The 60948-nt window shown below is 41.6% G+C and overlaps 3 protein-coding genes across 5 annotated transcripts; all 3 read left to right on the top strand.

The window, feature by feature from the left end:
- Positions 1 to 4006: 4006 nt before the first annotated feature.
- Positions 4007 to 30206, top strand: LOC120567040 (plastin-3-like). Of its 3 annotated transcripts, XM_039813829.1 has the most exons (16): positions 4007 to 4134; positions 11967 to 12035; positions 13736 to 13887; positions 16867 to 16996; positions 17118 to 17250; positions 17430 to 17511; positions 18844 to 19009; positions 20090 to 20229; positions 20842 to 20937; positions 22590 to 22779; positions 22913 to 22991; positions 24866 to 24983; positions 25755 to 25888; positions 28522 to 28645; positions 28911 to 29035; positions 30007 to 30206. In XM_039813829.1, the coding sequence occupies exons 2-16, from the start codon at positions 11975 to 11977 to the stop codon at positions 30137 to 30139; spliced, it is 1863 nt and encodes a 620-aa protein (XP_039669763.1). In that variant the 5' UTR covers positions 4007 to 4134; positions 11967 to 11974; the 3' UTR covers positions 30140 to 30206. The 3 variants fall into 3 exon arrangements, with proteins under 3 accessions (XP_039669763.1, XP_039669765.1, XP_039669764.1); XM_039813830.1 differs by lacking the exons at positions 4007 to 4134; positions 11967 to 12035 and having other exon boundaries at positions 13784 to 13891; XM_039813831.1 differs by lacking the exons at positions 25755 to 25888; positions 28522 to 28645; positions 28911 to 29035; positions 30007 to 30206 and adding an exon at positions 25214 to 25684.
- A 5613-nt stretch (positions 30207 to 35819) lies between these two features.
- On the top strand, positions 35820 to 40817 carry LOC120567039 (cyclic nucleotide-gated cation channel-like). The gene is made up of 10 exons (XM_039813828.1): positions 35820 to 35908; positions 36072 to 36182; positions 36363 to 36548; positions 36643 to 36753; positions 38478 to 38584; positions 38726 to 39213; positions 39313 to 39591; positions 39721 to 39819; positions 40154 to 40531; positions 40632 to 40817. The coding sequence occupies exons 1-10, from the start codon at positions 35820 to 35822 to the stop codon at positions 40815 to 40817; spliced, it is 2034 nt and encodes a 677-aa protein (XP_039669762.1).
- Positions 40818 to 49260: 8443 nt separating this feature from the next.
- Positions 49261 to 53415, top strand: LOC120567038 (calnexin-like). Its single transcript, XM_039813826.1, has 6 exons — positions 49261 to 49374; positions 49806 to 49897; positions 50773 to 50892; positions 51109 to 51211; positions 51303 to 51368; positions 53012 to 53415. Exons 2-5 carry the CDS (start codon positions 49808 to 49810, stop codon positions 51338 to 51340), a joined length of 351 nt encoding a protein of 116 aa, XP_039669760.1. The 5' UTR covers positions 49261 to 49374; positions 49806 to 49807; the 3' UTR covers positions 51341 to 51368; positions 53012 to 53415.
- The last annotated feature ends 7533 nt before the right edge of the window (positions 53416 to 60948 follow it).

Here is a 60948-nt window from a genome sequence, read left to right as displayed (position 1 = left end):
AATCTATTACAGTAATAGATTCTTAGATCAACAGAAAATGAATGACAACACTTTTGATAATCGATACAATCATTTCATTGCAAAGTGACATGTATTTGCTGGTGTAAGGTGTTTCTGCTTTTCTATTTGATATATCTGTAAATGTAATAACTTTGGGGTTTGGACTGCTGGTTGGACATAACAAGACATCTGAGGACGCTCCCACAACATGTGATATGCGTTTCTCTCTATTTTATTTATTTGACATTTCAAAGATTCAGTGATCAATTGATTTTTAATTTTTTTTATTTCTTTTTTAAAGACTATTTTTTGGGCTTTTCCGCCTTTATTTGATAGGACAGCTAGGTGAGAAAGGGGAGAGAGAGGGTGAAGACATGCAGGAAATCGTCACAGGTAGGATTCGAACCCTGGACCTCTGCGTCAAGGCATAAACCTCCAAGTATGTGTGCGCCTGCTCTACCCACTGGGCAAACCTGGCCACAGTTGATTATTTTTTTAAACCAGCAGATTAATCAATAATAAAAACTAGGGATGTCGCGATCAGGTGTTTTTGCCCTCGAGTCCGAGTCATTTGATTTTGAATATCTGCCGATACCGAGTCCTGATCCGATACTTCTATAATATATAAAAAAAAGAATAAAGAAGAGCGAAAAAACAGATCCAGGATGTTCCTTATTTTTTATTTAATTCACCTCCAGACCGCTTTCCGCTTCAAGCTGCTTCCGTGTTCTACTTTGCCGGCATTTAACCAATAGCGTCTCTGCAACAAAGTGATGTCATGCCGCACGCGTTGCTGTTTCTGTGTGGAGTCAAAAGGGTCTAACTCTGCCACATAACTATAGATGTGTTAAAAAATAATGAGAATATATATACATATATATCCTAGTCCTGATCGGGAGGTAACGTCCGATTCCGATCGAGTGTGAAACCACGGATCGGATCTGGACATCCCTAATAAAAATCAGCAGTTGTTGCAGCCCTTAACAACTCTGCTATATAACAAGCAATGGCAGCGGCAAATCATGCTATTATATAATAATATTATTATATATTATATATTATTGAAAGGGACCTTTTCTTGGGGGTATTAATGTGTAAATGAGCACTTCTGTTTTTCTTTTTTTTGTCTTTATTGGAAAGTTAATAGTGTAGAGAAAGACAGGAAGGAACAAGGATTTATTTAAAAATGTAATGTAATAAGTGAGATTTAATAAGTGAGATTTCCATGTGTTTTTTTTAATTATAAAGCAGGTCGAGGTGCTATATAAATACTATGAACATGTCGAAACACTCAATCCACAGAGAAATGCACACAGCCCGTTTTTCAGAAACTGTGCCTTTAAACGAGCCCTCAGGACTTCTGTACAGTTGTGATGTTACTCTACTAATTTATATATAGTTAAGTGCCGCTACAGTGCCGATACGGTCATTCCCCGGCTACAATGATGGTGCAGAGAGTGCATAATTATGTGAAAGGAATTCTGACCAATCAGAGAAGACTGGGCTTTTTCGCAAGGGGGGCTTAAAGAGACAGGCGCTAAAACGGAGCATTGGTAAATACAGTTATATTCTGACGGACAGTATGAGTGTGTTTTTGAACGTTAAAGCATGTAAACATGTTCCAGTAGAAACCCAAAATACAAGTATGAACGTGAAAATGAGCAGAATATGGGACCTTTAAAGCATAAACCCAGGGTAGTTTAACAGTGCTCTCATTAACCATCTAGCTCAACCAAATCTGGAAAAAACACATACTTGAATAAAGAGATAAAGTCTGGCATTTAGAGGCGGGGCTGACATTTTTTAAACATTAAGAGCTAAATTTCAGTCCCAAGCGATGTAAGACTTAACCTCATGACTAGTTGATGCCTGCTGCCTCACCCTTTTTGGGGCCCAATTTCTTAATTCATAAAGTACATATTGTTCGATTTATATTGTGGTCTTTACTTGGTGATAATACTGTACCCACTTTTTACTGTTGCATCACTGCAGAAGACTAATGTAACAATGTCAGTAATCAAACAGTGTGACAGGTTAAAACAATCAGATGACAGTGAGCAAGTGCAGGACACTTAACTATACAAATTTGAATCCAAACCCACCAGTGTTAGCCCCAGAAAAATGGGTGGCAAACAGAAAAGTCAAGACCTTATTGAAAGAGCTTCCTGTGTCTTGGCCACAGCGGAGGAATGTATTCTGACAAGATTCAGCACATCACTCCAGGGAGGGAGATAATGGAGGAGAGGGAAGAGGAAAAGGGGGGAGGGATAGGAAGGCAATGTATGAGGAGAGTAGGAATGAGAGGAGGAGGAGGAAGCGAGGAGGAATTCCTGCGTGTAGGGACTGGTAGCAGCAGCAGAGCTCCAACAGTTCCCAAAGTTACACTCACTGATAAAGCATGTTTGCCGAATGAATAATGCGTAATCTGCTACAGATCACTATTTCAACACAATCTACCTAACCTTGCCTGATGGTGATACATTTTCTAATCTTAGGTTGACATGATGTGTTCAAGTGTTAACTGTAACAAAGGGCTTTTGTGTAAAATGTGCAGGTATATTATTATTTTACCTCTAAACTAGTCATATAGAGGAACTAGTCTTACAGTGGCATTTACATAGTATGTTACAGACTTGAGCTGAATGTCAAATAGTATTTACCAATAAGGTTCATAAAGTAGCAGATGGGTGAGGCTGTTTTGACGTACAATAAATACTGAACTCAATAAAACGTTGTTCAGTTGCTAACGTAGATGTAGAGTTCCAGTACTACTGTACCGAACTCGTTTATTGCAAAAACGATTTTGAGAGGCGTTTGTCACTCATCCCGCTCGTTATTTCCGGGATAGCACTCCACCAATCTGATTGGAGTGGAGTGAGTCCGACAGCCCGCCCTCTGACCCAGCAAGTCAGGTCGGCCAAAATGAACGCCGACAGCTCCTCCTACGGACGACGGCACAGAACACACCGAACTGACTCGAGTCACTGACCTCGCCAGACTGTGCGACGGCCGATTATCGGGTTGGTGTGTCAGTCAAACCAAAACAAACCGACCTGGTGATTTAAAACTGGTAAAAACACTTCAAATAAAGCAGTTTCACGTTAAAAATGAGTGTTTCTCCAATGGTATTCGTCATGTTGGCGGAGGGGCTACAAGCTGAGCTGCCGCTAGCTCAGCTTGTTTCTCTGATAACTAAAGATCCAGACGTCTTATGACTAAAATCCTTTATCCGGTTAAATATGTAATTAAAAACTAAAAGTGGCTTGAAACTGGATAGCCTAAGTTGTTTTATGAGTCAATATGACGCCATTGACAGGTGATGGCGACCAAATGTGTGCTTGATTAAAATGACAGATTTTTATGGGTTTGAACATTGTTGGACACATTTGAATAATGTAAGTAGGCCTACACAACTCAACAACATATAGGTCTAGTCATTTTTAGACATTTTAATGCAGAAAAGTTACATATTCAATCTTTAAATGTATTTAAACTAACAACAGAGGAAAACTAATGCTTTTTCATAACTAGAATTGGAAGCACATTTGTTGGTTGAAGTAAAAAATAATTAATATATCTCACTTTTCAATTACTTTATTTGAATTGTAACTTTGACTGTAAAGGAATCATGTGTCTGCCTTCAAAACACTTTTTAATACACCGAGCCATTCGGCTAATTAAGCTAGTGCATGAGTGTTTATGCAGTTGGTTTTTGCATTAAAATTGGTTAGCATTAGCATAACAATTGGCTATAAAGCTAGCAATTTTAGAAAACCGTTTCCATTTTCTCTTTCCGTTTTCTTATATCTTTAAGGAAAAGTTCGGTTGAAACACTCTATTGTTTCCCCACTCCAAAACAATGCTATCAAATGCCAGTCGCCACCCTAGACTGTATAAAAGGTGTCCACATAGAATGTTTACGTTTTCTTGCTAAGTGGTCAGACATGATGACTGCTGATGGCAGGAAGGCGGAGGAAGGTTGGATATAGGAAAGGAGTGGCGCGGAGGGGCGGAGCGGTTCTCCCTACCGGGCGGTGTCAGCTGGAGAAAACGGGACGGAGGAGCAGTGAGAGGCCGACACAGGAGGGACTCATTTCCCCGGCTGATTGTTCTCACTGCACCAGCGGACTCCAGGTAAGAGGAAGGAGCGTTTTAGGGCGTTTTCTCATGACTCAGGAGGAGAAGTGTGTTAGGCTTACGGAGGATCCTCGAGCAGTAAATAGGATTTGTGGCACAGAGCTGTTCTTCCATTCAGCACGTTACCTCAGGATATGTAAAGAGATGTGAATAAAAATAACATTAACTTAGGAAAAAATGGGCAGTATGTGTGAGTTGCATATGACAAAAGCTAGTTTGGACACTTGAAATACTATTTTCTCCAGACAAACAATTTTCCAGTCAGCGTTATTTAATGGTACCACGTGTACAAATGCATATTTTATACATTTTTTGTTAGGCTACCATTTTAGGAATAGCTCATCTCAATAGGCCTACATTATGATGAATACTATTTGTCATGTTTTAAATTTGCAGTATGCTATCCAATTTATTAAAATTTTATAGCTGGTATTTCAAAAAAATATACATTTATTTTGTATAGAATGTGTCAAGACAATGCCAATTTCCTCCAGTTATTACTTGCAGCATATTGTATAAAATACATGGCCATTTAAATGTGAATAACACGTATTGTAATATAGGCCTAGGCTATATTTTCTGAAGGTTAAATTTTTCCTCAAAGAATATTTTCGAAATAACAGCAACCATGTGTCAAGATGAATGGAGATATGAACTGCATATCAGTCTAAACACAGACATACGTGTGTGTGTGTGTGTGTGTGTGTGTGTGTGTGTGTGTGTGTGTGTGTGTGTGTGTGTGTGTGTGTGTGTGTGTGTGGATCCATCAGGATACCTGTTGGTTAATTAACTCCTGGATGACAAATAGCATCCAGACAATACACATGTTTGCCTGTTAGATCCACCAGGAATAATTGGCTTTTAACATCACAAGTGTTGATGACTGAATATTTTTGTATCAGTACAATGTTTGGTGCTGTAAATATGTTTGATAAGGACAGAGAAGACTTAATTTATTAGTTGGTATTTTTCCACCATTGTGTGATCATGTACACATTTTCAGAATAATATTGGCATAAACAGACCTCTAATCTACCTCGAGTTTCATAAACTATCCCAGGAAATATAGCAAGGACAGCCCTTACAAGCAATGTATGTTCTTTCTGAAGCAGTGACATCTTGTGGCATTGAAATTTTTTTTTTTTCTGTAATCCAACAATTCTGCATGCATGTGCTAGTTACGCTAGTTACATTTATAATATTAGGTAAATCACTACTGGTGACTGGTTGGTAAATCAGTAACTATGGGGTTAAGGTCTTCAGTATCTGTTGTCATGAGGGGGATACTGTCTGATTTGTGTATACAGGCCTGTTTTGCATTAAGGAAAATGCATCTTCATTCATTATTGAAATAACTTTGGAAATAGATACTGACATTGTGTGTTATATGACCACTAGTGTTAAAATTGCTTAATTTCACTATTTTATTAGGAGAGTCTAAAAAAAACTCTGTTTGTTTCAAGGGCTTTTGGTGACATTGGTGGCCCTGTGATTGCCGGCCTGCCTGTGTCTGTGTGAGTGTGTGCCTGACTATGCAACCACCATATTTGCATGTTTGTGCTGAAGCGTTGCCTATTTGTTTATTCGTCAATGCTCTAACACGGCCAATGCACGGAAGATTTGTGAGACACCCAGAGAGGAATCCTGAATGAACATGAGTGAATTTCGATGTGGAAATGTGTGATGGAAAGTTGGTTTTGGATTTCTCGTCTTTTAACTGATGTCTAAACAGGGAAAAGTAGTATTTTGTTAGATTTATCCAACATCGATTAGAGGTGAGAGATCAGGTCTCTTTTTCTATATAGTGTTTTTAGTTATATGCCATTGATATCTCAGACTAATAAGGCTGGATTTGTATGGATGGCTTTGGCTTCCTAGGCTTGTATGGATTGCCTGTAGATGTAATAAATCAAGTTGCCATATCTTCTTGCCTCAGCTAGCAGTCCTCTGCTCTCTGCAGCAGAAAGCTCTCTCTCAGATTAAATCATATACTTCTCTTAATACTGTGGCTGTACAGTATATAAAGGCCAATATTTTCTATAACATTATCTGATGTGTCGTGTGATACATTAAGCTGCCCTGCTACTACAGAGCCCTGCTTTTTGCTCCTATAAGCATCATCCAAGCCTAAGATCTTATAGGATTTATCCAACCTGATCTCACAGAATTCCATGAAATGAACACAGCGCCTTAACTCAAAATCGGTGGCAGTTTCACGGAATCGCTGAAAATTCCGTGATGGGCCCATGGAAGAATTCTGTGAAATGAATGACCCCTTAAGTTAAGGAAACAACAGGACGGTTGGGTTTAGGAAAACAATAACGGGACAACAACAGGACAGTTGGGTTTAGGAAAAGAAGAACAGACGGTTGAGTTTAGGAAAACAATAACGGGACAACAACAGGACGGTTAGGTTTAGGAAAAGAAGAACCGAACGGTTGAGTTTAGCAAAAGAAGAACGGGACGGTTGGATTTAGTAAAAGAAGAAAGCAACAGTTGGGTTTAGGAAACGTGACACGCGGGACACAACAATCCCCGATCTCCTCGGTGAAAGTCCTGTGTTGTTTGACCCATCCACCACCCCAACCAACCTGCCTACGCAGATTTTCGGGCTTTCATACTATTCGCTACCGTAGTCACTCTTAATGCTACGTCATTTTCTCATAGACTTTACTTTGGCATTGTTTTCCGCGGTGGCCACACGGAATTTTCACACATTCCGTGCCACCACCACGTAATGTGCTGTTAACAGTTCGTGATCATTTCACGGAATTCTGTGAGACCAGGCTGGATTTATCTGTCAAATCATTAGCCTATTTGGTGGTATTAAATGGTCAGTAAACCCAAATTACAAAATCATAATGCCACCATCAAGATACCACCTTTGGTTTGATTTGGGGAAGTTTGTACCCCACTACAAATGAGGTGATGGTTGGTGTTTTTACTTCGGCAGAAAGTGTTCACAGTGAGGTCTGCGGATCACCTAAGTACCCAGGATGTTGTTTCTGAAAAGACACATTGCTTTTTATGTTTTTGGATGCCAAAATGCCATTCACATCCATTGTGTTTGGGTGGTAGAGAGGATATCAATGGCATAGGTCTCAAAACGTAAGCAAAATGGACAACATTGTGGTGAAAAGTATGAATGTTTGTGATACCACAAGCTTATGTGGATCATATGATACATGTCTTTGTTGTAGAGAGAGCTATTACATATACAGTAGCTGTAACATAAATAGCTATCTACTTAATCTATAATACAAACCTTTTACACCTCCAATACAGAATCATATTACTCCAAAGGCAATCTACATCAATCTATTAGATGTTATAAGGGTCTCTAGGCTAACTGTAATGCTAAATGGCTCTTTGCATAATAGATAATATTCTATATGTTCCGGTGTTCTGTTCACACCGTTTTGAGATTGAACTTGCCCCAGGCTCCACCCTCTGCCCCATCTTTTGTTTGACTAGGAAGTGAACTCAGCAGCCAGGTAATTTAAAGACTGGAGGTGCTTCTCATGGCGCTCAAATTGCCTCCTCGATTCCTCCACTTGCCTCCCTTCCTAGAGGAAATCATGAGAGGAAAGAGGCAACAAGCAAATGTGTTTTAGAAGGATGAGACATCCTTTCCCCTGAGGCGTCACATGAATCGTCAGCTGTATGGGCGGAGTTAGCAACTCCTTCAGCTGCAGTGGTTGCGAGAAGGCTGCTCTCGTGTATCCTCGCCTATAGCGCCTCGATGCTCGGTCCTCAGGGCAGAAATAAGAGCTTTGAGACGGCCTTCACCGAGTAGGGACAGAACAACTTCCGGTTCAGACGAGGACCGAGGAGCTATCAAATAAGCGACATGAGAAGAACATAAAGATAATTGAATTTATATACAATTAAACCATCTAGCAGCATGACAAATAATTTTAACTAAATGTGTGTTCTTTATCTAGAGATGCACCGACGGACCGGCTGGTGACCGGAATTGGCTGGTTTTCACGTGCTCGGTCATGACCGGCGACCGGCAGGTCAGTCTGACATATGCCGATTTCATGCCGGTCAACGCTTCAATTAACTGACAACATAAGTTATACGAGTTACAGTTCTCAAGGACGCACGCAAACGCGGACGCGACAGCACGGTCTCTTTTTCCTTTCTCTCAACTTTTCCGCCATGGTACCCGCTCGCGGTGTGAAGCGCGTGTCGGCGCTATTCTCGCACATGTAGGGAGCCTCGTGAATTAACCTGCAACATGTCAGCTGTTTGGAAATTCTTCAGCGTGTGTGCAGAAGATAACAAGTTTGCAATATGCAATACCTGCAAGGAAAAAGTAGGGCGTGGAGGGACGACACCAAAAACCAGTTAGTTGGGATATTGGATGTGAAAAGAAGGAAATGGTTCTTCCATAACATTGCACTTTAGATGTGTGTGAATTTCCCACACCAGGAGTAATTTATATAGTTCTATTTTATAGTGATCCATTATCTGTTAAAAAATGTTTCTATGTTCTGTGCAAAATGTTCTATTAAAGAAAATATAGAAAATAAATATTTGTGTGTGCTGTAAAGTGGTTAGAAAAAATTAAATCGGAATCGGCTAAAATCGGTATCGGCTGGCCTAACTGAAAGAAAATCGGAAATCGGAATCGGCCTAAAAAGTAATTGGTAATCGGTGCATCTCTAGTGCAATGTCTAGGTGCTAATAAAGACATTCTTAACCCAAAAAACTGTCTTTTATGTACTTTTATTATGGCGAAATAAAGCTTGTTAAAGCATTGAAGCTTTCCAGCAAATTGGTTCGCATAAGGGATTATTTCAAACCATCATCACAAAACCACCAGTTGGTCAAAGAGTGTCAAACAGGCAGACATCACATCTGTATTTTGTGCTAGTAAAGGCTTAGGAATAATGACCGTCATCAATGAAAACGTAATGTTCGTGTTGGACAGATGATCACCAGTAACGTAATCAACCACGTCACCAAAGAAGAGCGCTTGGGTTGAATTTGTTTACAACAGAGATGGCTGCCGCTGGAGAACTGAGACGTGTAGATTCCGCCATCGCATCTGTTATAGAAGATATCGACAGCACATTCATTTTAAAAGAGGAACAGAGAACCGCGATCAAGGCATTTGTCGATCGGAAAGATGTTATTTGCTTTCCTTCCTACGGGATTCGGCAAAAGTTTAATTTATCAGCTGGCCTCGATGGTCGCTAAGAAGATGGGGCGCAATGAAAACCTACATACTCCGTTGCTCTGATTGGTTGTAGGTCTATCCAATTGCATGCAGAGGCATTTTCTTGAAACACGCCCAATAATCACAGCCCAATGGAGCAGTATCAGACTCATATTCTGACTAGAATATGAGTATGATGATGTCATGCTAGGAAAATGATGTAGAGGGGAGACTCTTTTAAAAGTAATTGAATTACTTTACCAATTACTGTATATCAAAAGTAATTAGTTACTAGGGAAAGCAACTTTTAAGTTACTTGTATGTCTGCTTTTTAAATGTAAATATGAACTGTACTGAACAGTCAAACACAATAAACATAATTTTTAGACCTATTTATTGTAATCAACAGTTGACAGAGGATGCATGTCATCGACAACGTGCCAAGCAATCAATTTATTCAGCTCTGCCTGGCTTATTGGCTGCACTGCAGTCCGTGTAAAATCTAGCTTTGGTTGTTTGTATGGAGTGGCGCCTTCAATATCTGTAGGGCTGGGGCTGGTGTTGCTTCAACAGGTGCTTCATAAGATTTAAATTGCTACTCTTAGATGTGGATAGGTTCTTTACACTTCACATAATTGACAATTCACCACTAAATTTTTATCTTTAATTTCGATGAGCGAAAAAGTAATGTCCATACTTCCAGGAGAGAAAGCTCCTTTTATCCACACTATCTAGCTATCAATCCGCTGAAAGGACTACCACTACCATTGTAGTCACTGTTCCATTATCTTTATTATGACTATTATTGCCACTGTTCATCACACCCCCAACCGGCACCGCCAGACACCGCCTACCAAGAGTCTGGGTCTGCCGAGGTTTCTTCTTAAAAGGGAGTTTTTCCTCTCGCCACTGTCACAATAGCCACTGCTAATGCTTGCTCTTGGGGGAATTACTGGAATTGTTGGGGCTTTGTAAATTATAGAGTGTGGTCTAGACCTACTCTATCTGTAAATTGTCTCGAGATAACTCTTGTTATGATTTGATACTATAAATAAAATTGAATTGAATTGAAAGAAGTCTGGATACTTTATCACCTGTGGCAAAAAGTGGGGAAACGTGTATCAACTTCTGTCCTCCAATTCAAGCAATGACAGCAGATCTGGTGTGCGCCATCGCTACATCTTCACATACGGTCTATGATCGCTATGCAGTAACAGCCGTAGGGACAACTACGCTAATTAGTTAGCTTACATTGCAATATGTTTAACGTTACAGGCGTGTCAACTGCAGCGGTTGTGCAAAAAGGCGTCGGGGTCCTGATCACCCTGTCGGGGTTGTATTCGCTATAACAACCGCCTCGCTGTACATTATCCCTGTACACCATACAGAAGCAAGATTTTGGATTCACTCCCATCTTGCGAATCAAGTTAACTCGTTTACGATTCGCTATGTGAATCTAACATCGCTACACTACAGGAAGATGCTCTTCCTGAGCATGCAAAGTGGCAACAATATTATGAGAATATAAAAAAAGCTACCAATGTAGCCAAACAACAATCATCAATACGCAGGAGCTCTTAAAGCTGCTGTAGGTAAGATTGTGAAGATCCAGGACTTTGCCAACAAATTTGAACATCGACAACTTCTCAGTCCCTCCCCCCTTTCTGCTGCAGCCCAAACCGTCTCCTAAGCCCCTCCCACACAAGGGAGTGTGACAGAACTAAATGTCAGACAACATTTTCAATAACTAAACACCAACACAATGTTAACTATACTCACCAACAGTAAAACGATGCTAACTAGCAAGCTAACGTTAGCCATTTCAGCATCATATCAGACCGACCACTGTGCAAACGTTACTATCATGCTCACCAACGTAGCTTTGTGGACTTTTGACTACTAATAACCAAGTGAAAGATAAATCATTCATGGTAATTATGTTACCTGTCGAGAAGAAATGTGGCTACATCTGCATCGTTCTTCAGATCTTTAAAATCCCGCAGCTCACGCCACCTCTGAAAAGCCACTCCAATATTCACCCGAGTTTAGGGAAACCTTTCTGCAGCTTGTGAGCGGGGAAGGGGGAGGGGAGAACGCTATATATGCGTGTACGTGCCTGAGCAGTGATTGACAGGCAGATAGACCCCCCCCGTGGCCCTGATTGGAGAAAATCAACCGGGAGCGGTGGAATTTTGCCAATCGCACTACAGGCTGTAGGTGGTGCCAGAGGAGCTGGATTTTTTTTTATATTACATAATTCATGTAGTTCTACTGGAACATAGGGTCAGTTTCAGCAAATATGACAGAAAGTTAGTTTTATAAGACTTACCTACTGCATCTTTAACATCAATCACATTTGACCCTGATGACCGAGATCAAGCTACACCGCTAAAAAGAAAACTTTTGACAGGGGACTTATGTGAAATAATGTTTATTGAAAAACACTATCCTATAATTTTAGCACGCAATCATCTCAAACGTTTCATTTGTTTGCCTCAATTAAATTGAAGCGCTGCATATAATTTGATTGTAAGGCATAACTGTTTAAAATGTTACATGTAGTACCATTTTAGAAACTGATCTTTTCAAATCATGTGTATAATGTGTAAAGAGTTCACATTGTATAACGGTACCTAAATGCAGCTGCCCTATTATTTTATAGGTGTCAGCATGTCGACAAACATAAGCGCCGAGGAGATGGCGGAGATGAGGGAGGCTTTCCAGAAAGTGGGTGAGTAAAAATGTGTGCGTGCGGATATTGCAGACACCCATCAGACAATGATGGATTAGTCAATCACCTTTGAAGTGGGTTAAAGCAGCTGACCAACACGTGTGTGCACCATCTGACGGACATGTTTATCTTGGGATTCATGTAAAGAAATTAAAAACCTTTAATGCGCCCACATTTAAGTTATGGCTTAAAGGAATAGTTTGACATTTTGGAAACTGTGCTTATTGTTAGCTTAGCTTCCAAATTTCAGCACCTTACATGACTGGTATCAATCATCTCATCTGACTCTCGGTAAGAAAGCGAATAAACACTTCTCACAAAATCTTTCTGTACACAAGATGCTGTAAGTTAACATATCGTAGTTCTGCCCTGGATGTCATAGTCTTGTCAGGTTTTCTTGAAGGTGCTGCAGAGCTTCATTTTAATCAGTGTGTTATCAAAGGGATATTGCAGCCATTTTAGTATTGGCTTTAGAAGAAGTTGGGGGACTTGTGAGAGAGTGAAAAAAAAAAAAACCAGTAAAATTAGAGGTCTAAGGTATCTTGACCTTTAGTCCAGAGTATGTGTCAAACAATAAACACCTTTTCAACTCCATGCCCCCAATTAATCCAGATTTGAGAATAGTTTGTACTCAATTGTAAACAGTTATGAGCACATGTAAATTTGACAAGCTGAGAGCAGACTGATCTCATGAAATGGCGTATGTATGACACGCCAATTCGTATGCCGTTATTGGCGTGTTATAAAGACACATACTCGCTTTTTAGCGTGTTTATCAACACCGCTTGGCCTCCATTGACTAACATTACCTGGCGATTGCATGCAAATTTACGCCGTAGCGAGTGGTATGAAAGGGCGAAAATCCGCGAAGGGAGGTTGGTCGGGGTGGGGGATGGGTAAAACGCAGGACTTTCACCCAGGAGACCGGGGATTGCGTCCCGTGTGTGACGTTTCCTTGTTCCGTGTGTGACGTTTCCTTGTTCCGTGTGTGACGGAACACGTTTCCTTGTTCCGTGTGTGACGTTTCCTTGTTCCGTGTGTGACGTTTCCTTGTCCCGCGTGTGACTTTTCCTAAACTCAACTGTAGCTTTCTTCTTGCGATAACACGTTATTCTCGCGATAACACATTATTCTCGCGTTAACACGCCAAGTGGCGTGTATGTGTACGCCCGCTCTATACAGCGTAGACATACACGCTGATAGTTGAAAAAGCTACAGATAACACGCCACTTGGCTTAAGAAAGTTGGCGTGTATATTTACGCGAAGTCATGATGCCATGTTGCTGAGAGGCAAACGTTGAATCTAATCCTACCAAACTCCTGGTGGTTAGAATAATCAAATGTAAAACTTGTCATGAAGATACTGACTGAATCCTAGATAGGGTCGGATCAATCGGAAATAGAGAAGAGCAGCATGGGATCCAACTAAAATATTGCTTGCAATTGGGTGCCTGGTTGGCCTAGTGGTGGAGCATGCACGCACCTATATGTGGAGGCTTGGTCCTTGGCGCAGAGGCTGCGGTTTGATTCCGTCCTGCGGCACTTTTCCTGTATGTAACTCCCTCTCTTTTCCCTTTCATGTCCAAGCTGTCACAAAAGCAGAGGCCTAGATGCCAAAAAAAAAAAAAACCTTTGAAATATTACTTGCTTATTTCCCTCCATTCTTCCCCGTCCCTCTTGCCTCCACCACACTCCTCTAGATTCGGACGGCAATGGGTACATCGTCTCCTCTGAACTCGGCGATCTCTTCCGCGAGGCGGGCTGTCCTTTGCCCGGATACCAGATCAGAGAACTGCTTCAGAAGCTGGACAGAGACAACGACAGCCAGATCAACTTTGATGAGTTCACGGCTGTAGGTAACACTAACTAACTAACTAACTGACTGACTGACTGACTGACTAACTAACTACAACTTCTTCACAACTTGATGTACCGTTTACTATCTATTTAGTTTAAGTCCTAACTTGATGGCCGCATGTCCGTTACCTTCCGCTTTCTTTGTGTTGGCGTTCTAACCTCTATGGTTAACTGCTCCTCAGATCTCTGCAGGGTAAATCCAGACAGCTAGCTAGACTGCTATCCGTCCAATGTCAGTTTTCTTTTGCACAACTAAAACAACTTTTGAACGTACACATGACCCACCAAAACAAGTTCCTTCCCGAGGCTATTCTGCAGCGGCACCGTGGCCTGCTTCCGGTGCTTAGCACCTCCCAAGACGATTGTGATCTTTTAAAAGAAATGCCAATAAACCAGAGCACGTTTTTCTCCCATCCCGGAATGCTGTGTGGACTAGCCAGATCCTCCTCCGCTTCTCCGCAGCGCTGCGTAGGAAGGTCTGGCAAAGTGAGACTAGTGACTAACTTTAATAATCAGTAACTCAAAGGATCAGTGTGTAGGATTTAGTGGCATCTAGTGGTGAGGTTGCAGATTGCAACCAACTGAATATCCCTTCCCTCACCCCTCCCTAGTAGTAGAATAATAATAATAAACTGTATTAATATAGTACCTTTTAAAAACAATAGTTTACTAAGTGCTTTGACAGAAGAAACAAAAGCTCAAATCCATACACATATACACACCATTGTAATAATGAAAATATTTATATTACTGTACATTTCATTTAGCTGACGCTTTTTTCCAAAGCTACCTTCAATAAGTGCATTCAACCATAAAGGTACAAACTCCAAACAGCAAGAATCACATAGAAGTACATCAGCTTCTAATAAGCCAAACTACAAAGTGCCACATGTGAGTGAATTCTTTTATTTTTTTTATTACTATCATCTTCTTAGCCAAGGTGCAGTCGGAAGAGATATGTTTTTAGTCTTTAAGTTCTCCTGATGTCAATGGGGAACTTGTTCCACCATTTAGGAGCCATGTCAGCGAACCGTCGGGATTTCGTTGAGTAATTAGTAGGGGTGACCCTGAATAGTCAAATATTGAATGCTTTGATGGAAAGAGCGTGATTTGACTGCCAGTCTCACAGTTGGAATCTTTGCAGCGCCATAAAGTCCAGTTCAGACCAAAGATTCTTGCAGCGCCATAAAGTCCAGTTCAGACCAAAGATTCTGGACCAGACGAGTGTAAACCTGCAGCTACTTGCAACGCGCTGGCCTGCAACGTTCTAAAAAGCTGCCAGTTTACACCAACCTATTTTTTTGTCTCCATGATCGAGCAGCCCTAGTATCCTCTCCATAGCACGACTCTTTGTACTTCCATTCCAATTTCCGACTTTCAGGCTTTTTTTTTTTGTAGCTGGATATTATCTGTTGCGTCTAAATATGAATGTGGATAACGTTAGTGATAGTGAGATACCTGCTACAGTTGCATTTCTAGTGATGAAACGGCGAAAGCAACGTTTTATTTCTCTGATTCACTTCGCTTTGTTTTAACGATGCTCGCTCTCTACAGTCACTCTCTAGGTCGCTCGACCATATACCGTGCTGGTTGAGCCTCCGGGATGCTTCAGACCGCTGCAACTTTTCCCTGCAACATTCTTAAGTGGTTTCGTCCCGTCGCGAGTCTTTGAAGCTTTTAATAAATGTTTTTCAAGTGGGTACATAAATCCAACCACCTAATGACAGATTTAAGTTTCATTTTCCATGATCTGTGACCGACGGTCACCCCCACTCCCCACCTCTGTGATTCGACGACCAGTCAACGATAGGCAAGACTTGAAAATTGTGATTTGACTATGAAAATTCTTAGTCGGGGACACCCCTAGTGACTAGGTTTCCCTCGCAGTAAGGGAGCAGCAAGCAGAATGGCTGATGCAGAGTGACTGGGCTGGGGTGTAAGGCTTAACCATGTTATTCCCCCTCTCTCTCTCCTCTCAGGCTATGTTTAGACGGAAACGATCTGAAGAGAAAACGTAAAAGTGCCGTTGCGTTCTCACTTTTTATTCCGCATTTAGACGAGCGTTTTGGGGGGGAAATCTGTGTGCATATGGTGACGCAAAAGTGTGTGAAATTCGATGTAGTATGCACACTAGGTTAGGTGGTAGTGTGAAGCACTGCCACACAACACCACCAAGTCCGCGCGCCTGCGTAGAACTTTCCTTCGACTTCTCTCCCTAGTAGCAAGGACAACGACAAAAGCTGACAATTTTGTCTGGACAGACGAGGAGGTGGAGTTATTGCTCCAAACAATGCACACACACGGCACATACACAGACACACACGTGGCACACACACACACTCACACACACTCTTGCACAGTGCGTTTTTACCCTTTAGACGGGAACGCGACGGTGGAGCGTTTTCATGATTTCCACTCTGGTGGGTGGTTTCAGTTTTGGGCTTTTTTAAGCCCCAAAAACGCCGTCGCCGTCTAAACGAAAGGCACATCTGATCAAATATTTTGTAGTTTTCACCCACAAGCGTATTCATGTAAACAGAGCCTCAGAGTTAGTAAAGGGGGGCCGCCAAAATATGTTAACATTTTCTTTGTAGGCTATGTTTCTTGAATGAATCCAATATTTTGATAGAAAAGATAAATTGGCCTATTTGTTAACTGTCACTGTCATTGTCACTGTGCCATCCACATGTACTATATGTTTAATGTTCAAACACAATGTATAAATTATTTATTTTCATTCATTCTGCACAGTTTAATATGCAACTCAATTGTATACAATATATGCAGTATTGGCTCCCTACTCAGTCTCTCTTTCAGCTTAGGGGTCCCTGGCCTAAAAAACGTTGAAGGAACCCCCTGTACTAAATCATCATGAATATTTAATTTATTTGCCAATAGATCCCTTCTACACACTTCAACAAATGAAGCCACAATTCAGTTGACTTTAATTGAAGCCTTGGCATGTGTTTTTCAGATTTTCAAGGATATGAAGGACGACCGCATGGCCCAGGGTTTCAAGAAAGCTCTGAACAAGAAACAAGGCATCGTGGCCATCGGGGGCACCAGCGAGATCTCTAGTGCAGGAACTCAGCATTCCATCTCTGGTTAGTAAAGCTCCAGTAACACTAATACCTACCCAGTGATTTGTAAGGGTCCACTGTCCATCAATGCCATCAAGCCAATATCATGACAGATGGGACCTGACACTTGACTCATCAATTTCAGAACAGGAGCGCTATGCCTTCGCCAACTACATCAACTCTACTTTGGAAAAGGATCCAGACTGTAAGCACCTGCTGCCCATCAACCCCGAAACTGAAGCTCTGTTTAAAGCAGTGGCTGACGGCGTCATCCTTTGGTAAACCTTAACAAATCTGACAAAAGTCTTATCAATGACATAGCAAAACATACTGATCACCCACCTTGTAATTAGCTGTACTTATCTATCCATAACGTTATTTGGTTTATCTTTATTCTTATTTGATCTTCAACTCCACTTTTCCGTCTTGCATCCGTTTTTCTCACCCGTGTTTGCAGTAAACTCATCAACCTCTCTGTCGCTGACACCATCGATGAGAGAACCATTAATAAAAAGAAACTGACAGCTTTCACCACACAGGTTAGTTTGTTGCTTAACTAGATAATCGACTGTGCTTTGCGGAATGTTAGTTTTGGGAAAATTTTTAACCAACTTTTTGAACTTTAAACTAGGGCTGTCAAACGATTACTTTTTTTTAATCACGATTAATCGCTGAATTTCTACAGTTAATCGCGATTAATCGCATGTTTTATCACATGATTAAAATTATATTATTTTGCAGAACTGTTTTTAAGTACATATTAACAATGGAAAGCAATTCTTACCAGTGTATCTTGATTGGGAATCAAATTAATGCAAAGAAAGTGACTTTATGAACTTGATTTTAAGATTTGTATTTGTTTATTATTTATTTATTTACTGTAAACAAAAGAAAAATGTGTGAATCTAGTCACACATTTGAATCTAAAGTCAATATCAGGGTTGGGTATTGTTTTGTTTTTTCCCGATGCCGTTGCTACAGCGGTACTTATAAAACTGTACCGGTGCCTTCACGGTGCCTGAACCGATTCTTTTTTTACTTTTTAATAAAGTAAAAAAAAAAGAAAGGTAATAAACAGCAGTTGGCGACATTAAAGAACGACTTGTTTATTGCTAAGGCCATATGGTCAAAATTAAATGATTTAATAATAATGTTATAACATAACAATAACTTATTTCACTAGTAAATTAGCTGTTGAACGACAAAAACAACCACCAGATGGGAAAAGGGCATTTAACAATAACTTTGAATGCACCACGAGGCTGTAGGTTACCAGTTTCATTGAACACACTGTCTGTGTTTTTCCAACAACGGCAGCTGCAGGCTGTTACATCCTGGTGTTGGAATCCTCTACAGTGAAATACACTGAATTCCGCATTGCTATTTGGTCCGGTAGATAATGGTCATAAAGTCACCGGTGCCGTATAAGCACCGCATTATATATTTATATAAATTAATAAATGGCGGCATGCGATTAAAAAAGAAAAATTACGCGTTATGCTCGGCCCTTAATGTCGCGATTAACGCGTTAATGCTGACAGCCCTACTTTAAACCTGTGTTTCTGTGTTCCTGTGTTCCTTGACTGATTGGTCCACCACAGGCTGTAAATACGTGTTTAATGGGGTTTAACTTCACTGCATAAATCGTAGAAAACATTATCAAATTGATTTCAGTTAGTATATATATATATATATATATATATATGGGTTTTTTCAAAGATACATAATAGATAGATACATAAATGAAAGCCATTTAAAAATCAATTGCTTCCAGTTGACGGTGATACTAAAACTACATCCCTGATTATACACATTACATTGCATGGATTTATTTTGGCCTCTGTCATCCATCTTTTTGTTTTCCCCAATAGGAGAATCTGAACTTGGCTCTGAATTCCGCCTCGGCCATCGGCTGCCAAGTTGTCAACATCGGAGCTCAAGATCTGAAGGAGGGAAAACCTCACCTGGTGCTCGGACTCCTCTGGCAGATTATCAAGATAGGACTGTTCGCTGCTATAGAGCTGAGCCGCAATGAAGGTTTGTACGCATGCACGCATACATAGACACAGGTTTGTGGCACTATCTTTGTGGGGACCCGTCATTGACATAATGTTCCCTTACCCTCACCCTAACCATAACCTAATTCTATCCCTAATCCTACCGCCAAGTCTTAACCCTCAAACAGCCCTTTAAACTTGTGGGGTCCAGCATTTCGTCCCCACAAAGCTGTCGGGACCCCACAAGTATACTCCCGGTTTTTGGACCCCACGAATATAGTTAAACAAGCACACACACACACACACACACACATACACACACACAAAATGTGATGTACCCACACATACACACTTACAATCCCAATAAAACACAGATTGCCAACACAAAACCTTAGCGTTTAGTTTATTCAGTTTATTTATGTATCCCGAACAATCACCCTACTTTAAAAGGAAAAAAAATGAAACACAAAGATAAAACACAATCATATACAAATCAATCCGATTCGATCAATGTCTTCTTTAGGGCTGTGTATTGGCAAGAATCACGATACATGGGTCACGATTCAATATATTGCAATATATTTTGATACTGTGCATAAGGCAATATATTTGGATTTTTTTAAAGTATAATTTTAGAAAAACTAATATTTAAAAAAAGACATGATGTGCGTAAAAGTCAAAGAAGTTTACTTTAGGTAAACAATTCAGTACACAGAAAATCAAACTGCCAGTTTGGGATTGTGGTTCACAGGTTCTTAGTGAGCAAATGTTTATCTGCTAAAGTAGGCCAAAGTTCAGCCATAGCTACATTGTTAGCTTCTAGCAAAAACTTAGGCACTGCTAGGCACTGTTAGGCAAGGACACTAGTGGTGCATCTCAGCATGGCCATCTAGTGGTAGGGGGTTTGAACACAACATAAACGTGAACCACTGTCTTACATGAATATTTTCAAAAAAAAATTGATATTGCCTTTTTGAAAATCGATACAGTATTGCAAAATAAAATATTGCAATACTCAAGTGTATTGATTTTTTCTTACACCCCTAGTCTTCTATTAACTTTTATTCACGGATCATTGCGCCCCCACAAATCCGAGTCATGCTTGTCTTTCTGTGTGCAGCTATAGCAGCGCTGCTGGAGGAAGGGGAGAGTCTGGAAGAACTGATGAAACTCAGTCCTGAGGAGCTGCTGCTGCGCTGGGCCAATTTCCATTTAAAGAAAGCCGGCATGTCCATATCAAACTTTTCTGGAGATATTAAGGTAAGGAAATGTCAGAGTGATGCATTAACCTCTTACTGTAGACCACTGAAACTATTATTTCACTGCCAACCTTAGTTTCAGGCTTTTACCTGTGTCCGACAGCTTAGTTTTATAATTGTTTATTCTAGCACAGTGAACTGCCATCTTCTTCTATTCAATACATCTAATAGACATTTATTTTGCAAAAAAGTTGCATATTGTACAGTTACACATAGACCGAATCACAGTGACGTCAGGCTAACACAAAAATCACTTCCGGGTAGACAAATGGCATTTGATCTGAATTGCAGCGATATGTGAAATAGGCAAACTTGTGTATTTCTGTTGTCACTTTCAGCCATAACTGCAACGTTTAAAGATATAAAGTTCAATACTGTGGTCCGACCTATCTGACGTTTCTACTGTGCTGCTTTGCTAACTTCTTTGATAAACCAAATTTAGCGTTACGAACTAGCTTGGTTTACACCAGACCCTTCTCAGTTCTGAGAGTGGGTCTGGGAAAGGTTCATTCATCTCACGGGAGAATAGATCCGACGTGTGGTCAGGAGTCATTTTCAGTGTGGTTTGGTATTTTGCCATATCTCTCTAAGCATCTTATCTGTTTTTGAGTAGGACTCCAAGGCGTACTTCCACCTGCTAGAACAGATTGCTCCAGATGGCAGCAAAGAGGACGTTCCCCGGATTGAGATCGACATGACTGGTCTTTATGTAAGTTGATATACACACACACACACACACACACACACACACAAAAAAAACACACACACACACACACACACACACACACACACACACACACACACACACACACACACACACACACACACTAAATGTGATGTAGCCACACAGACAAACTTAACATCCCAATATAACACAGATTGCCAACACAAAACCTTAGCGTTTAGTTTATTTCAGTTTATTTATGTATCTTAAGACAGCAAAGTGGAATGTTGTATGTTTGTTGTTAACCTTTTTATATTATATTTGTTTATTATTTTAGTCAGACATTAAAACTTAAACATTCATGACTCAACAGAATCACACAGAAACACATTGGTATGTCACTGAAACTGAGCTCAGTCAAGGCTTTCCATAATGAGCTCAGTCAAGCCTTTCCATATGGCTATCAGAGGCTGAAGGGACACTGACTTCCTGTTGCCCCCCTTTCCAGCTTCCTTCCTGTAGGACTATATTAGGATCATGATGTCATTCTGACTTTCTTATCTGATCTCTCACTGTCACATTTTTTCTTGTCAGCACTTTTTGTATGCTGGGTTTGTATCAGTGGTGGAAGAAGTATTCAGAAGTAATAAGTAATTTGTAATAATACCACACTGTATTAGTCCTGCATTGCAAATGTTAGTAAAAGTAGGTAAGTATCATCAGGAAAATGAACTTGAAGTAATAAAAGGAAAAATCCTCACATTTTAGAAACTGGAAATGTAGTGGAGTAGAAGTAAAGAGTGCCATGAAAAGAAAAGACTCAAGTAGAGTACAAGTACCTCAACATTTGTACTTAAGTACAGCACTTGAGTAAAGTAGTTACATTCCTCTGGTTTGTATGCATCATCTTGCCCCTTGCTGTTTAGCCTTTTCATTACAGTAACATCCTTGTGTAACCCAGCCAATCACATTCCATAGATGGTGTTGACATATTTTGCTTGGATTTTTTTCATTTACAGTTAGATTTTCTTTAGGTGTTGTTCTTTTCTTTGTCTCTTCAGCCATGGTAATTATCACTGTTTACTCTAGTAGTAAAATTGACAGCTCTACTGTACATTCAACATAATTATGATTTCTTAGTGAACCTGTGATTATTTATTTATTTATAAATCATACATAAATACTACAGAAAATCTGGACCTTTTAGTCACACTAGTTTTGCGACGTCATTAAGTACATGGGAGCCCTTAAAGGTGCCGTAGGTAGGATTGCGAAAATCCAGGACTTAGCCCAAAAAATTGAACATCGACAACTTCTCAGTCCCTCCCCCCTTTCCACTAAAGCCCAAAACGGTCTCCTAAGCCCCTCCCCCCACAAGGGAGAATTAATGCGTGTGCATGAGCAGTGATTGACACACAGTTCGACACCTCCCCTGGCCTTGATTGGTGCATCTGAACAGGGAGCGGTGGATTTTTGCAAATCGCACTACAGGCTGTAGGTGGTGCCAGAGGAGCCGGATTGTTTTTTCAATTAACTGCTTCATGTAGTTCCACTCGAACATAGGGTCAGTTTCAGCTAATATGACAGAAAGTTAGTTTTATAAGGCTTGCCTACTGCACCTTTTAAAGGATGTTCTGTATCCCACATGACAGATCCTCCAACAAAATGCAAATGTGTGTTTGTTTGTGTGACTCCAGGAGAAGGATCTCACGAAGAGAGCGGAGTGTATGCTCAAACAGGCCGAGCGCCTCGGCTGCAGACAGTTTGTAACTGCCACCGACGTCGTGTCTGGAAACTCAAAGCTCAACATGGCCTTCGTAGCCAAGCTCTTCAACAAATACCCGGCTCTCACCAAACCAGACAACCAAGACTGGAATAATGTGGAGAGTAAGCATGGATGAACAGTCCCTCTCTCACATATACCGTCACCACGTCTACACATGTGGCGAGTAGCTAACCTCCTGTGTTGTCCTGTTGTGTGTCTGCGAGGCTTACCTTTTTTTTTCTTGTCTCTGTCAAGGCGAGACCAGAGAGGAGAGAACTTTCAGGAACTGGATGAACTCTCTCGGAGTCAGTCCACACGTTCACCATATCTACGGGTCAGTGTCCCTCTGTCTTAAAATGACTGTATTTGTAGTAATCATGTTTACCGCTTATTACCACAGCAGCCCTTTGCACGCAGCCTGTTCAATGCAGGACCGTGGCGCCTCTTAGCCGATTCAGACGGCATTGGTCGGGGAGGGGGGGAGTTGTTGTGCCTTCAAGCCGGCAGCGAATGTAGTTACGGAGCAGTAACAGCCCCAAAACAATGTGTGAAAATCTGTGTGAAAGGGACAGCCAGCATGGCGGGACAACACGCTGTAGTGTTGACCGAGTAGACCCATGGGCAGGTCAAAAAGTGACAAAGCAGCGTTTCGATGCGTGGCGTGTCCGTTCATATTTCGGCTCCCATGTTAACAGCTTTCACACTGCCTGCCTGACACGCTCGAGAAAATGCGTGCCTGCTAGAAATAGAACCAACGCCTATTTTTCACACAACACGCAAGTGTGTTGGAAGCATTTCGAGGCAAAATAGAATAGGAAAAGATGTTTATATGTCATTTTGACACAAAAACATATTAATAAATGACATGTTGATGTTTGAAAGTCTCTAGGTTTTGATATAAATGCAGATATATAAATGTAATTAAAAAAAATCGATTTTCGAATATTGCACCTGTCAGAACGAAATATTCTGTAGCCTATAAGACGTTGTCTTTGCTGTAATCAAATCAGTATATATTTATGTTTAAAGGTGCCCTGCCACACAAAACCGTTTTTCCTTGTATTTTTTTAAGTATGTTAGGTCCGTATGTGTTTGTGTCATGTGGTGAATGTGAAAATGAACTGCTACCTCCTCTGTCAGCTCTAGCCACTGAAAAGAAATAACAGGAGAAATCAGACCAATTACAAAAGCTGGTCAGTCTGACATCATATTGCCTGAGCTCGCCCAGTTGCGCTGGGTAAAGGATGCTGACAGCCAGGCTCTCATTGGCTAGCTGTTAGCCAATCAGATTCAAACAGCCTAGCTTGTGAATATTAATGAGAACTGGCAGAAATCGAGTTGAGTCTTCCTGCAGGCTTTCTATACCAAACTAGAATGGCTTGAAACAAGATAACCAAGGCATTTTTTCCCACAAAACAATGTTACAGAATCCATGGTAGAACTTCAGACATTACCACAAAGTAATGAAATATGTTTGGCAGGGCACCTTTAACATGGTATTTCATTTTATCAATGGGAAAAATACATGTGTCCAGACAAGGCTAGCAGTAGCAGCACCGCGTCAGACACGTTTCTGGTCTGTAAAGACATAGAAAAATCCATGCAGCCGCCACGCAGCTGACACGCAACAGAAACGTCACGCTCACGCCACACAGGCTGTGTGTAGCCAGCCTTACTCTCACACGCACAGGCGCGGAATTGTAAATATAGCATATGTGTATACACAGCAGAATATATTGGAGGCACGTTCGTGAGTCTGCCCTCTTATTGGCTACCGCACTGTGAAAGTTGACTCAGAGTCAACTTTGGGTGACTAGGGAGAGCGGTGAACATCCAGGCACTTTAGCCGCTGTCAGCGGATTTCACTCATACCGCTGTTTTCATAGGGAATTAATTTAATCTCTCCACTCCTCTGTTATGCTGTTACGCATGGTTGATTTAACAGTGCCGGATGGCTCACACACCCTAGACACGACTCTGTTGTATTACACGTCACTTCTCATTTGCTCCAGGAATGCCGGCATGCTATTAAAAAAATCCCACACTGGAGTGGCCTTATGCCGCCTTTGCGTGGTTCTGTGCGAACAAACAAAGCCAGCGTAGCGGCAGACCTTCATTTGCAGTGCTTTTGCGGACTCTCTGTGTAAGAGGGACTACTAATGCACACTGTTTCAATACATCCATGTGTGTAAACTTGTGTTAATGCAGTGATCTGCAGGATGCCATGGTGATTCTCCAGCTCTATAAAACGATTAAGGTGCCAGTGGACTGGGACAAAGTCAACCAACCTCCATTCAAGGGAAAAGGAGCAGGGCATTTAAAAAAGGTACATTTACATACATAAATACTACTTTCAAAACTGTTACAATACAGTATGTATGCTTTAAAGAATGGGTTTACAACCTTCAATTAATGTGGAAGAAATCAAATGAAATAAAATATGTTTTTGTCCTTAACGTGTGTGTGTGTGTGTGTATGTGTGTGTGTGTGTGTGTGTGTGTGTGTGTGTGTGTGTGTGTGTGTGTGTGTGTATATGTGTTCTATGCTAAATACCAGTGTAAACGACCACCAAGACACATTGTGATCCGATCACTCTAACCACTTTCTGAGGTGGTCTGGGATACCTAAACACTAATGTGTCCTGATGCGTTGCGGACAAAGACGTAACAGGAAATAAGGTCATCAATGCCGGACGCGGTGGTTGTTTTGGTGACCATTTTACAGCGAGTTGGACAAAGTTGTGTGACTGCGTTGGCTTCTGCTGACGGCGATATCTCCAGATGTACCAACCCAATCTCTAACAGGACTGGCGAGAGAATGGACGTTATAATTGTGCGCAGGGCCCTTTTACCTTCTAGCGGAGTTAACGTGGGTCGTCATGAGATCTGAACACACGTGGTCAGCGATGCGTCTCGGCTATCCACTTGTGTTCCGATCACCGAATTAAAACAAAATGTGAACAGGGTGTTAGTCTTGCTTGATCAACTGAGTTTATCATAAAATATACTAACTTTGTGTGTGTGTGTGTGTGTGTGTGTGTGTGTGTGTGTGTGTGTGTGTGTGTGTGTGTGTGTGTGTGTGTGTGTGTGTGTGACAGATGGAAAACTGTACCTATGCTGTGGAGCTGGGTAAGAAGAAAGCTGGTTTCTCCCTGGTGGGAATTGGCGGACAGGACCTCTACGATGGAAATCCAACTCTAACTCTGGCACTGGTGTGGCAGCTGATGAGGAGGTGATGCAATCTTCTTTTGTTCTTTTTATAAATACATTTTTATGTCAATTTTAGCAGCATGAAATATAGTATGTAGTACAATTTTACATTACTGCCTTGACACAGCAAAACAAATAAGGAAATAAAAGAATTTATACAAAGAAAAAAATGAAATAAATACAAATAAATTATAAAATACAATAAAAATAAAAATAAAATAGTGCTACTCCTGTTTTAACATATGGTAATATTTACACGATTGAGTATATTTATTGCAATAGATGCAAGATATAGCATACATTTAAAAGAAAAATAATTCTGCAAGCTTACAAACTGCATTGTCCACAAAAATTGCTCATTCTCTTCCTCTTTCAAATCTAAATCCTTCACATAGTTAATGAAGGGTCTCTAAATGTGTTCAAATCATAGCTGTTTGTCATTTAATATGTATCATTTACATACATAATTAATATGTATGTATTATCCTTTCTAAAGGAAGGCATGATAAAGGTGATTCAATCTGAATTCAATTTTACATGTCGCAGAAACGCCACTGAGAAGAAAGACCGCATCTATTGGCCCTCAGGTTCTGGGTGTTTGAGTTGCTACACAGGCCAACACAGGGAGAGGGCGCTCTTCTGTCAGCACACACATTAAGTTTTTTCAGCTTCTGTTAATGTCACACAGTGGAAGGAGTAAAAGGAAGAAGTAAGGATCACTTGGGACATGTTGATTCGTTTACTGTAAGTGAAGCCATAGAGACAAACACACTTAGAAATACACCAGAGACGCTGAGGTGAAAACAAATACTCCTCTTTGTGACTGCTGAAATTCCACACCGCCACTGCCACAGGCACATCTCTTCCGACTGCATCTTGGCTAAGATGATGATGATGATTATAAAAAAGAAAACATTTTTATGTTATTATATGTTGCACTTACATGTGGCACTTTGTAGTTTGGCTTATTTGAAGCTAATGTACCTGTTCTACAGTATGTCAGAGGTGTCAAACTCAACTTCACGAAGGGCCACACTGGAAAATAAGAATTACATCAAGGGCCAAGTTTATAGACATGCTTTTATTCAAGAATAAAAGTCAAATATCTTTGACTGTATTATTGCATATCTAGTTTATTGCCACAATAAGTTACACTTATGTGCAATTTGCCTTGGTGAATGGTGTATACATAAAAACATAAACATTAAAGTAACTATATGTAACTTTTTCATGTTTCATACAATGGTCTTCAATGACCTGTAATAGCAAACGAGACTAACAATGAAAAGAACGCTATTTTTATATAGTTTTTAGTAAGGCATCTGCCCGGGTCCGATTTTTCCCACGAAGTCACAGAAGGATTTGCGGCAGGTAGACGGCGCGACAGTAACACATTCTGACGGGTCCCAGATTTCTTTGTAACACCGGAAAAGCCTGTGTTAGCCTATGCCAGCGGAGCCAGGTAAAAGGAAGCAGGAGATGTCTTTATATAGGCCTAATTGTCATTTTATAAGTTATCTGTTGTAGTTATGACTGATACTGGGGCAGGGCCATCACAGGAAAGAAGGAAATTAAACGAAGAACAACTAAAAGGGAAAGGGAAAGTGAAAGACAACGATAACGTGAGTCACACTCTGTCGGGCTTTCAACAGATTGAGACAATTACGGGATTGTAAATGATTCATAAAATAACTTCACAGTGCGCGATGTGGTTGTACGTCAGTAGCCGACATTAAATTACGTCCCCCTTCCATTTAGCGCTGACGTTTTGTTCCTTTTAGTCCGTGTTTGTGTTGGCCTACTATTTTCTTTCCCCTTGTCCCCCTGTACTTGTGTAAAGCGTCCGTGGGTTTCATATAATGCGCTTTTATTAATATAAGTTATTACTACGTTGGTTGCTACAACAATCTCCTAATGCTTTGGCTCTTAACACAGTGACAGTGATTCCCGGTTTAGCTGTCCAAGTTACCGTATGCAACACTTGAAATGCAACGATGCATCTATGCGACTATATGACCTCCCGGTAACGCTAACTCAGTACGATACAGTGAGCAAATACAGCACCATATAGAAAAGACCTTTAGGACAGCAGGTGTGGTAAAACACTACCGCTTTTGTCCAAAGGCAGCTAGAATCAACACAAACTGAAAGTTACATATAGCCACTTTAATCTGAAATAAACAAACGTATACATACAAAATAACTGTTGCTTAAGTAAAACAATGCTGAATGGGTTGAGTGCAAAAAAACATTGGGCCGGATCAAAGTCTGCGAGGGGCCGGATTTGGCCTGCGGGCCTTGAGTTTGTTCTATGTGATTCTTGCTGTTATGAGTTTATACCTCCCTGTTTGAATGCACTTATTGGAAGTCACTTTGGATAAAAGCGTCAGCTAAATTAAATGCAATGAAACACTAGGAAAATGTTATGTTGTTATTGGAAATGTAGTATTACTTAAGCAAAATATCAACATTTATTTTGGACATTAGAACTTAGAGTATTGGGAGTAACATGTAGTTATTCTACCATGTTGCACCTTAAAATAATCTCCCTAACAATCTTATTTACTGATTGTTTCCCCAAGCTCCATACTGGATATGGAATATGATTTTGATTTACAGTAATTCTTACATGTGGCCTTAATAATCTGTACGCAGGTACACATTAAATGTTCTTGAAGACCTCGGGCACGGAGCAGTTGCAGGAGATGATTTGATAGTTTCATGGGTCAACAAGACTTTGGCTGAGGCTGGCAAGAGTTCCTCTATCAAAAGCTTTAAGGTGAGTTATGTTATGATTTAGTTTTTAAAGAGTGTAGTTTAACAACACAACCATTCTGTGAGCAGCATCATTGTTGTAGGGGAAATAATTCATTTTGATTTTACCTATATTTGGAATTGTTTTTGACTGTATTGTGTGTGTGTGTGTGTGTGTGTGTGTGTGTGTGTGTGTGTGTGTGTGTGTGTGTGTGTGTGTGTGTGTGTGTGTGTGTGTGTGTGTGTGTGTGTGTGTGTGTGTGTGTGTGTGTGTGTGTGTGTGCTTTCAGGACAAAGCAATCGGTACCAGTATGCCGGTTCTGGACCTGATTGATGCCATTCAGCCACAAAGTGTGAACTTTGAGCTGGTTCAAAAAGGAAGTCTGTCAGACGAAGACAAACTAAACAATGCCAAGTAATCACCTACCTGCTTTTCTCTGACTGTGTTTGTTGGTTGTTGCCGGGTTTTATATTTGTGACTAAATTCTGACCACGCAATGGGACATCTACGGCGCAGAAAATATTTTTTGCAATTATCATTTAAAGACCTACCTACTCAGTATAAGCCCAAGTTTACCTTTACACTGTTAGTGTGCTACAATTCCAACCACTCAGAGATTTAAGAAATTTATTTCTCACATCCCCTCTTACATGAAAAAAATGTATACATAGGTTGCCAGTTTACAATATTTATAAGGTCTTATATATCCGAAAAATTCACCATGAAAATAGTGTATGTCTAAAAATAAATCAAAACAAATTAAAATAATATATTGACACTGAAAATAACCAACATACAGGTATATAAATAAAACTAAACATGGGTTATATAAAATTCACCTTACATAGACACACATATTCAGTCCAATATACATAGGAAAATATCCATATTATTTATTTAAAAAATTTGAATAAATATCCTGTTAAATTTTTCTCACTTTAAAGAAGTTTAAGTAGGTAATTTCTGATTGGCTGTTTTGTCTCCAATCCGATCGCTAGTAGTATTATTGGTCACTAGAGTGGAAGGGAACCACTAGGACAATGATAGTTGGGTGAAGTTATTATGGAAGTTAGTATTGTGCACTTAGCCTATGTGGATAACAGCAACAATTTCTCCTCAAAATATTTATGTGCTTGCCAATAGATTTAGCCATTTTTCACCCTTGTTCAAAATGTCCCATTACAAGCTCAGAGTTTTGACACAAATCTAACTCCATATTTTGGCAGGTAAAATAAATAAATAGTAATGATAAAAAGAAAATGTCAAGCAGAAATAAATGCATTTGTATTGCATTACACGTAAACAAGTAACGGAAAAATACATTGAGTGTCACAGATCTAATGCGTTGCCATAGTGATGCTAACTATGGTCCTTTCGTGCACCAGGTATGCCATTTCCATGGCGAGGAAGATCGGGGCGAAAGTCTACGCTCTGCCTGAGGACCTGGTAGAGATTAACCCGAAAATGGTGATGACCATCTTCGCCTGCTTGATGGGGAGAGGGATGAAGAGGGCTTAAAGGACAGACCAACATACTGACTGTCTTCGCCCGTGTGATTTAATGAGACATAAAGAGAGTTAACATAGCTGTATTGTGTATTGTTATTCTGCGTTAGCCAAAATACAAGTGCCACTTTAAAGGACAATTCCGGCGCAAAATGAACCTAGGAGTTAATAACATATGTGTACCGAGTTGACCGTTCTCTGGGTTCTGTTTTCATGGTAATCAAATGTGTCTCTGGCTTGAAACAAGCTAGCGAGAACCGGTGATTAGCTTGTAACGCTAGCCTCACGCCCGCCGATAGGGGGGGACAAACGGGTCTGTTGTCCCGGGCCCACAGTAGGGGGGGGGGGCCCAGAACTGGGCCCTCATTAAATTATGGAAGAATTAAAAATCTTTTTTTTAAATAGGCCTATTTGTGGAAAAAAATATGTAGCATAATATTTGAATTACATAAAAGCGTTTTATTTGTTTTCTTCCTAATTGTCCTGGAAATGGTGGTCAAGAACCCCCCCACCCCCAACATAAAAATGGTTTGGCCACTGATCAAAATTTGATATTGTCACTTGATTTGAAGTTCAGTACGCTCAAAATGTCCGGTCAGCACAAGTCCGGAGCTCGGAAAAGGAAAGAAAAGAGAAGAAGAAAATAGAGGCCGTAGAGATTTTCTAAACAAATATTTAAAAAAATGTGGTGACGGTGAAGCTGGAACTGTCAACGTAGAGCAAGGTAAGAAACAGCGCAGCCAACGTTTACTAGCCTTGTAACGTAACGCAACAGGCCAGCTCTCATGTTAACGTCCATTAGCTCGTATAAAAGCCTGAGACAACACGTTAACTTTGACAGAAACAGTTGAGTTTGGTAGCTCCATCAGAGAGGATGAGACAGAGAGGAGAGAGATCCAGATGCAGTCAGGTGACAGAGAGAGTGATGCGGGAGGGGCCCGCTGCCTCGCAACGGAGGGACAGAGTCAGGCTACCCGTGAGAGAGAAGAGAGAGAGATAGAGAGAGAGAGAGAGAGAGAGAGAGAGAGAGAGAGAGAGTGAGTGATGCGGGGGGGGCTCGCTGCCCTGTCGGAGAGTCTGAGCAGGATGGATCAGAGACTGATTACACACTTAATTTCAGTGAGAGATGTGAGGAGAGGAAGAGCAAGGGAAAAGGAGAGATCTGGCCGCGAGGGGGGGGGCCCATCTAAGATCTCGTCCCGGGCCCAGGCAAGACTGTCAGCTGGCCTGCTAGCCTTCGGGGCAGAGGGTACCCGTTGAAGTGTGGTGCTATGTTGAGCCTTGTTAGTGGTGTAGAAATAGCGATTTACCCTCTGCCCCGAAGGCCAGCATTACAAGCTAATCACCGGTTCATCCTAGCTTGTTTCAAGCCAGAGACACATTCGATTAATTTTCAATTCAATTCAATTTTATTTATAGTATCAAATCATAACATAAGTTATCTCGAGACACTTTACAGATAGAGTAGGTCTAGACCACACTCTATAATTTACAAAGCCCCAACAATTCCAACAGTTCCAGTAATTCCCTCAAGAGCAAGCAGTGCGACAGTGGCGAGGAAAAACTCCCTCTTGGGAAGAAACCTCGGACAGACCCAGGCTCTTGGTAGGCGGTGTCTGACGAGCCGGTTGGGGGTGTGATGAACAGTGGAGATAGTAGTCACATTAATATTGGAACAGTGACTGGATGTAGCAGGAAGCTGCAGGGTTCAGCAGGACGCAGCATGACATTGCAGGGCATCGCTGAGTTCAGCAGGGAGTGCAGCAGGACCACGGCGACAGCTGCGACCAGGATCTTGGTGCCAACGTTCTCCAAGGAAATACGCTGGGGGAAAAAAGCATAAGGACTCCGGGGAGTAAACTCCCCAGAAGCTAGGATTAGTAACTTTAGTAACTTAGTAATTTCTGGGACGGGCTGCACACAAATAGTAATAGTAATAGTAATAGTAACAGTAATAGAAAGGGAGAGGAGAGAGCAGCTCAGCTTATTATTATTAGCATTCGATAAACAGATCCCAGAGAACGGTCTACTCGGTACACATATGTTATTAACCCATATGTTCTTTTTGCACTAGAATTGTTCTTTAACAATAGTGATCATCCGAGAGCTCAGCAGGAATTAGATTTTTTTTTTTTTTTAAACGGTCAGACCATAAAGGCTATGGGTAAATATTTGGGGTTTGGGTGTTTTTTTTTTTTCTGAATTTCAGTTTTGCTTTTGCACACTTTGGTAGTTGGGTGATTAGCAGGGTCACATTAAGAAAACACTCAGCTTTCCATACTGCTCGTTAATATAAATATCAGCAGGAATGTGTCTGTCTAGACTGGCAACATGTATACAGGGTCTGCCCAGTACACGAGGGGTAAGCCTGTTGAGAAAAAAAACACAAATGAGAACAAATGAATCAAAGGTTTTGTTTCTTTAAATGGAAAGGCTGTGATACGTGGAAATTTGGGAACACAATGACCAATTAACATCTATCAGCCCTGCTGAAAGCAATATAGTAAGATAGGTGATCGTTTTTCCTCAGCATTTCATTTTTTTTTATTATTATTATCCTTTATGAAATGTTACGGCAGTCTTGCCTCTTCTTGCTTCCCCAGCTGCATTGCCTCCAGGTTTCCCATGTGTCACTGCCTCGTGATATACCAAGTTCTGCTGTATCACTCAATGTGCCAGCCAATTCACAGTCTGAGCATTAATGAATTGTACTTAAGCCATAATACTATATTCTTTACTGAATACCTTTTTGCCTTGTTTGTATACATGACCAAAGATGTGCAGGATTTTATGCAGTTCATGATGTTACACTAGAAGCTGTAAATCATTTAAAATCCATGGAAACAATGTCAAGGAACTTGAATTCAGATTATTATTATTTTTCTCGCTGATTAAACAGTGATTTAAATATGAATTCAGTTGTAATAAACATTCTGAGAGATTTCTGTATTAGTCTAAAATAGGTCTGTCCTAATGCTTCAGTTGAATAGGTGGATATGTTGGAAAGTTATCCAGGTTTGTTGCTGCTAATGTTCTGCTATTTTTCAGTTTTTTTCTTTAATCCCAAATGGCTATCTCTATTGGTGCTACTGTGGGCAAACCTATTACTTTACATGATAGCAATACTTCCAAAACTCAGTGTGTACAATCGGAACAATAACGTTCAATAAAAGCAATTTTCCATATATACATTAATTGATTGTCGGTTTTTTTCTGTCCCTTATGGAATATTGAGTGTGCCACTGGAATAATTAAAGATGTATTTAATTATAATCAGTTCATGGACTGGAACTGGACTAAAAGGAATGATTAATGAATTAGAAAACATAACAAAACTATGAAGTGATTACATTTGCATTTGAATTATGCCTTAAAACTAATATATGGTTTTTAAATCATTACATTTGCCAATTAAGAATTTGATCTATGTAATATGTCTTTAAATTATGAAGATTTTTTTTTTATTCTGTGCGTTCCATTTTCCTTACAATCTTACAGTTCATTTGTTTTCTGCTTATATTATGATTGATTATGCTATTTCATGTTAATAAGTCATTATTTTGTGATACTAAGTCATTATTTGGAGAACGTTTTTTTTAATTATTATTATTTTGTGATAATAAGTCATGTTGAGAGACTGAGTCATTATTTTGAGATACCAAGTCATAATTTAGCGATATTAAGTCATTATTTTGAAAAAGCTTCTCATTATTTTGAGATACATTATTTTGATAACATCATTTACACACTGACTCAATCTGTCTGCCTCAATTGATGTACATTGCTGGAATAAAGCCTGCCTGTGTCTTGGTCTAATTCAACCAATCATGTGTGACATTCAATCCAAAAGGAATACTTGCTATTACCCTGCATTTCAGAATACACATTTTTGGTAAAAATAAATAAATAAAAAGAAATGACATTCCAACTATTTATTCCTCGTTTCAATATGATGCTGTAATGGTCAAATCTGAACGGCATTTATTTTTAGTAAAATCCTGTCTCTGAACATAGCTTGAATAAAGAAATGTCTCAATTCGCGTGTGCAGGTGTGTGCATAATATGCCTTCTCTTTCAGTAATCAGGAGAATATATGCACACAGAGACACACTCGTAGTTCAGAGGCCACTTCAAACAAGGTTCTTGAATTCAGATGAGCTCGCTAGTGAGAAGGAACACACACATACACCACACACACACAATTTGCAATTTAAAGGATGCTTTTTGTTGAGTGCCATGTGATCATTCCTTTGATCGGTTGCATTTGTTCACTCCATCCATCCATCACATCCATCCATCTCGTCATACGAGTATGTGTCTGTGCTTGGTGATTAATGTCTCGTGGCTCTAACTAAACAGAGATGGGATCCAGCTGAACTAGAGACGTGAATTGAAGTGATGTGAGCTAGCGTTGGGATATCTGAAAATACATCAGGTTTGATGACTTTGAACATCTTTCTGTCTCTCCCTCTTATGATCTGTTGTCATAACTGCTATCCAGCTTGTTGCTATGCCATCTGGTTTCCGTGGTGATGCCTGATACAGGATGACCTCGTACTGGATGACCTTCCTTTTCTGACTGTGGTTCCATCATTGCATGTGTGTGCTGGTTAGTAAGTTGTGTGTGTGTGTTTGGCAGTCTGTGTGAGCCTCTTTGCGTCTGCATGTTTCTACAATGTAAGTATGTGTTGTAGCCTGCATTTTATTGTGTTTATTAATGTTGGTTTGGTCTCTCTGACTGTGTGGTTCTGTGTGTTTGTGGTGAAAATGAATTAACTTTGGTGTGCGTGTGTGTGTGTGTGTGTGTGTGTGTGTGTGTGTGTGTGTGCGTGCAGGATGAAGGGTCCAGTGCAGGATTCACACAGGCTTTCTGTGAAAACATGGACAGATGAGGAGAGTGACCGAGCTGACAGCACACTTAGCAGGCATGCACGCACGCACACACGCACGCACACACACACACACACACACACACACACACACACACACACACACTTTCATGATCGTATGTGTAATGCTGGTATCTGTACATAGGCAGGGTTAGCTGATTTGAAGTTGTTGTTTCAGAAAACAGGTGTATTGAATGAAATATAATGTTATCGTTAATGTGTAATTTTGCAATTATGTAAAATTATTTTTAAAAATATAGTAAGAATTAATTCTTCATCACACATTTACAGATGTCAATTTATTTTAAACTTTAAATTCATCATAAACCATTTTAAAAACATTAATTACACACTGACTAGTCTGGCTCAATGGATATACTGCACATGGCTGAGATAAAGCCTGACATCCAAATGGATGCTAATGTTGCTCTGTCCGTGTCTGCTGGATGTGCAAAGGTTCAACCCAGTTGAAATGTTATGCACTGTTTGCTAACACATTCACCATTTGACAGCCTGTTGCCCTGCTACAAAGTGACCAAAAGAAATAAACATTAATAATGAATATATGTTCATTTCTTTCTTTTTTCCTACTGTCAGTTTATGTGACAACTCTGTTCAATTTACGTTTCACTCTATGTACTCTACTGCAGAATGGTTTTGCCTTTCTGTGTGTAGTAGGAGTTTTACAACTGTTGCCACAGCAGTCACAAAATTATTCTTTTTATGTATTTGATGATTGTGTGTGTGTGTGTGTGTTGTGTGTGTGTGTGTGTGAGTGTGTGTGTGTGTGTGTGTGTGTGCAGGATGACGGGTCAAGTGCAAGATTCACACAGGCTTTCTGTGAAAACATGGACAGATGAGGAGAGTGACCGAGCTGACAGCAATCTTAGCAGGTATACACACACACACACACACACACACGTTATTGCCTTTCTGTGTGACATAGTAGGAGTTTTACTTCTGTTGTCGCAGCAGTCACAAAATTATTCTCTTTATGTATTTGATGATTGATGTGTTTGTGTATGTGTGTGTGCGTGTTGGGGTTTATGTGTGTAGAGCACAGTCGATGTGTGACGACACTTCCTCAGAGCTTCAGAGAATGGCGGCCATTGACAGAAGAGATATTAATTCCCAGAATTCCTTGCATGGGCGAGGTGCTCTGTCCAGGTATGACAGCTGTTAACTAATCCACAAGTTGACTTTACATCTTTTTTTTTAATATTCAAAAGAATGTATGCAGATCTGATTTATTTTCAGCGTGTGTGATTATGTTAATTATTAGAAAAACAGTTCATTGCTGTTGCCCCGTATTAAAAACTTTACATTTGTCTGTCTAAATGTCCTCAGGATAGTTAGTATGGTGATGACTCTGAGAGACTGGGCGCATAAGAGTTTGGCTGACGAGACTGAACGCCCAGATTCCTTCTTGGAACGCTTCAGAGGCCCCGTCAACACTGACGTGCAAGACCCTCCCAGCAGGTTCAGCCATACTGGCTCTGACACAGATCATGAAATCAGACGCTCCAGACACACGTAAGACAACAAATATAATGGACAAAATGCATACACATTAAAACATCAATTGACAAATCTCTACCTAACTATTTGTTTCGCCCCTATCTGTCAGGAGGTGGAAGTGTAATGTCGAGGTCTTATCACCTTCTGATGACGCATACTACCACTGGCTGATGCTGATTGGTGCTGCTGTTTTTTATAACTGGACCCTACTGGTTGTCAGGTTGGGAACTATTGCTGCACCTACACCACAGTACTAGTATCAGTTTTAAGTAGAAGTTCCTCTTGTACTACTATGTATCCCATTACTTTTGTCACTACAAGAATAGTCTCGCATTGCCAGACACCACACATTCATTCTAGTATAGGAGAAAAAAACGCTCTGAGTTGTTTGCATTTTGAAACAAAAAAACTAAACTCTGGACGCAGCGACACTGGCTCTGCAAAATGATCTCGGGAAGGAACTTGTTTTGGTGGAACATTTGCACACCGCTAAAGAAAACGCCACATACAATATTAAATGAAACTAACTGTTCACACAATACAGTAACGTGAGCTATATAAATCAGCTGGACACATGGTTAAACGTAATTTTAATTTAATGTTCTTTATAAATCTTTACAATCATTCCCACAAAGAACCAAGCAGGCCTGCCTTGTTGCACGATCCAAATTTTCTTCAAAACCTGCCATTTTCAGCGTGTAGCTTGCTAGCTCAAAGTTTGTTGTTGTTTATAGCAGTGAATGGAGTTTGAGAACGGCAACACACAGAGAGCAGAAGTTGAGGGGACAATTATCCTGGAAATTTACCAGACTACAACTAGAACAACTACTATGACAACTACTACTACCGCTCCATTACTGTAGAAAACATGGACGCAGTGATTGTGATGTCAGCTTTTTTGAAGGGATGTTCAGAAACTTGAATTTGGGATTACTGTTGGCTGTTTTTGCCAGTTTCAGGTGTGAGAAATCCAATATTTAGGCTTAGGGGGAGAAGGAGGCATGGACTCATATAGGGCAAGCTAGTGTGGCCAGCACCACCTCTGATTCTAACGCGCAGACTGATACATACCTGACAGTCAACCAGACATGCTACTAAAACATGATTTAAAGCTGCAATCCTTAAAAAATGTAAACTAACAAAATGACTATGTGCATATGTTTTGGTTGAGTCTTTCCACTCAAATCGTTTCCAGCAGCAGCACATAGCTGTTTTCAACAAAAAAGTTCAGATAAAACCACTGTTTGCTATCTGCCCGCCATCAAACAGCAGACAGACACAGTTAGCGATTAGCTGGTGAACAGAGTGGAGCATTTATTAACTAAAGAGTTAGATATTTCCATCAGGAGTTTCTTCATTTACTAAACCTCTCAGTCAACAAGTCCTCCAAACCATACAAAGATATGGGTCGTTTATTCCCTCTCCCTCTTATGCGACCCACAGGAGCGTTTTCCATCCTCAAATCTAAACCAGAGAATGTCATTCGCGGTTTTAAACGAAACAGTTCTGAACAAGTCGTTAACTTTGTGAAACGTCACAGTTTGGTTATGTCTAGGCACCAAAACTACTATGTTAGGTTTAGAAAAAGATCGTGGTTTGGCTTAAAATCAGACGTTACTTCACTTCCGGTTACACATGATTCTGAACGTGACGTTTGTTCCTCAGCATTCACTTTTATTTTTAAACGGGATAAAAAAACCTGGTCTTCTGGGTGAAAGTCCTTTGTCTTTGTTTAACCCAGCCACCACCCCAAACTGCCTCTTTATGAGGAACTTGGCGCTCTTATTATTTGCCACATTTATTTCTGCTTTGCTCCCGTCCCACTAGAGGGCGCCGCCACTAGAAACGTAAAGAGGAGTTGTAATTGTTTCCTGAACAAACAACCTATGGGAGTGTTTTTTTTCAGGGGAGGACAGTCTCGTTTCAGTGTATGTGTTTCCGTAGGGCCTGTTTTGATGAGCTCCAGATGCGGAATGTGTTGGTGTGGCTGGTACTGGACTACATCTGTGATGGAGTCTATATCCTGGATATAGCTGTTCGTCTCCACACAGGTACTGAATAGTGTCATAAGACTCAAATGTCCATTAGTTCATGAAAATGTTCTAATAGGAAACCCTGTCCTGGATCTTGGTTTTAATGTATACATTTGACACCTACATTCATTCATTTATGTATCTGTTATCTATGTGAAGGTTTCTTGGATCAAGGCTTGATGGTGAAAGATGTGCGGCGTCTGAGAGAAACTTACGTTCGAACCTTGCAGTGTAAAATTGACATTTGCTCCATCCTTCCAACTGACCTGCTGTATCTAGCTGTTGGAATGAGCTACACTCCTCTTCTTCGATTCAACCGGCTGCTGCGTCTGTCACGTCTGTTTGAGTGGTTTGAGCGTACCGAGACACGAACGTGCTACCCCAATGCTTTCCGCATCTGTAAACTGGTGCTGTACATCCTGGTGATCATCCACTGGAACGCCTGTGGATACTACAGCTTCTCCAAGGTCCTCGGACTGGGCTCTGATTCTTGGGTGTATCCCAATGCATCAGATCCCGAGTTTGGCTCCCTGACCAGAAGTTACATCTACTGTCTGTACTGGTCCACTCTGACACTGACCACCATTGGAGAGACCCCTCCTCCTGTTAGAGATGAGGAATATTTGTTCCTGATATTTGACTTTCTGGTAAGACTTTGAACTACCTTGAATGATCCATAAAAGCCTGTTACCGTGTGTTGTAACAGTTGATCGCAATGGCTAATACTGGTATTTCTGGGTTACTAGGTTGGGGTTCTGATTTTTGCCTCCATTGTGGGTAACGTTGGATCCATGATCTCCAATATGAATGCCACAAGAGCAGCCTTTCAGGGCCGCGTGGACACCCTGAAACACTACATGCAATTCAGGCACGTCAGCAAGGTGCTAGAGCAGCGCGTCATCCGCTGGTTTGACTACCTCTGGACCAATAAGAAGACAATAGATGAACAGGAAGTGCTGAGGAGCCTGCCCAATAAACTGAGAGCAGAGATTGCTATTAATGTTCACCTGGACACACTGAAGAAGGTAAAGACGCACTAGACAATGGTTCCCCAGTTCCAATTACATCTCCAAGCCTCTTTTCTTAATTAATGTGGTTATTAATTAATGTGTGTGTGTGTGTGTGTGTGTGTGTGTGTGTGTGTGTGTACATAGGTGCGTATTTTCAAGGACTGTGAGGCAGGCCTCCTTGTAGAATTGGTATTAAAACTTCGACCGCAGGTTTTCAGCCCTGGAGACTACATCTGTAGAAAGGTTAGTATTTATTTAGTCTAAATCCACGATGTTTCACTTCCTGGATTGCTCTAGTTCTGCCGGAAATTCCGCCGGATGTCACTCTTTTCGGATGTCCGTTACCTTTCCCTTTCCTCTCTGGTAGACAGAGGTTGCTAAAACAATAATTTGACATGCTTAAATCTGATGTTTTTAGCTAGTTACGGACAAATTGTTAGCGTTCCAGCTGTTAGCTACATATTGTGGCGCCAATTGTTTTTCCTCCGGTGGGCTTGGCTTTCAGAGTACAACGCGATGCTGTTAATTGCTGTTAAAAGTACTGATATATATTCTCTGTCTGTTTTTTTTCTCCAAGGGAGATGTGGGTAAGGAGATGTACATAATTAAAGATGGCCAGCTGGCAGTGGTGGGGGAAGATGGAACAACCCAGTTTGCTGTTCTGACATCAGGAAGCTGCTTTGGTGAAATCAGCATCCTGAACATCAGCGGCAGTAAAATGGGGAACCGACGTACGGCTAATATTCGCAGTCTGGGATACTCCGACCTGTTCTGCCTTTCCAAACAAGACCTGATGGAGGCGCTTCAGGAGTTCCCCCACGCCAGGGCCCAGCTGGAGCAGAGGGGGCGGGACATCCTGCAGAAGGAGGGGCTTCTAGAGGAAGTAAATGTGTCTGCAGGGGAGGACCTCGAGGAGAAGGTGGAGAGGCTGGAAACCAGTCTGGATCGGCTACAGGTCAGTTACTATTAGTCCACTACTGCAGCTGCTGTTGGTACTGTTGATACGTCCCAAACATCAGTTATTAGATAATAACTAAGGATAACCTTTTTTCCAGACGTGTTTGGCCCGTCTGCAGGGCGAGTTCAACTCTTCCCAGCTTCGACTGAAACAGCGAATCACAACCCTCGAACACAACGTCACCACAGTGGGCACAGGCAGCGGCTTCCTGTCCGACGCCGACGGCAACGAGAGTGTTTTTGGTGGTGACGGCGTTCGCAGTGAAATTAACATCCGGTTCTGAAGGACAAACTGTGGAGAAATGTTAATGTTGATTTTTTTTTGCATCCGTAAAAAATGCAATAATGACTTTTGTCATCTGTTTGATGTTAAAGGGGTGATATATATAGGGTATTTCACACTGTTCCTTATGGTCTCCTAATGGGGTATGTAACATTGGTAGGGCTGAAAATGGTCTGGTTGATATTTTATTGACCCTTATACATCCCTGTGTTTTGGCCCTATTTGTAACAAGAGTTTTTCTTCCAAATATGCTATGCTCATGAATATTTAGATGAGCTGCGTGCTGATTGGTTGAGCGAATCCCCATACACACACATTAGAGACGCGTGCTGATTGGTTGAGCGAATCCCCATACACACACATAAGAGAAGCAACATAATCTCATATTCCAGACACTGCAATGTTTCATTACCAAATTCACTTCTGAGACTTTTTTATGCGAGAAATCAACTATATAAAGCTCAAATATGGGCCGTTTTACGAAAATTGATGGCTAATTGCAAATTTGGTAAGACGTGTCGGACTTTAGGAGCTCCATGCAGTTTGACGAGAGAGCGGCAGCCTGCTGGGCTCCATACCCAGGGCAAAGTCACCCTTTGTGGATTACTGCACTACGGGGCTCCGCGGCCGGCTGCCGGCATAACTATAATATATTTACAGTCTGAATTTCGTCATGGCACTTATATCACAGCTACCCGAAGGTCTTACAAAGGTAGCAAAAGCTAACAGTCCAATTTGAATTTAAGGCATTTTTATGAACGTGAGGGCTCTTGTTAGGTGGAGCAGCTAGTTAGCTATGTGTTCCATTCAATACAATGGGAAACGATTACGGCTAGCTAGCTACACTTTCAGCATAACTATAGTATATTTACAGTTTGAATTTCGTCACGCCACTTATACGCCACTTAATTTCGTCACGCATGTATCTCTGGGTTCATTAAGCAGCATAATTAGCAGCATACCAGAAGGCTGTGAAGGTGGCGAAGATGCAGCATCTCTCATCCGTCATAGCTAACAGTTGCCATGAACCCAGAGTGTTATTTAATGTGATAAACTGTTGTGAATCCATGCACCTCTGCTCCGACAGATGTTTCAAACAGTACATGTGAGAAATTTCTCTGTTATTTTACTGACAAAGTTGCTTCTGTCAGGCAAAATGCCAGTGCTAATTTCAATGTCTCTAGACCTGCTGCTCCTGTGCACTCTGCTGTGTTTGGGGAATTTAAGCCAGTTTCTCTGACATTGCTGACCGAGGTAGTGCAACACATGAAACCGACCAACTGTCCTTTAGACATTGTCCTAAGACAGTGAAGGAGGTTTTTAATAGCACCATTGGGTTAAGTCTTCTTACTTTTTTTAATTCCAGTCTTACTTTAGGTTCTGTCCCAGCTGCCTTTAAACATGCTGTGGTCAGGCCCCTACTTAAGAAGCCTAATCTTGACCCTACAGTGTTGTCCAATTTTAGACCAGTGTCTCATCTGTCTTTTCTGTCAAAGGTTTTGGAAAAAGTTGTTTTTATACCGTTACAAGCCTTTTTGCAACAGAACTTTGTTTTTGAAAAATTTCAATCTGGTTTCAGATCACGTCATAGCACTGAGTCTGCACTACTTAAAGTGCACAATGATATTGCCTTATCTGTAGATGCCGGGAATCCTGCTGTTTTGGTGCTTTTGGACCTCAAGGCGGCATTTGATACAGTGGATCATGCAGTCCTTCTCTCTCGCCTTGATCATTGTGTAGGCATCCGAGGTTCGGTACTTACATGGTTTAGATCCTATTTGGCAAATAGAAGCTTCTCTGTCATGATTGGTGACTTATCCTCGTCAACTGCTCCTCTCTCCTGTGGGGTATCCCAGGGTTCTATTCTTGGCCCCATTCTGTTTTCCTTATATATGTTGCCTTTAGGGGCTATTATAAGAAAACACAACCTGTCTTTTCATTGTTATGCAGATGATTTACAAATGTATTTGCCTATGAAACTGAATGACAGTGTTGCACTAGACTCCCTGCTAAGCTGTATTAATGATATTAACTTGTGGCTTTCACAAAACTTTCTTCATTTGAATGAAGCTAAAACTGAGTGTATCATCTTCAGTACTTCAGATATGCCAGACGGTCCAGCTTTGAGTTTGGGAGCCCTGGCTTCATACCTTAAGCCAGCTGTCAAAAATTTGGGGGTTACTTTTGATTGCAACATGAAATTTGATAAGCAAATCAGCAATGTTGTTAGAATGAGTTTTTTCCAGCTTCGTCTCCTGGCTAAAGTTAAGCCCTTCCTTAACAGGCATGATCTAGAAAAGGCGATTCATGCCTTTATTAGTTCAAGGTTGGATTACTGTAATGCTCTTTATGTTGGTCTGAATCAGACTACCATCTCACGACTTCAACTTGTACAGAATGCTGCTGCTCGCTTTTTAACAAATACGTCTAGACGCGCACACATTACTCCTGTTCTCTATACCCTACATTGGCACCCTGTGCGTTTTAGAATCGATTTTAAGATTTTATTGTTTGTTTTTAAGGCCTTAAACGGCCTGGCCCCGGAGTATTTGTCCGATATCTTAACACTGCGTGGGCACAACCGGTCCTTGCGGTCCTCAAATCAGCTGGTTTTAGAAGTCCCAAGGTCAAAGTATAAACGGTGGGGTGATCGGGCTTTTGCAGTTGCTGCCCCGAGACTCTGGAACAAGTTACCACCTGAAATTCGGACGACTACAGATGTAGCACTTTTTAGGTCTAGACTTAAAACTTATCTGTTTAGAAAGGCTTTTAATACATAGTAGTGGTGTGACAATTTCCCCTCTCCTATTTTCTATGTAACCTTTTCTGATTTTATTGTTTCTATATGTCATTCTTTTTATTGTATGATATGTTATATGATGTGTGTTTTAGTCTTGGTTTCTGATGTGAAGCACTTTGGATACCTGTTGGTTACTGTAAAGTGCTATATAAATAAATGTTGATTGATTGATTGACTTATATAACCTCTACCCCAAGGTCTTATAAAGCTAACAATGGTGTCAGATTTCAATTTAATGATTTTTTGTGAACACTAGGGGTTTTCGTTAGCTGCGACTGTCCCTTCAATCCTACGTGTACAGATTGCGGGAAGTTAGCTTAATTTTTGGTGTAATTAGAGTATATTTACAGTTTGAATTTCGTCACACCACTTATATAACCTCTACCCCAAGGTCTTATAAAGCTAACAATGGTGTCCGATTTCAATTTTATAAATTTTTGTGAATTTCAGAGGAATTCTAAGAGGAGGCTAGCTAGCTCTCATTGATAGAGCTACATCCAGCTGCAGGCTCTATCAATGAAACCCGCGGACAAATGGAGTTTATTTCAACGATCGTTTGTTTAAATAACTCAACACATTATAATTACACACATTATAAGATTAACTGGAACCTGTGGTAAGAGATTGCTGGCGTTAACAAGCTCGCTGACCGCACTCTCACTCACACACACCGGGCATTTAGCAGGAAGAGGGGAGCTGCAGGCACTGGAGCTCTGTCCAGGCCAGGGGTTTTCGTTAGCTGCGACTGTCCCTTCAATCCTACGTGTACAGATTGCGGGAAGTTAGCTTAATTTTTGGTGTAATTAGAGTATATTTACAGTTTGAATTTCGTCACACCACTTATATAACCTCTACCCCAAGGTCTTATAAAGCTAACAATGGTGTCCGATTTCAATTTTATAAATTTTTGTGAATTTCAGAGGAATTCTAAGAGGAGGCTAGCTAGCTCTCATTGATAGAGCTACATCCAGCTGCAGGCTCTATCAATGAAACTCGCGGACAAATGGAGTTTATTTCACCGATCGTTTGTTTAAATAACTCAACACATTATAATTACACACATTATAAGATTAACTGGAACCTGTGGTAAGAGATTGCTGGCGTTAACAAGCTCGCTGACCGCACTCTCACTCACACACACCGGGCATTTAGCAGGAAGAGGGGAGCTGCAGGCACTGGAGCTCTGTCCAGGCAGCGGCGTTTAGTAGTCCATTAACCCACAAAACGATGACTTTGCGCGGGTATGGAGGGCCGTGGGCTGCCAGCCGTGACGGAACTCAATCGAGCTCACAGCAGGCCGGGGTCTGTGAGGGAAAGGCAGGCCAGGCGGCGAGGCAGCAACACAGGCAGCACCGGCCGCTGAACTCCGACACACAGTCGGACAAAATTTGCAATTAGACATACATTTTCGTAAAACGGCCCATATTTGACCTCTACATAGTTGATTTCTCGCATAAAAAAGTCTCAGAAGTGAATTTAATGGTAAAATAGCAGATGAACAATGTATACAATTTCTGAGATCTGCCCGACCTAGATTCAGAAGACTACCTGATCTCAGGTCATTTGTGTAGCCTATGTAAATGTTGGGGTGTGACAAAGAGAGAGACTAGAGCCAAATGAGGAGGAGCCGCCGAGTTGACATCAACTAGGCGGCTTGTTGAGATTTTCAGAGGCAGTTTCAAATTGTGAGATTTGCAGAGGAAAGAGGTGTCATTGGGATTTTGAGGTTCTATGTTACCCACTAAACTGTCATTATTCAACTATCCATCCATCCATCTTCTTCCGCTTATCCGGTGTCGGGTCGCGGGGGGAGCAGCTCCAGCAGGGGACCCCAAACTTCCCTTTCCCGAGCCACATTAACCAGCTCTGACTGGGGGATCCCAAGGCGTTCCCAGGCCAGGTTGGAGATATAATCCCTCCACCTAGTCCTGGGTCTTCCCCGAGGCCTCCTCCCAGCTGGACGTGCCTGGAACACCTCCCTAGCGAGGCGCCCAGGGGGCATCCTTACCAGTTGCCCGAACCACCTCAACTGGCTCATTTCGACGCGAAGGAGCAGAGGCTCTACTCCGAGCTCCTCACGGATGTATGAGCTTCTCACCCTATCTCTGAGGAAACCCATTTCGGCCGCTTGTACCCTGGATCTCATTCTTTCGGTCATGACCCAGCCTTCATGACCATAAGTGAGGGTAGGAACGAAAACTGACCGGTAGATCGAGAGCTTTGCCTTCTGGCTCAGCTCTCTTTTCGTTACAACGGTGCGATAGATTGAATGTAATTACTGCACCCGCTGCGCCGATTCTCCGACCAATCTCCTGCTCCATTGTCCCCTCACTCGCGAACAAAACCCCAAGGTACTTGAACTCCTTCACTTTGGGTAAGGACTCATTCCCTACCTGGAGAAGGCATTCCATCGGTTTCCTGCTGAGAACCATGGCCTCAGATTTAGAGGTGCTGATCCTCATCCCAGCCGCTTCACACTCGGCTGCGAACCGATCCAGTGAGTGCTGAAGGTCACAGGCCGATGATGCCATCAGGACCACGTCATCTGCAAAGAGCAGCGATGAGATCCCCAGCCCACTGAACTGCAACCCCTCCCCACCCCGACTACGCCTTGATATCCTGTCCATAAATATTACAAACAGGATTGGTGACAAAGCGCAGCCCTGGCGGAGGCCAACCCTCACATGAAACGAGTTTGACTTACTGCCGAGAACCCAGACACAGCTCTCACTTTGGTCCTACAGAGATTGGATGGCCCTGAGAAGAGACCCCCTCACCCCATACTCCCGCACCACCTCCCACAGTATCTCCCGGGGGACCTGGTCATACGCCTTCTCCAGATCCACAAAACACATGTAGACTGGTTGGGCATACTCCCAGGCTCCCTCCAGGATCCTTGCAAGAGTAAAGAGCTGGTCCGTTGTTCCACGACCAGGACGGAATCCGCATTGTTCCTCTTCAACCCGAGGTTTGACTATTGACCAAACCCTCCTTTCCAGCACCTTGGAGTAGACTTTACCAGGGAGGCTGAGAAGTGTGATACCCCTGTAATTGGCACACACCCTCTGGTCCCCCTTTTTAAAAAGGGGAACCACCACCCCAGTCTGCCACGCCTTTGGCACTGTCCCAGACTTCCACGCAATGTTGAAGAGACGTGTCAACCAGGACAGCCCCTCCACACCCAGATCCTTGAGCATTTCTGGACGGATCTCATCAATCCCCGGGGCTTTGCTACTGTGGAGTTGTTTGACTACATCAGTGACTTCCGCCTGGGAAATTGACGACAATCCCCCATCATCCTCCAGCTCTGCCTCTAACATAGAGGGCGTATTAGTCGGATTCAGGAGTTCCTCAAAGTGCTCCTTTCACCGCCCTATTACCTCCTCAGTTGAGGTCAACAGTGTCCCCTCCTTACTGTACACAGCTTGGATGGTTCCCCGCTTCCCCCTCCTGAGGTGGCGAACAGTTTTCCGGAAGCACTTTGCTTGTGCCCGACCAAAGATCCTTTTCCATGTCTTCTCCAAACTTCTCCCACACCCGCTGCTTTGCCTCTTCCCGGCAGAGGCTGCAGCCGCCCGCCGCCGCTTCCGGTACCCTGCAAACTGCCTCCGGAGTCCTCTGGGATAACATATCCCGGAAAGACTCCTTCAGTTGGATGGCTTCCCAGACCACCGGTGTCCACCATGGTGTTCGTGGGTTACCGCCGCTTGAGGCACCTAAGACCCTAAGACCACAGCTCCTCACCGCAGCTTCAGCAATGGAAACTTTGAACATTGTCCACTCGGGTTCAATGCCCCCAGCCTCCACAGGGATGCATGAAAAGCTCCGCCGGAAGTGTGAGTTGAAAGTCTGTCGGACAGGGGCCTCCTCCAGACGTTCCCAATTTACCCGCACTACCCGTTTCAAGGTCTCCAAGAAGGCCGAATACTCCAAACTCCTGTTTGGTGCATATGCACAAACAACAGTCAGAGTTTCCCCCCCCCACCACCCGCAGGCGTAGGGAGGCGACCCTCTCGTCCACCGGGGTAAACTCCAACGTAGCGGTGCTCAGCCGGGGGCTTGTGAGTATCCCCACACCCGCCTGGCGCCTCACACCCTGGGCAACTCCGGAGAAGAAAAGAGTCCAACCCCTATCCAGGAGTATGGTTCCAGAACAGAACGTAGGGCGCGGGGGTAAGCCCCACCAGATCTAACCGGTAGCGCTCCACCTCCCGCACCAGTTCCGGCTCCTTCCACCACAGAGAGGTGACGTTCCACGTCCCCAGAGCCAGCGTCTGCTGCCCGGGTATGGTCCGTCGAGGCCCCTGACCTTCACTGCCCCCCGTGTGGCAGCGCACCCGACCCCAGGGGTTCCTCCCACAGGTGGTGGGCCCATGGGCTGGAGAGATGGGGGCCACGTAGCGTTTTTGGGCTGTGCCCGACCGGGCTCCGTGGCAAACCCAGCCACCAGACACTCGCTGACAAGCCCGCCATCTGGGCCTGGCTCCAGACGGGGGCCCCGGGCTTCCTCCAGGCAGGGTCACTTCACCTCTTCCTCGTTGTTTCATAGGGTTTTTGAACCATTCTTTGTCTGGCCCCTCACCTGGGACCACTTTGCCTTGGGAGACCCTACCAGGAGCACAGCCCTCAGGTTCATAGAGACACAAAAATATCTCCACCACAATAAGGTGATGGTTCCCGGAGAGGTATTCTTCAACTATGACAAGGTAAAATCGGTTTTGCATTCTATCACCCCTTTAACTGACCATTATTTGACACAGTTCTGTGTAAATGTGTAAGTATTTTATTTGGAAGCTGTCTAAATGTTTGTTTGTTCTTACCTTTTTCAAACTTTCTGCAGGCCTCCTAAAATTTTACAGTTTTTAAAGGAGAATGAGAACATTATTGAATTAATAATAATAATAAAAATAATAATAACAATAATAAATATTATATTTATACCACTTATTATCACCTTAAATGCAGCTCAAAGTACTTTATATAAAATTGCATAAAAGCCGCCGACTTTGAGCTTCATGTAGGCTCTTCAGAAACCTATGGGTGATGTCACAGAGACTATGTCCAGTCTATGATATATAAGGAGACATAACACAATAGACGTTATATAAGAAGTAGATGTAGCCACCATTACATCACACATTGATTTTTCTACATTGAAGCCTCAAGTATGGAATTTTTTGACCATCGCCGTTTTGGTTTTTCGCCATCGCCATCTTGGTTTTATTGGAGTCAGAAGAGACCAGCTGACGCCTTAGAGTGTCTTAGAGTGTTTTAGTACAACCAAATGCTGAGCAAGCCATTTTTAGGCGGCCAAGATGTTACATTCAACTTTCATTAACTGAAAACACACTGTGAAAGGGTCCAAGTTCTAGGACAAAAACATCCAAACCGGACAAAAAAAGTTATCATACACTTGTATTTAGTGGTCTAGATACATTTGATTTGTAAATGTTCTCAAGCGGTTCCCTTTTTTTTCACAACTCATCTACTGTAATTGAACGAAATGTTGTTATGATGAAACAACATAAGCAATTTAATTTTTCGACCCTTTTTCCTACTTTGCTACCCTCCGTATGCCCTACCCAACACTGATCATTTGTGTGTGTGTGTGTGTGTGGTCCCCATCTAATGTGGCCACTGCATGCTCTGCAGTCATGTCAGCAAGTGACTTGGATCCAAAGTCCAACATCACATGACGGCAAGACTTCAGGAAGTGTCTTTTGAACTTGTGGCAAGTGAATATCGCTGTGTTGAAAAGGTAGAAACATACCGTTTGGTCCTCTGTGCTTCGCTTATTTTTACTCTCACTTCTTTCTCTTTCCTTTTTTAATCTTCTTGGGTTTTTTTGTAGCACTCTGCTTCCCCCTGTACTCTTTGCATGGTTCTTTCCTTGTATCTATTTTACTTTACTTTTTTTTATTTACTTTCTCGACGTCTGTGTGTATTAATCATCATTGCTTCTCTCAGTCTGTTGTCCTTAATCTTTCTGTCCCAGTCTGATCTTTGTAATATGATGTATCTGGAAAGATAGACATTTTTTTTTCTGTCCCTCATGAAGAGACTTTGAGTGTGATCTTTTCTGCGTGGGTTTCATATTGTGTGTGCACGTACAGTATATTAACTGTTAATGTTTGTACTATGCACATCTCTGTGTGTATTGATGTGTGTGCATGTTGGTGTGTGTTTCAGACATGGAGATGAGCTTTGTGTTGCTGTGCGTGATACTGGTAGCCAGTGTGACACCTGTGTCTGCTGCAGCACAGGTGTCTGCTGCAGCACAGGTACGTTTTATTGCAATTTTCATGAATCTATTAGTCTATTAATTATTGTTAGGAAAACACAATATTTTCTTTCCTTATTTAACATATTTATTGATGCCAACTCAGGTACACATAGACATACAAACCCATTTGAAACATAAACAGACAATACAAAAACGTGGATAAAATGAATCCCCATGGCAAGGCATTTTGGCAAGAGTATTATAAAAAATAGTATATTTTTCAAAGGTTACATTTCTTTTTTAGCTTTATGGATCTGTAATTAATCAATGGAACTAAAACCTATTTTTAAGACAAATACGGTTTGCTTGCTAATTCCAATTACTTACTGTTCGCTCATGTAACAAAGGTGATGGTGTGGATAAAATCCTGATACACCATTTATTTGGTACTATTGCTTATCTTTCAGGCACACTTACAAATAAATAATGTCAAAGTCCTTCCTTAAACTTAAAAACTCAAGTAAAATGTATTCTATTGCTCCATAAAAACATTGATAAGGTATCTAAAATTTCAAAATAAACCAAAACATTATAGCACGTAGTTGAGACCTGACTAATTAAATAGTAATTGAATGTTGTATGTGGTCGGATATTACACTGCAAGCACATTGTGTCAAAAACTATGCTTCCCCAAGCAGCGACACCTGTTTCTGGTTTTAAAAAGGGCTCCTGCACCATCTGGTGCTCAGATATATAAATACATAAATCTATAAATAAATTACAGATGCACTGTGGTTTTGTCCACACCATCTGTTGTTTGTTAACAATTAAATTTATGCTTGTTAGCAGTTATGTTTATTTAGTTTGGTTGGATATACTGTAGATATGATCATATAACAGTTGACATACAGTATCTGTATATGTGTATTCTAGCCAGGTATCATAGAGAGCCTGCTATTGGCCACCAATGAGCGTCCCTGGCTCTGGGGGGTCTATGTCTTCACTGTTGGACTTCCTGTCATTCTCTTCATTAGCTTCATGTGGCCTGACAAGGTAAAGTATGCCTGTTTATGCATGTGTGTGTTTATGTGTGTGTGTGTGTGTATGTGTTTATTTGTGTTGGTTATTGTCTTGTCATTAGAACTATAAGAAATGTGATGTGTGAGTGTGGTTTGGTCCTCTAAACAAACAGGGCAGCTACAGTACAATAAATCAAAGTGTGTGTGTGTGTGTGTGTGTGTGTGTGTGTGTGTGTGTGTGTGCATGTAGAGGTTTGGGCCCGTCGATCAGGAGTATTACTATAAGAAGTCTGATGATGATCAACCAGATGATTCTGAGCTCTCAGAGCGGACAAAAGCTGTGGATATCAAAGGTAATGTTTTATGTTTCAGGTACTACATCGTTAGTTGTAGAACCCCAGGTTGTGGTAGTAATGGTAGTAATGTCTTCTCTTCTCTGTGTAGGAAAGGCTGACAGAGCTGGGACAAGGAAGAGATGGTAACCAGAGGAAGCGTGACCTAGACCAGAAGGTGGGAGATTCAACAGATAACGTGTCTCATTATAATGTGATAATGTTGATTCTAAAGGTGTAAAAGCACATGGAGGGTGTTAAAGCACCAGTATTGAGGGCGAAAAGTATCTGACATCCATACATTAAGGCCACGTCCACACGTACCAAAACGATCTTTTTTTTTACCCGTCTTCCCTGGATTCGTTTCAAGAATAGTTGCGTCCAAACGAATCCATTTGTAAATGACTCAACACGCTACTTCATATTCCAGGCCTATAGGCGGGTCTGTTTCTGCTACAGAAATTTACCAAAAAACGGAGAAGAAGAGCATTGTCACTTCCACTTCCCATCATAACATGACTAGCTAGACTAACGCTCTCTTAATACATCCGTGGACTATAATAACTTTCACCACTGCTCAATTTATAAAGGCCGACGCAAGAAACATTAGCTCTGCTAGCTAACATCGGCAGTCAAACAAACATCAATGATCTATGAATGATGTCTTTTTGATAATCTACGGTTTTCTGGCGGTAGCCTTTCTACAATAAGCCGTGGTAAAAGTTACTATAATCCGTTCAAGGAGTTGATAAGCAGACTGATTAGCTAGCTAGTTGATAAATTGTCTACTTCCACTTTATAAACAACCATAGCAGCTAACATTAGCTACGTCGCTGCTGTAGCGGTCAGCTACTTTAGCGGTCAGCTACTTTAGCGATGTTTAACATTGGCTACATAACGTTAGCAATATATCTTGTGTAGAATCCAGGACTGGCAGGGCAGAGGGAAGTGTCAGGGAGCAGAGACAAACTATTTAGATGAAGTGAGCTGGTTTGACCATGGAGATGGGATATGCTCGCTTAGCTTCACCGCAGTCGTGTGTGACCGGCGTGCACTAGCACTAGTGCGGGTAAGAGGTCGAGGGGTGTGGCGATGACATCATCGATACGGGGTCATATTCGTATTCACCATCCATTACGGAGCCAAACGAGAGCCGTTTTCAAATTTTTTCACCCTGAGACCAGGTTTCAAAAAAGTGCGTTTTCAGGCAGTGCGTTTACAGGATTCGTTTGGACGGTCGGCCCAAACGATGCAAAACATGTGCGTTTGCACAAAAAAACTTTTCCGTGTGGATGGCCCCAAAATGAGATATGAGTGGATATTAAGATTAGCTGGTTTCAAATTACCATGTGCATAGTCTATATGCACGATGTTCCACTTCCGGGATTGCTCCGTTGCTGCCGGAAATTCCCCTGGAGGTCACTCTTTTTGGCCGGATGTCCCTTACCTCCCACTTTCTTTGTGTTGGAATTTTAAACTCCGGTGGATTTAGGAGGACTATGTTTAACTGCTCCTCAGATCTCTGCAGGCTAAATCCAGACAGCTAGCTAGACTGTCCAATCTGAGTTTTCTACGCATGCGTGCAGATGGTTGAGGTTAGACATTGACTTTGTTATAGTTAGGGTCAGGATAGCCCATTGATCAGGGTACAGGAACTGAACAAATCAGGTTGATTGCAATCTGCAACCTCGCCACTAGATGCCGCTAAATCCTACACACTGGTCCTATAAACCCGTTATTTACAAAGTCCACTCTTGTCCGTGAACTGTGGGTAACAAAAACTAATTATGTACGTTTGTGTTTGTCTGTGCATTTGCATAGATTCATTGATCAGTGGAACGACCTCAGGTGAGGAAAGCACCACCAACGCACAAGAGGATGCTGGGCAATCAGTTCGTTGGCCAGTCGTATTGATGAATGGATACAACTACACAGTGTGAACACAATAATGTCTGAGGACTGTCCCATAGTCAAAATAATACAAAATATGTTCTACGTCTGCCTCTAAGAACATTTGGAGCTGGAATGAAGGATTTGGACTCCTCAGCTTGTCTTATTGTAGAACATAAGACGTTGAATAACACACAACGTTGTTTGGTCATCTCAGGTCTTGTCGTATGGTTGTGTATGAAACTAGTGTCACCACCTAGTAGGCAGAAATATTAACCCCAGTCATTTATGGCTAATAAAAACCTCACTATAAAACAAACTGGTTTTGTTATTTGGTAACACTTTACAATACGGTACACAAAAATGTGAGGAAGGAACGAGTGAGGAATGAATCAGGAATGACCTAACAATTATTGCATTGTTAATGGGTAATTCCTGAATATCTGTGATTTGAGTGCTATATAGTGGTGATGTCCAAAAGAAGCTGAACTATTTAGTTGTATTTGTTGACCCAACTCAAATGGCGCTCTTGGTTAACGATTAGTTCATAAATACCTGTGTTTGGTTCATACTGAACACTGTCTTCATAATGCTGACTTTACAAGCGTTTCCACTGGCACAGACACATTTCCGATATCGGAATGAAATCGTGGGAGTCTTGCTAGAATTGGGGCGCACTCCCGTTGTCTCAATTATTTGGTGTAAGGTGGTCATAAAACTCAGTTCAAGCTGTCTTAAGCCAGACTTTTTAGTTTTAAGTCTTGGTAGTAAAATCTTATAATATATAATAATAATCTTATATTATGACTAAAATCTTTAGAGGTGACATGGTTGCCCTTAGGTGTCTTTTGAGAGTGATCTAGTGTGTGACAGGCATTAGTCATTTTTGATTAACTCTGAACCAGCATCTGTGAGGCACTGAACTACTACTACTAACTAACCACCCCATTTATTAGTTAAACATTAGTAACTGTTACTGATGACTTACCCTTATTGTGTCCCACCAAGTAAGGTAATACATACAGTAATACTACACGAAACGTCTAGGCATGTTTTAATGACTTAATAGCCAAAAAGATATTAAAGCTGTTGCAAAGCATAACAGACTGTTGCCATGTATAGCAGAGTGTTGCCATGGAAGCAGTTCTGATCACTTTGGATCCATCAATCCGATAATTTATCAGATGTGGCAAAAAGGGGGAAAAAGTGGAGCAAGATCCTGTCCTCCAATCCAGGCAACGGCAGCAGATCTGTTGAACACCTATCGCTATCTTAATAGTCTATGATCGCTAAGCAGTAACTTTCGCCGTAGGGACAATAGTTACATTGTCAGTTTTTTACAGGTGTCTCAACTTTAGCACCTGGGCAAAAAGGAAACAAGATGAATGAAGACAGAAATGTCAACATAAATATTCCCAAAGAAATCCCATTCACCTTGTCTCACTTCACCAACAACAGAAAGTTTAATATGATTTATAATGCATAACGCTAAGTACTCTACAGAGGTTACATTGCTATGGACACTGTGTTCCAACCGTAGAGATGGAACAGACTATTTTCTTTAGGAGAAGCAATACAATTTAAAAAAAATCAATACAATCCTTTTAAATTAATATTTTGTGTCAAATTATTGATTTATTTGGTAAGTAGCTGTGTAATAAGCGGGATAATGTAGAGCGAGCCGGTCATTATAGCGAATACAACCCCTTCAGGCTGATCTCTACATTATCCCTTACTTAACCATAACAAATTTGCCCTGCAATGTCATGCTGCGTCCTGCTGAACCCTGCAGCTTCCCGCTACATCCAGTCACTGTTCCATTATTAATGTGACTACTATCGCCACTGTTCATCACACCCCCAACCGGCTCGTCAGACACCGCCTACCAAGAGCCTGGGTCTGTCCGAGGTTTCTTCCCAAGAGGGAGTTTTTCCTCGCCACCTGTCGCACTGCTTGCTCTTGAGGGAATTACTGGAATTGTTGGAATTGTTGGGGCTTTGTAAATTATAGAGTGTGGTCTAGACCTACTCTATCTGTAAAGTGTCTCGAGATAACTTATGTTATGATTTGATACTATAAATAAAATTGAATTGAATTGAATTAAAACATATGAGTTGTTGCTTGGGGCCATCAGATTGACAAGTTGAAATTAAATTATCAATTATTTTTTACTCAAAACTAATAACAGTGTTCAACAACAACAACAACAACAACAACAACAACAGGTGAGTGAAGTGGACAGCTAAGGCTAAATATTTGTTAATTAACATAAGATGTAAATAAAAAGCAGTTTTCATAGCCTTAATATTTTTGGAACTGTAAGAAATAAAAATAATCAGTCAAGCTGGCTGTGCTGTATGAGGATACAAATTATAGTTGAATAGTATTGTGTGTTTAGTGGAAGAGCACTGTGACAGCTTAGTCATGCAAAATGAGAAAAGGATACTGTTGTACGTGCAGAAAGCAGCACTGTATGACGGTGGTCAGAAAGCAACAAGAGTGCAGCAACGAAGTTAATATCAGTTTGATATCAGTTTGACCATGAAAGTAAGTTACTTCTCAATCTGTGACGGACAACAGTGGCGCATTGTTCTTTCTGACCATCAGCATAGCTAAAGTCTGCCTAACAACTGATGAAGAGGGCGTGTGCCAAAAGACTGGGACCAGTCTGTGCACCAACCAGGGGAGACTAAGTCTAAACCACGGTACTCCTCCAACTTTTAATAAACAAATCAAAACGTTTATGCTCTTATGATTTTACTTAAATAAATACTTGTTAAACTTTTAAACCCTCTCCTTGCCTACTTAGTGGATTTTAACACGCACAGAACAGAATACTTCAAATTTAGTCCCAAATGTAAAAGGTGTCGTTATTTGCCATACCAGCACAACACCAACGTGGGAGCATCTGAAACGGAGGCACCCCATCGTCACTTGTGAAGGAGACAATAACGTAATAACGTTGGCTAAATTAATTTCATGTTTGCGTAGTGTGTTGTGTTGCTTGAGCTCTGCGCACTTCGGTGGTGCTAGCTAACTATCTTAGCTCTCCGTGCAGTTTGTTCGTGCTAGGCTGGTGCTAGGTTAGTAGCTAACGTTAACGTTAGCTAGCTACTGGCGCCTAGACAGCTGTGTTTAGCTAACGTGAGTTATTATCTAAATGTTGGCTTGAATCGTAGCTAGTTTACGGCTGCAGAACACAGCTATCTATAGTTGCTAACGTTAGCTAACGTGAACGTTAGCTACTAACCTAGCACGAACAAACTGCACAGAGAGCTAAGATGTGTTGGTTAGCCTTGCACCACCAAAGTGCACAGCTGCTAGATCTAGCTAACGGTAGCAAACAGATTGCAGTAGCTTTGTACAGGAGAGATTTATATTGGAACTGTAAAACTGAAAACAGGAATTTTATATTGTGTTAAACACTCACAGGAATGTCTATACTGCACTGCACGGTTTTTTTTTGCACTACAACTTATTTGTTATGAGAGAGTTATGTTTGTACTGTAAAAGAGTAAACAGGCTGGCCTTTCATTTTGTATAACAGTAAAATAATTGTATTTATTTAATTTTGTGTAAAGCAGAAGATTTTTTGCTGTGCAAAACTGTTTAATAAAGTATATTAAGATTTTTTGGGTATTTATTTGATACATTATGGTTTTTATTAATCGAGCAACAGAAAAATAAAAGTTAGATTAATCGTCCAATTAGTCGTTAGATTAGTCGACTAATCGATAAAATAATCACCCGATTAATCGTTTAATAAATCATCGTTTACCCCCAGCCCTATTAAATGTGGTCAAAAGTAGTTGGTAAAAGCTATGGTAGAAAATAGTGGAAAATTATTTAACTTTCACTTATTCTTTTGTTGGCTTTGATGGGCTTGTGAATAAGCCAACAGGTAAACTTGGGTCTGTGAGCTGACCAATCAGCTATGGTCTGTGAACTGACCAATCAGCTATCAACTAGGCTGCGTTAGATCACTAGATTTACGTCTCCTCACGTCCCTTTTGGCGCCTGCATCGGGACGTAGGAGGCTGTCCATATTCACTCGGTAAGAGGAAAATAACGAAATTTAGTGAATTAAATAAATTCGATATACTAAATACTATCTAATACTGACTATGCCTTGTTGTGAATAGAGCGGAAGAGCTGTGCCTGAATCCACTGTTGTCACGGAGTTAAAGACAGTGAATTCCGTTAAAATGGTGAGTCATTCACTAGGCCTTGAGTTGCTATTTCATTCATTGTATTTAACCTGGATGCTGAGTCATTGTGAAGCATTTATGCTAATTGGTGCTAATAGCGCAAAGCTAACAGGTTAGCTAAGGTGCTGCATTCATATGCTAATAGGGTAATTAGCCACAAAAGACTAGCGGACTAGCTACTGTATATTGCCTTTGAAAAGGGCTAATTATTCTATCTATTGGTTATGAAGAGTAATGTTGCTTTTCAACACTATTGCTAGTTGTGGGTATTTTTGTTGAATGAATGTTAGTACAAATTGTGAGTTTAAGGGCCCTATCTTGCACTCAGCGCAATTGCCTTTGTACACCGACGCATGTATCATTCCTATTTTGCACCCGACGCACAGCGGACTTTTCCCTCCACAGACACACGTCGGTAAATTAGGGAAGGTATTTGCGCTCCCGGGGGCGGTTCAGCGAAAAGAGGAGGCGTGTCCGGCAAACGCGTTACTTTGTGCTATTCTGCAGTTTCAGAAAAACATTCCGCCACTGACCAGGAAAAACCTGGTCTAAAGTCGTAGTGCGTTATTCAGATGCTATTTTAGGGCGCATGCTTGGCCATAATGTAGCGCGGTGCACAACGCGCATACACTTCTCTCATCTACAGCAGTTCCCATTTTTGAAAACCATACATAATTACAAAGGAAAATATTACTGAAAATGCGCTTCATGTGTTTGGATAGATCAGGAGGCACTTACAGTCCTCAAAAAGTCGCAGCATTCTTTGTGGCTTGTTGTGTTTTCACATTTCCATGAATCATGGATGTGTTGATGACATAAATGAGGAAATATTAGAGGACTTAAGGCAGATGTTGAACTACGGTGGGATTGGCCACCGGCGGAATCTGGTCCGGGAGTAATGCGCGATGCGCTCCTGATGGAGCGGGTGGACGGAGATGGAGTGGGGGAAGAGGAAGGGGCACAACAGGTGCAGGTGGTGCGTTTGGAGGCCCACGCTCCATTGCTGCAGCAATCCTCTCCAGACGTGAGGAGATGCGCCCGAGTGGCCGCAGCAACATCGCCACCCAGCCAAGACGGGCATTTATTACTTTGCCGATCTCGCACGGGCACTCCCGCTGGCGTGCGCCAGGCAAATCCGCCATCATAATAGCAATCCGCCATGGAACAAGCGCCCTGCTCTTAAAGGGAATGTGAGATGACGGCTTTGGTTTATTGCATGTTACGCCCAAACCACACCTAGCTACTTCAGACCAACCCATTTTAGATTTGCGTCGGGCGCAAGAGTCATTTATCCCGCCGGTATAATAGCAACAGCGCCCGAGATCCGCCCACAAAGCTACTTGCGTTTTGCGTTTCATACTTGCGTTTCAGATCGTTAAAATAGGGCCCTAATTGTTTGACTGGAGTTTATGGTGAAGTAACTTAAAGAGGCTAATTATTTGTGCATTCTTTCTACTGTTGCCGGTGCAGGGAGGGATAAATAAGCATGCATATCTTTATGCCTCTAAATTACAACACTGTAGCTTAAGTTATGGGAAAATAATACAATTTGAGAGATGTTTACATGCAATTCATGCAATTTTATTTAGGATAGTGTTAAAGGTGCAGTGGGTAAGACTTATAAAACTAACTTTCTGTCATATTTGATGAAACTGACCCTATGTTCGAGTAGAACTACACGAAGCAGGTAGTAAAAAATAAAAATCTGGCTCCTCTGGCACCAGCTACAATGCAATGTAGTGCGATTTGCAAAAATCCACAGCTCCCTGTTCAGATGCACCAATCAGGGCCAGGGGTTGTGCCTAACTCAATCACTGCTCATGCACACACATTCATTCTCCCTTGTGGGAGGAGGGGCTTAGGAGACAGTTTTGGGCTTTACCTGAAAGGGAGGAGGGACTGAGAAGTTGTTGATGTTCAAATTCTTTGGCTAAGTCCTGGATCTTCACAATCCTACCTACAGCACCTTTAATGTTACTAAGGTTCCATACAACTTAAATTAGAAATGTATTTTTTGTATAGGTTGCCTATTAATATTAATGTACTTTTGATACCTGAAAGGGACTTATATGCTTTTAATATCTAAGAAGAAATTTAAGAACTGTTGTACAACTGAATAGAGATTTAGATATTTCAATATGGGTTAGCTGAAATATTACCTCATTCTATTTTCATCGTAACCTAAGAAATTAATTTTATTACTGAATAGTAATTGAGAGAAATGATTTGGCCTTATCTATAGGTCAGGTTTTTGGTGGAGATTTAAAGGAGAATTCCGGCCAATTTTACGTTAATCTTGATCGCTATAGCTACGCGAGTACTTTCGATAGAAAAAACCCGACCCGAATCAGTGCAGGTAACACGGAGAAGCTGCAGCTACGTACTACAAGCGTCCCCTGAGCTAAAACGGCAGTGCTCGGGGCAAGTTTTAGAGTGCCTTTGTGCCTCTTAACAGACACAAAATGCAATTAATATGTCTGTGCCACATGAACAGGGCCCTTACGTGTCAACAAGATGCGTTTTCAACTCAGACATTGTTTAAATTCACCTACCCTGGTTCCTGTCTCGATCCTGCCGGTAGCTAGCTTGCCCTGCTAGCTGATAGCCGTTAGCTGCTAGCTGCTGTTTGGTGAGTGTATTCAGATAGGCTTCTGTGATAATCATCCCAATAACAATCCACGGAGCGGTGGTGGTGTGGCTTTGTCCTCCAGAGGACAGGTCATGTCACGTCTTGAAGTGTATTCCCCCCTAAAAAAAACAGTACGGTAGTAGCTGTTAGCTGCTAGCTGCCCTCCGGTGAGTGTGTACAGCCAGATAGCTGTACACACCCTGTTCATGTGGCACAGACATATTAATTCGCTTTATGCCGAGCGTCACGTCACCACACCGGAAAACAGGTCTCCCGACTTCCGGTTTGCTTCCGCTTGTCGGAAAAGCCGGTAGCTGGGTAGCTGGTAGCAACCGTAGCAACAGTAGCAATGGTAGGTACTGACAGACTTAGCCTAGCTAGCCTTTTTTAATGTTGGCGTTTTATTTGATTTTAAAATCTGGATGTTAGTGACAAGAAGAAAATGTCAAAGCCAGTGAAGTACCAGAAGCGGGATAATCCCAACAGTGATTTCTGCTGCGTACTTCAATGGTGCGATGACAGGGAAGTTCAACTCCACCGCGTGAGTTTCCACCACTTCCCAAAGGAAGAAACCATAAGAAAAATATGGATACGTAATGTGAGACGTGATAATTTAGTAATTAAGAGGACCACCACAGTCTGTAGTAGACATTTCGTCTCCACGGATGTCATTCAAGGTGGACGACGACGCTTGAAAGAGGGGGCTGTACCCGTGTTGTTCGCCTGGAACAACTACTCTCTGCCGGCAGTCAGACCAAGTGTCTGGGAGAGAACACAATGACCAGAGGATGAATCAACTGAAGAGGAAGAGATGGATGTTGAACTGTTGCTTCAGTGCCATGATTACGATGCAAAACCAGAACCATCATCTTTGGATATAGCATGTGAGAAAATAGAGGCCCAGCAGCAGGTGATAGAGGAGCTGCAAAAGAGGCTGCGGCCGGTTACACTGAAGCAGTCGTTTGGCTTGGAGAGGTTTTTAGCATTGGACGATGACATCAGATTCTATACCGGTACGTCTTATGTCATAT

This window comes from Perca fluviatilis, chromosome 10 (assembly GCF_010015445.1).
Source record: "Perca fluviatilis chromosome 10, GENO_Pfluv_1.0, whole genome shotgun sequence".
Taxonomy (NCBI): Eukaryota; Metazoa; Chordata; class Actinopteri; order Perciformes; family Percidae; genus Perca; species Perca fluviatilis.
Note: the sequence above shows the minus strand (reverse complement) of the source record. Positions and strands in the feature narration are given on the sequence as shown.

Coding starts and splice junctions, on each gene's coding strand:
- LOC120567039 (XM_039813828.1), top strand. CDS start 35,820: ATGACGGGTCAAGTGCAAGATTCACACAGGCTTTCTGTGAAAACATGG. Junction 38,585..38,725: donor AGCTGTTCGTCTCCACACAG/GTACTGAATAGT, acceptor ATCTATGTGAAG/GTTTCTTGGATCAAGGCTTG. Junction 39,592..39,720: donor ACCTGGACACACTGAAGAAG/GTAAAGACGCAC, acceptor GTGTGTACATAG/GTGCGTATTTTCAAGGACTG.
- LOC120567038 (XM_039813826.1), top strand. CDS start 49,808: ATGGAGATGAGCTTTGTGTTGCTGTGCGTGATACTGGTAGCCAGTGTG. Junction 49,898..50,772: donor AGGTGTCTGCTGCAGCACAG/GTACGTTTTATT, acceptor TGTGTATTCTAG/CCAGGTATCATAGAGAGCCT. Junction 51,212..51,302: donor AAAAGCTGTGGATATCAAAG/GTAATGTTTTAT, acceptor TTCTCTGTGTAG/GAAAGGCTGACAGAGCTGGG.
- LOC120567040 (XM_039813829.1), top strand. CDS start 11,975: ATGTCGACAAACATAAGCGCCGAGGAGATGGCGGAGATGAGGGAGGCT. Junction 19,010..20,089: donor AGAGCTGAGCCGCAATGAAG/GTTTGTACGCAT, acceptor TTCTGTGTGCAG/CTATAGCAGCGCTGCTGGAG. Junction 29,036..30,006: donor GACAAACTAAACAATGCCAA/GTAATCACCTAC, acceptor TTCGTGCACCAG/GTATGCCATTTCCATGGCGA.